The 72,089-nt window shown below is 26.2% G+C and overlaps 1 long non-coding RNA gene across 1 annotated transcript; it reads right to left on the bottom strand.

The window, feature by feature from the left end:
* Positions 1–11,843: 11,843 nt before the first annotated feature.
* Positions 11,844–71,079, bottom strand: LOC122539014. Its single transcript, XR_006308970.1, has 3 exons — positions 70,611–71,079; positions 44,241–44,271; positions 11,844–12,026 (listed from the first exon to the last, which is right to left on the bottom strand). It is a non-coding gene; the product is annotated as an uncharacterized LOC122539014 (long non-coding RNA).
* Between the last annotated feature and the right edge of the window lie 1,010 nt (positions 71,080–72,089).

Raw genomic sequence — 72,089 nt, 5'->3', positions numbered from 1 at the left:
GAATTAGAACTGAATGAAAAATTGTAGATTCCAAATTAAATAATTTATTGTTCACTAAAAATTATTATTATTAATTATTATTAATAATTTATTTAATTTAATTTAATTTAATTTATTACTCATTTGTTACCCCTACTTTAATTAATTTTATATTGTTTCTGTCATAACGGACAACATTTACAGCTTTATTTCAATAAAATATCCATACTGAAATGACTGTAATATAACTAAAGTATTTCTCAAACTGTAGGGATACTTAATTCAAGATAGAATTGTGATTCTTGTAGAATTCTTGTAGATTCTTAAAGAGTCATTGAAAGTTAAATTTTAGATATATCGACATCGTTGTCTTTCTTTTTTTTCAGATCTTATCGCTATACATACTTTTTTCTTGCAATGATTTTTTTGATTATTCTTTTTGTGATTTATTACAATTATTTCTTTTCTTGTACTTGTACCAAAGTTTTTTTAAAATTAATGTATTAAAATATGTATGATTCTATTAAAAAAAAACAAAGTTAATTTTCACATGTTCTTTAGATCAGAATATTTCTTAACATATAAACGATAATAGTAACGTAAATCAATGATAATAAGATGTTCTATATATTTATTTTCTATTATTTTTACGTATTTATTTTAAAATTAATTCTTTTATCTTACAGATTTAAACACTTACTAATAATCTATTCAAATTTAATTAAAATTAATCATCAACAATTGATAATTAAATATGAAAATAAATACTAAGAACACAAGAATTATATAGTATATTTATTACTTACATTTGTTAAATTAAAGCTAAATTATCTCGTAAAATAGTAAATTAATTAATGAAAAGTCACTTGATTACACAAAATAAAAAATTGAACGTGTTCATAAAGAAGCAGATGCGTGAAGAAAACATGTCCCCTTTGCCAGTTCGCATTCTTCTTCTTTTGTAATATAGGAGTAGTCCTCGAAACGAAATCTATTGTTTCCAGTCGTTGAGTACGAAAAAGTACCAGCAGGAGAACTACCTACTCTAACGCTCGAGTGCCCTTGAACGGCCGACCTGACGATTAAGCCGGAAAGTGTCTTGAAACTACTCAAACAGGACGCAAATGACGGATCGAGAACCTCTTAGGACCATTTTTGTCCCGCGTTTTGTGTATCGAAATAGTTGAACCTCATTGAATCCCGTATCTGATGCATCTAAGTGGAAACTCGATGGCGATTTTTACTCTTTGCACTCGCACGTTGCGTACTAAGTCCTAGGAAGAAGGGTGAGCAATTCCTCGGTAAATATGGTCTGTATAACATGCATATATTTAATGCTATAACGCATCAGCAAAATTACACATGAGCGTACATGAGCATGTATAAGCTATACATATATGTAAGTATTATAATTTACTATTTTTTATAAACTAAATAATGTTATATAAAATGAAAAATACTAATAATGTCAAAATTTGATGCTTTAGAAAAATTTAATTGCAAAATATATTTTACTTTTATGAAAAAGGAAATAGATGGGATTAAAATACTTAATAAATCTTTTGTAATAAACTTTAGAGAAAGTAATCGAAAATATAATCAAATATAATTATTGATATTGATTTATACACAAAATACCAGTCAATATTTATTAATTAAACACCTTAGAATAGAATATATGTTATAATGATTTTAATAATGTTTTGTGTAAATGATTAATTGGAATCATATTATTAGGCACAAGGAGTATATATTTTATCAATATATTATTTTATTTTTATAATGTATAAATTATAAAATTGTTGATTTTGATATGTAAAAAAATATATATCAATGAAAATGATATATATCTAACAACTAGAGTACACATTCTTGTAGATATTTTTTATGTAAGAATTTTTTTTGTACTGGAAATTTTCTCAATGTATGAAATAAATCTAGAAAAAATTGCAAAAGAAAAAATACATATATGTTATGTAAATAGTTCTTATTAATGAAAGAAGATCGTGTATTGCAATTTATAAAGTTGAATTCTTGCCGGATGAATTCTTCATTTATTTTTACAATCAAACTTTAGCGAAAAATTAAAGCAATCGCTAGATAAAATATTGAGTTTGTCAAAAAATGTTTTTTCTTATATATATATTATATATCTTAAAATGTAATTAACTTCATTTTAACTGTAAATTTATTGTATAATCTGATATCTGATTGTTAAACCTTGTTTTGGGAAAAGTAAATGCATGATTTTGTTTGTTTGGCATCGATTTAAAGGCGAAAAATTAAAAAAGAGCATTTTCGTCATATTTTACTGCCCATTTTCGTCATTTTTGACCAATCTAATACAGAGGCACCAAAAATTACAATACTTTATATGAATAACAAACGAATACCAAAATATCGATACACTATTGAATATATGTTACCCTCACATATTGAATTGTGATTATTATGCAGAATAGAAAACCTCATTGATTTCAGAAATCTTGAAATTATTCAATCATAAAGTTAATATTCTAAATAACTTCTTGTACATATAAAGGAAATTTAAAATTACAAAGGAAAGAATAAGCAAACAGATGTAAAATATTCAAAATAAACAAACTATTACAATGTTTAATGGAGGAAATAAATTCTATATTTTTTAAATTAATTTCACAAAAGTGTGAAATTATATAAATATCTGCAATTCACAGATAATTATCGCTTGTATTTAATTTCCGAGATATTTACTTCGATGTCACGTTTTCATAATTTCAAGAATTGGTCATGGACATCTGATTCCTTTTTTGTTCTAAACCTAAGCAATCGTCATCAACTTAAGCATACAAACGCTTTCTCTAAAATTACAAGAAACGATTTTATTATTCCTTTATGAATCTCGACCACTTTTTACTTATCACTAAGCTTAGGCAAACTCTACAATTTACCCATTTTTTTCAAACCCTCATCTTATCTGTAATTTTAACAGTTGATTAGTTGCTGCAGTTCGTTGAGAATCTAACAATCTAGAAATCGTAGCCTGAATGATTAGACTCATTGCAAACTAGTCAATTACTGGGTTCAGAAAAATACACGAGCCACACACTGGTGCGATAAACACAATACAATCAATAGAAAATAGAAACAATGTGACGCGATGCAACGCTGAACAACCGTTTCGTTAATCGCTGCGATAAACGAAATATGTACATACGTTGAATCAAATGCATACGATCACATCATTCGATCATCCTCCTCTAATTGTCATATATTAATTTTATACCTTTCATACATTTAAACTATATCTTCAAAAAATTCGACAAATATTCTTATCTTTTTGGAATAAAGGACGCGATCCTTTCCGTTCTGTTAAGAGTAGATGTAGGGAACGCGTCCCTCTAAACGTATAAAACGTAATGTGAGGAACGCATCCTTGGGCAGTACTGTTAGGCCCATAAAGTAATTGCGAATATTTCGCAACGCTGTTTCTTGGTCCAAAATAAATTATCTTCCCAATCACGTGATCGGGAAAGACACAATAAAGTCGACCTTATAAGGCCAACACAGTGGAGAGTTATTCAGATCAGGTGAGGAGCAGGGGTCGGTCAGAGGTATCACTGAGGAGACCGTACTGAGTCGTACACGAGCAAGTCAGAGATCGCGGAAGACCAGTGAAAAACCCACAGTGAGTAAATAGTGCTTCTCCATTCAGTGTGTTACTCAAAAATGTCAACTGACGGACGTCACTCCCACCAATCTGGCCTGCGCATCTGCAGATAAGCACAGGTAAACGACCGTTACTATCTCACTCTCCGCCCATTGTCAAGGTCAACCATACAGAAGGTATATAAATCCGGCCATACAAACAAAAAGTAGATACAACATCTTCTCTGACTGTCTTATCAATGAATTAGATTCAGGCCCACAAAACACGGAATCACGCAATGATATCATAAACGCGAACACCGCAACAAATCCAAATCCCTCTGCTAAAAAATGTCAAACCTCCACCAATATACATTCACGATAAAATAGACCATCTTACTCCATGACGCACTTAAATCAAAATATAGAATATATTTCGAGTCAATTTACCTTCAATGAATTTAAAATAATGTTTGCAAACATCAACGATTTTGCTGAATTCATGGCCATAAAGATAATACAGAATTTCACACTTATTCAATAACCTCCAAAAAAAAATTAACCATAGTGTTTAAAGGCCTGATTCGACTCCCGCTAACAAGAATATGTGCAAACATTAGATGCCAAGACCTAACTCCAATATACTGTGCTGAAATTCCGACTCATATCAAATACCTCATATACAAAGTCACATTCGTGTCAGGAACTACACTTGCTCAAATCAATCATGTCAGATTCATCGAAAACGTCAAAATATACTGGAGAAAATATGAATTCCACAAACCAATTAGTATTTCAGTGTCTCTGATGCCAAGCGCACAGTCACACGTCGTCAAACTGTACCAAGAAACGTGAGTGTCAAATGTGCCGGACAACATGACACCAAATCCTATAGCAAAACCCCAGAAACTCCTCTAACATGTGCCAACTGCAAAGGCGCTCATATAAAAAGACTGTCAATAACGCTCATATAAAAAGACTCCCAACCCAAAAGAAAGAGCTAGATAATGAGCAGCCATAAAAATTCCATCAATATCATCTTATGGGACGTCACTGGCGTTAAAAACAAAGTAATTTTTAATATACCATAATGAAGACATTGCAATCAATCGCCACCAAACCTGGCTCACTCTCAAAATACCCAACTACAAAATACACAGACAGGACGAACCACCAACTATCAACAATAAACCAAGACGCGGAGTACTAATAGCTGTACATAAGAACATTTTTACGGAAGACACACCACGACCAGTCACCTCAAATATAGAAATATAGAAATACTTACCATTAAGACCAAAACCACTCCCAATCTAATGGTGGGAGGAGCATAATCTCTCCCCTCCCCCAAAAGTTAAAATAAACTTTTCCGATCTGGACGCCATCATATTGCCACAAAGACTCTATATCATCTGCGGTAATTTCAACGCTAACTCTATGGAATAACATCAAAAGAAACGTGAACGCTTCCAACCTCAAAAATCATTCCGAGCCACACAGTTACCAAATCATCTATAGCTCTACTTACACCCACAGGAAACCAAACTGCACTACCTTCAACATTGACATTTTCTTGACTAATATTCCCTTCTACTAATATACAATTGCCACACCATAAGATAATTTATCATTAATTCACTTACCAGTTGCCCTTCTATTCACAATTCAAAACAACGCAAGGCGACAACACCAAACCGCACAAATCGATTGGAATACATTCGCCAGAAACTGCAACCACACAGCCGACATTGACAACGAAATCGAAATCAGGTTAATCCAAAGATCTTTTCGAAACGCAACGCACAAAACTCCAAACCATAATCAATCCTCTTCCGCAAACTCTGTTCTCCACAGCCTAATCAAGGAGAGAAATAAACACAGGTGAAAGTTTCAAAAAACTGGTAACCCCTTCCACAAGCTACACAGAAACATCTTCTCAAATCTGATCCGTAAGCACATCGCAGAAACCTGGAACTAAATATGGCAGGATAAGCTAGCAAACATCAAAAAAACGGACCACACTTTGGCAAACCTTCAAGATTACCGGTCCCGTAAAAATCCGATGCTTATACTTCAAAGTCTTGCATCTCACACATTCCACTATACAGACGAAGAAAAAATCAAAAGCCTAACCGTAAACTGTGAAGAAATATACAGAACTTCTTCCGTTGAACGCGAATCCCATTGAACGCAAGATCGAAAGATTTGCAATATTACCACTCACAACCCTCCCCCCTCCCCTCCCATAGACGACAGCAGTTTAAACTGCACCCCTTAACAGATAAAGCATATAATCAAAAAATTTCCTTCCATAAATCTCCAGGACCAGACAAAATCACCACAACGGCACACAAAAAGCTCCCACTAAAATCCATAGTACAAATACATTACATCTTCAAAGCCTGTTTTAAACTTTAACTTTAACTAAAAACCGCTAAAGTAATCCCAATCCCCAAACAGAGAAAAGCCGCAACCGCTGTCGAAAGCTACAGACCAATCAGTCTCCTAAGTACCATCAGCAAATTATTATCACTCACCTATTAACCCATATTAACAATAACATAATCATCCCTCAGCAATTTAGTAAATCACTCATGCATCTAGCAGCTACATCGAATTATATAACACATCACCCTAGAGATAAACAAAAATAGAATAACTCAACTGCTAGACTTGGAAAAAGCTTTCAATCTGACACAGCACTAATGAAACTACAAAAAATAAATACTCCACCCTTTCCTCAGACAAATAGCCAGTTACAAAACAGAATCTTCTCTGCCTCAGTAAACGGTACTCCCTCAACTATCAATAGCGTCATTACGAGTGTGCCGCAAGGTTCCATATTTGGTCCCCTGCTATTCATAATTTATATAAACGATATCTCATGCAATCAAAATTTCCACTAGCGATCTAAACGACACAGTCATTTTCGCCTCATTGTGAAATCACACAAACGCAACTAAGTACAGTCAATACACCTTCATCAACTACAAGATTACTTCACAAACTGGAAATTAAAAATCAACCCAGTCGAAATCAAGCCATTGCCTTCACAAACAAGAAATAGAAACCCAAATCAAGTTTCCATCGCAGGACACAACATCCTCTGGTTCCTCACGGCCAAGTACTTTGGTGTACTATTAGACGCTAAAGTCACCTGGGCTCCGGCGACTGTCAAAAGAGAAAATCTAGCTTTTCTCGCACTCAGAAAACTATACCCGCTATTCCACAGCAATTTCAAAACCAATATCAAACTAATCCTATATAAGATATGCGTTAGACCGATAATAACATACGGCCACCAAATCTGGGCTGCAATTGCAAAGTCTCACATTAGTGTGATTCAAGGAATCCACAATAAATTTCTACGCATCATCCTCAACACTCTGCCATGACACTCTCATTTGTGTACTATATGCAATAGCGAACATCCAAACAATTCAGAGCTACATTGCAAACTCACTTGAAACAACTTATTACGCAGAGTATCAAAACCCACTCATCAGTCAAGGAAACTACAACGTTAACGACATTTCACTAAAAATTAAGAAAAAACTACCTAAACACGCAATTACCACTACATGAAACCCGAACAGGATCATAAGTTACGTTAGAAAACTATAAAAATATGCAAGTTTTTGAAATTTTTTCTGCTCATTTAGTAATACACAATCATATAAACATACTATCTTTGAACTGACATCAGTCGCTGTATAACACTCGTGACTCAAGCAAGAATCGCGTATTATAAGACATCAAGCTTATTACATAATAAAACTAGACGTGATGATACGTTAAATTCATTCATTTCACACATCAATGGGTGCTCCTTCGAACCCCAAGGTATACACGCATAGGTACAGGATCGACATAGTCGTTATTCTCCTTAACATGTTCCGTTTTCTTTTTTTTTTTCTTCTTTTGAAAGAAATTTCATAATTACTACAATCTTCTCTATAATTTCTTTCGATAGATACTGAAACCTTTGTTATTCAGTTTGATTTTTCGTCAATCGCTGGTATATAACTGATCGATGACTGTGTAACAGATATAAAATTCGGTGTACAAAATTTAATAACAATAAACTATTGTATTTTTAAATACTAAACATTCAACGTATTCGTAAAAAAACTTGAGTTAAATTTAAATTTAATAATTTAAAAGATGATTATATTAATGCAAATAAAGGCAAAATGTGAGTTATATTATCGTTACTAGATTATTAATAATGATTGTGTAAAATATAATTGCGATGAATCTATTGACTTATATAATTTTTGCCTTTTATTTTGCGTTTTATTCTGAATAATTGCAATTGTATTTTATTTTGATCTTCAATTAGATAAAAATGTAATAAATTACATTACTGGTGCTGTTGAAAAATTTATAGAGAATAAAAATTATTACATATGTATAATGAAAAGTAAAGTTTGACCTATTCTGCATAATTAACTAAATTAATTTATTGAATATTTCGATATTGCATATATTAAAGTTTGATTTCGAAAAGCAGAACATATCTTGTCACTTTAATTGATACATCGGAGCAGAGATTCTAAAAAACTCTCAAAATGTACTCTCTTTTCAAAATATAAACTACATTGTCCATGATTTTGAGATGAAATAGATAATTTTAAATTCGAGAAGAACTCGAATGTAATATTCTGTGACACATTTGATATACATACTATGATATGTGTGACAAGATTCCTTTCTTTTTTCAATTTTCTCTCAAATGAGCAAATCTCTAAAGGACTTCTTTTTTTAATTTATTGATTTTCCACACATTCCTGAAGTTTTCACATTTAAATAGTTTGTATATATAGGACTGCATTTGATATTAACTAGAAAGAGATTTTGATACATGAATTTGTAATCTTGCGGTCGGTCTTGCGGCGTGCTTCGAAACTAATTGTTGCATCAGGAAGTAGAGTCCAGAAACGTTTTGAACAAATATATATTAAATATATGTGGAGAACTTCTTCATCTAGTCACATAATAAAAGCACTCAACTTTTGTATTTCATTTCGATCAATAATCTTTCATATACATTGATTTTTCATTTTTCATTAAAAGTTATGCAATAATTATTCAATTCATATTCACAGGCTTTACGTCATGTATTGTTTTAAATAATTTTGTTATCCAAGAGTATTAAGATTTCGCATAAGCAATATTATCAAATGGTCACCCGATTCTCGTTAGTCACATTATTATTTAAACAGCTGATTAGATTGCTTAGTTAGGACAATCACAAAAATTACGATAAGATTCATGAAGACGCGTCACACGCATATCTTGTCCTTTATTTAAATAACTTATAGATATTTGTAATATTGATTGCTGTATATTCAACTACGATTAGTAATAGACAAAATAAACATTTGGACAAAATAAACTTGTTTTTCGCAGGATCCAATAATATTTTCTGAAATATCTTCTTTGCGTTTATATTACAATTATATATAATTTTAGAATATTGACTCCATTTAAAATTTTCGTCAGTAGTGTAGAGAAACGTACAGATACAGTAGCGTATCGATAAAGCTTGAATTTCTATCTTGTTGCTTTATTCGTTAAACGACAGCATTAGTTCAAGGATCTTTGCTACATCAACGAAACGTCGAACATAATTATCCGGGAATCCATCGGTGAACTTGGATTACCATAGAATCCGGAGCAACAGTGGCTTGGCAGGAAGCCCGCAGCGTTTCGGTTGCCGCCTTTTGAATCTTAATAAATTATCCGTCGACCATGGCCGATCAGAGAAGGGTACGAGAGAGGCTGGTCGAGCGCGCATCTATCGGCATGCTCATTAATCACCCGATATATATACCCCGGTTCGTCGCCACCGATAATCGGCCGTGCCACAGCCGACCAGGGAATTTGAATTTCGGGAACGGGCATACGGTTCTGGCTCGAATATTATCGGTATATCGATTTCACACACACCCTAACCCCTCCACCCTTCACCCCTTGCCTCATCCACTTCAAATCCTTCTGTCAACCAGTTCAAAAAAAGATTTTTTCAACATCCTATCATTTATACTTGCATCGTGAATTCAATAAGTCTTATTTCTTTAAAGGATTCTAAGTCAACAATCATTTAAACAAACTATGTATTAAATAGGTATCAAATATAATTATATGAATAACATATATACGGATTGTTATTTCCACATTGATGAATTGGTTGAAATATCTCTGTTTCTTGGTTTTCGTGATCGAAATTTTGTATCTCACAGATTTTTTTCCCCTATTTTTTTTTCTTTTTTTTGATCATGAAAAGATATAGACCAAGAAATATCAAAAACTTACTAAATCATGATAAATGTATATATAATATTTTATTTTTTAAAATTCTCTATCATTTTTATTTATATGATCGTCATTTTTTAAGAAGTATTTTTTGTTTCAAAATTGCGAGTTTCAAAACTTTTAATAGACTAACTTCCACATCTCCATAGTATATTTTAGTTGTATCGTAATGTAAGTATTATATTACGTGTCAAGAAATATTGCAAACATATGTAGTATCGTAGTTCATTATCATAGGTCATTGTTAAGTCATAACCTGTGGTTGTAGTTATTATATCCTTAGTTGCATTTAGTTATAATAGATGGCCTGTAGTGTGAAGAAAAGCGTGAAAGAGAAAGAAAATATGAATATGGTAGAAGAAGAGCGACGTTGATGTGGAGCGTTTTTCTTTTTGAAAAAAAAGGAGTCGAGCGAATTGAAAACATAGTCGATTTGACTTGTGAGAAAGAGTTGACTGAGTTGTTAAAAAAAGAGTTTATTTGAATTGTGATCACGTATAATAGTTAATCTGTATTCATTATCTTGTATAATTATCTATTACTTAATTACCATTATTACTAAATTACCAGCATTATTATTAAATAAATATTATACACATATATATAAACATGAGTTATTGAAAAACAATGGATGCTTTCGCTCAATGATTTAATGAGTCATTTCCTTTTTCTTAAAAATCTGCTTAAATTTATCGCCACATTTGTTTGCACATTTATATACGAAATATTTACTTCAGAAATTAAAAGAAACTTTCGGTACTTTATTAATCAACTTCTATTTTCTGGCTTAAAAAAGAAATTCAAGGAAGGAGAAAAGTCTATATGTATGTATACATGTTGTATGTCTGGATACAAACGTACATATATTGAGTATCCTGAAAGCATTTTCAGTTACTAAAAGCACTCACAGAAGAAACCTTGCTGTTCCGCTTTTATAGGAAATATTGTAGTGCGTTTGTAAAGAATATCATATCCTCATCAGTTGATACAATTGTTCTTATGAAAAGAGACGTACCAGAAAAGCATGCTAATTAAGATTTAAAGACAAGAATTTGAACTAATATCACACAAATTGTACAAGTTGCAGAGAAAAAATGATAATTTTTTGTAATTGATATAATTTCCCATATTTTCTATTGTATTATAAAAATCAGTATAAAAACATAGAAAAACATTAGAAATTATATTTCTTCGATTATTTAATTATAATTTGCACATTATCAGCAGGAAATATGTTATCACTGTAATAAACGATGACATTACCATAGCGTTATGTGATTTTTAGTTTGATTTAGACCGTCGCTTCCATAAGTATATTATAATAAATTGAAATATAGGGTCCTTCACAACATGATTGCTCTATCATTCCTTCTTTTTCTTTTTTTTGTTGTTGAAGTTTTCACAAATACAATGTATATTCTAAGCCTTTCATTTTCTTTCTTCAACACTTTTTTCTTCTTTTAATATAAAAGAAGATGACTTATTTATCTATTACATTATATTATATTTAATACTTGTTTGTTTTTTTTACAGATTCATAGTTATTGACTGTTTATAGCAAAAATCATTATAATGTTAGCGAATTTTAAATTTAAACTAGAACTTTATAAATATTATAATATTCTATTTATATTTATTTATTTTAATATTTCTTTTCAATACCATTGAATAATTGAATATTTCTTTTCTTTTCATTAACATAATTTGAATTAAGCATTAGTATAGAATGTAGAATGCTAATATGCTTTTTATTCGAAAAGTGATTTTGAGATTCTTCTTGAATCGAAGAATACACTGTTCAAAATTAATAACAGCTGTCATGCAAATTTTAGAAACGTTTAACTATACTTTCCACAATGTTTAACGTAGGTAAAAATATTTTGAATAATCTTCCCGTAAAATAACAACTATCCCGATTATCTGAATCTGTAAAACTACGTTGATGTGGAAAAAGACGAAGGAAAATGTACATATAAAACAGAGCGTCCTGAAAGCATTTTGCCCGTTAAAAGCATCGAAGAGAAAATTCGTTCCATTTTCTATGGAAAAGGAGCACGACGCTGTGAAGCGTGCTCAATCGTATCCATCAGGTATAATCGTTCCTGAAAAAAGACGATTAGCACACGACTTAACTCGATGGAAATTGGAAGAAACTGTTTTCCTTTGTTTAAGATTCTACCTATTAATGTGAAAAACGACATTAAATGAAAAGCTCGATCGACTTTTTAACACTTATTACTGAATCTGCAATTATTTACTTCTTTCACAAAATCGTATTGTGTCAGTAAAGATACTTTTTTAAATCACTGCTCACGTTAATTCGTAAATGCAATAAAGATTGATAAAGATAAAATAAGGAAAAAGGACTTATAAACTGATAAAGAATACGAATACAAATATTTTACTTTGAAATCATAAACAAAGAATTAACAAAAAATGTGCTCTGTGTATATAACGTAAAATAAAAATTGATATAAATGTAACTTGTTCATAAAAATAATAACAATAGTTATTATTTTATTACAAAATATTCATTGTGCTTATTAATAGAAAAATTGACGAAAAATACAATTTTCGTAAATGGTTTTCATGTAAAATATCCAAACAACGCCTAATCTAAATATCATGGATGTTATTGGTGGTAGAAAAAAATGTAGCAAATTAAACTTGTTTGATGTCGAAGGATACATAATCTTATTAACAGTTCTTCGATATGTAAAACACAAAAATCCATATTTGTTTCTTTAAATAAAATCGTATAATTTTTAGTGCAACTCAATTTTGATATTTTGAAAAAAATCTATTAATTCATTTATATAACTTTAACTTTATTTTAACTAATAATTTTAACTATAATTTATTTTAACTATTAATTTTAACTATAATTTTTAACACATTTGTTTCTTTAAATGAAATCATATAATTTTTAGTGCAAGTCAATTCTGATATTTCAAAAAAATCTATTAATTCATTTATATAAGTTTAACTTTATTTTATTTAATAATTTTAATTTCGTAAAATCTATTATATGAGAGATAAGGATAAAGATGACCGATATTCTTTTGTTCATATTGCCCTTGTTTTTCACACAATAGATTTTAGAAAATTAAAGTTAAAATATCTAATAATAAATGGTTTTTCTATAAATTTAATATTTGTTATGGAGAGTATCATGATGGACTTATTAATATACTAAAACTTTTTAATGAATTAAAAATTATATGGTTCCATCAAAAAACATTACGTTGATCTTCCTCTACATCCTCTACGCGTCTATTTGTCAAAAAACATCAGATTATGTAGCACCATTGGTGCTAAGCAAATTTAATTTGATGCATTTTTTTCTATCATCAATTACAGCTGAGATATCCAGTTTTATACTTATTTAACCATAAATAAAATTAAAAATTCTCTAAGAATTTTTATAAAGATTATTATTAGAATATTTCTAAACTTATTTAAAATAAATTTCACATTACCATTATAAACTTTTTTAGTGAAATATTTTTCATCTTAGATTCTGCTTGTTAATATTTTCAGAAGTATTGTGAGAAATTAAAAACATTTAGATCAACTCAACTTTTTTTCTTATTGTTAGTAAGAATATAAGATATATGAAAACAAAGACATAAAAGAATAAAACATAATTTAAATTATTAAAATTATTTATAAAGCTGTGGACTAAAATAATGCTAGCTAGTGAATAAAATAATGATGTTAGTACTTTGTAAATTCTCAAACTGATTAATTTGTGCTTTTATACATATGAACACTGAAAATTCATTTCGCTGAACCTCTTACATAAGTCAAGTCAAAAACTATTAGTTTTAAAGATCATTTCGTTATACAATATATATTTTATAAAATTTTAAAATAATCATCCAGAGATATGATATAATAATTTGTATACGTGTGTATAATTTTAATTCCTAAAAATAACGTGTTATTATATACCATTCATTAGATACTAAATTTAGTTTCAGATGTTAAAATTTTTATAGGCTAACAATGTCTTAAAATTATATTAGAATAAACGACTGTATAAATTCGTACATATTACTTGAATTAAATCTTGTTAAGGAATACTTGAATACTTGAATGCAACATGGTTATAAAATTTCCATTTGTTCGACAATCATATATCGATAATCATTTGTTAGCCCAACTGTCATTGGATCGATACTGTTTTCGAAAAGAATGCAATCGTTCAACTCACACGAACGCATGCGCTCCATTTGAAGCACCGATTTACGCAAGCATTTATGTTCATATGCATCACATATTTTTTATAACTCGTTGATTCGTAGACGTTAGTAACTCAATTATATATGCATATATCCAGTACATCACAATGCATTTTCTTTAATTTTTATTCTGTTTTGCGTTTTATCTTTTTTTTCAACTTTGAACTGTTTTATATATTTCAAAAAAAAGAAAAGATAACAACCAAGCTCTATCAATGTCTTAAACTATCATCTTTTATCATTTTTCTTAATTTTATTTTACTTGGTTCAAATAATTATTGTATACAATAATTAAAAACATTTATTGTAAAGATTTGTATTTTCATATCATCCTCGATATAATATTCTCGAAAATGATGTAGTATCATACAAATAACATAGTAATTATTTCGTTCCAAAAATATTTTTCTGTCATTATCAGAAAATATATTTATAAATCTTTATAAATATTTCAGCGTTTAAATTATTGCAGTTGCACGCTAGACAATTTCTAAAAAATATTAAATATTAAAGAATATTAAATTTTTATATAAATTTTGTGACATATTATTTACTACCCTATAGTAATACTACAACAATTTACTGCACAATAATAATGTATTGAAGAAAATTGATTGATTATTCAATTATAAAATTGCAAGATAATCAATAATCAACTAGGATATGTGCTTTCATGACGTTCATATTTAGTAAACGATAGTTCACCTTATTTATAAATAAAATAATTAATTAATTATGAATTCCTACAAAATTTTATGAATGGTAAGATGAGCTAATTCTTAGAACATGTTTTAACGCGAATAAGATTTCTATTTTTCAATTCTACATTACTGATGAAAAATAATTGACTATTGACCATAAAACTATTTCATTCAGTTGATAAATATAGATTCATTGTATTTGGGCGTCACAATTTAGTTCAATCATAAAAAATAACTATTCATATGGACTAAATAATTCATCTCCATTTTTGTTATATGAATTATAAGTAATGTCATGAAGTCAAGAATTTTTAGATGTGATGTTTGTATTAAAAAATTATAGACACAGGTCGCAACTTTCTGATAAGAGGAAGAAGAAAATAATTACGAATGAAACAAACAATTTAGCAGATCGTTAATGTTTTTTTGCAATCATTAAACGGGCAATATTGAGAGAAATTTTGCTTCAGTGCAATGTTTTCAATCACAATATAAATTTAGAACGAAAAAAAAAAAAGAAATATGTTACAATATAACATACAATATATTTCATATTTGAAAAAAACCTACTTCTTACAATTAGATACATTCATATGAATATGCATATTAATGAATAATAGTTTTAACGTACTTTCAAGACACATGTAAGCATTTGGAAATAATCAAGAGAGATAAAACGTAAACCATGAGTGTGTAGTTAAAGAAAGACAACAGAAGAAGATGGAAAGTGATGACAAGGGGAGAGGAGGAAGTGGTTTTTGTACGCAGAACGATAAATTTGGTGGAGCAGCATTTTGCCCCCGAAAACCTATCGCAATAAATACGTGGTATGTCCGGTGCGCGGTTGAGCCGCCGCGTTATACTCTAATGCAGTGCATATGGAACAATTTATAACGCTTCAGCGTTGGTCCCCGGGAATTTTTCTCACCACTCGTTCGTTTAGTTCATGCCACATACGCTTTTCACCACCCATTGTTTCCGTATTGCTGAATTATTATTTCGTAATTTGTCTTTTGTTCTTGGAGATGGCTGTACAGTCGACTCACAATTAGATCTTTTGAAAATAATTTTATCATGCGGCTAAATATTGCAGTAATGTTTATGTCGAAAATTTCTGTCACTTCAAAATTTTTAAATATAACAATAAATCATTTTATGTGTTTATTTATACTTCCTAACAATTAATACGAGAAATGCTGCAAAAGTTTCCAGAATCTATTGATTCATGTCATTGTCTTATTATTTCTGGTACTATAACTCAAATAATATCTTCACAAAATTTGACAACTTTTAGGTTAAAAATGCTAGTAACACAAAGAAATACCAGTTGGTTTTATTTTTATATTTTATAGAAGATTAAGAAATGGATTTAAGTCGAGAACATTCTCGTGCAATGATTTTTTACAATTTTTAACGGTAATATACTCTTATTGTTAGTGATAAAGCTTTTCGTAATAAAGCGCAAACGATAATTTTTCGCATATTACAATTCGAAAATTATCGTATTCATATCCATAAAATTATCGTAAAAAATCTCAACGATGAGTCGTTCTTTAATTGTTGTTGTTTTGTAAAACATTAATGTTGTGCACGAAATGCTAAAGATGGATTGAGTCATCTCTCGACATCGACATGAAACAAATATGTACATACGATACTGCACGACCATTTGAATGTAAAGAAATTGGATTCTTCACAACTTGACGCTCAAAAATAGATTCGTGTCAAGTAGTGTAGGGAAATACTGAAAAGATTTACTGGAGGATCATCAAATCGTGTCTATAACATCGTCAAAAATAGACAGAATTCCGATTACTTTGCTCATATGAGTCTCAAACTAAATCGACTATTTACGTCTCCCAAAATGAACTCAAACTAATAAAAATTGTTCGTTCTCGAAATGTCTTGAAAAAGATGATTTGTTCTTTGATTTTATTTTTTCAAAATATCAGACAGTTAATATTGATTGAAACGCAACATTTTGTTTGCTAAAATTGATAAAAGAAATGAATTATCTTGCATCGAGATTGAATGACCGAATCTATTATCGAATCGATTATTTGAAGAGTCAAATCATCGAATTAGTGTCTCACTGTCCTCATAGATTCGATTTATCACTAAATGATTTCTTCTTGTTCTCGCAGGTAAACAATTAAAGAAAAATAAAAAAGAAACTGCAGAAGCATATGAATCGTATATTTCTAAATGGAAATAGTACTTCAAAGACAAATTTGAGCATGAAAAAGTATGTAGATTTTAAAGAAAAATATTTTGGAAACAATAAAATTATTTGTTCAAATCATTCTATGTTTTTTCTTTTACTTCCTCCAAAATTTTACAACAACACTTGAAATAAAATTTCCTGACAAAGTGCTTACTAAATTTCAATATTTATTGACAGCTTTGAATCAATTTCCATGTTAGTTGATTGAAACTGATTGAGTTACATCAATTGGAATGTGCAACTGATTGAAATTTCGTTTATCAATACATATGTCAGTAATGGTCAACGTTGTAATTGTAAATTTTTCCATTGCGAATTTCATTTTTTTAAAATATATATGGTGTGCATGATCTAAGCACCGATCATTCTAGAAAAAAATGTCTACAATAAAAATTAATTAGTTTTCAGTCGATTATAAATTATAATATAAAAAATTAAATACAAATATAAAAAATTCTCAAAAAAATTTATTTTTCAAAAAAATCTTTGAGCGAAAAGGAAGTGAATTTTTTTAAATAGTATTTCATATTTTTAGCCTTATATTGTTGTTGTAGACATCACAATAAGACGAATTCAACTATACTAACTGTAACATCATACTAATATACTAATCAAAAGAAATGTTACCATGAAAAATCATTTTATTTCTACCAAATTGCACGTTACCTTCAGCAAAAAAATTGAAACCACGCGTACCTTATGAAAGAAGCATAAAACGTATAAAATATAAAACATACTTTGTATAGTGATCTATTTCTATACATTTAATTATAATAAAGATTCGAATTGCTATAAAGATGTTTAATGTTATATCTATAGTTGCTTCTATACATTATTTGTATTTCTTTTAGTAATTTAAAAAATTCAAGTCATTTTTTTTGAAAGAAACAATTTTTTGAAAACATTTTATATTGCAGTTTTTAGTCAACTAAAAACTAATTAACTTCTATTCTCAATATTCTTTCTTTTATCAAAAAAATCGTGCACACATATGTATGTGAACAAGTGGTATATTATTACTTTGTGTATTATTGTTGAATTATACATCTGTGACTTTATTATCGCTGATATGCATATCTTTGCCCAGTAAGGTCTTATCCTGAACAGAATGCAAGTTAAAAAGCAAAGAATTTGATATTCTGGATTTATAATAATATCTTTTTCTTATACCTTCTAACAATAAATCTAATATATCATATCTTTACATTTACATATCAACGCTACTTTATAACCAATACTATATATATATATAACTTACTCATACGTTATACATATGTTATACATTTATATGTACTTTATATACTTTACTCATATGTTATACATTATTTTAAGATTTACTGATAATAAATCTCTAAAAATTGTCTAAGTATTTTAAAATATCTTGGAAAATATTTTTAGTGGAATTAAAATATGCTTGTTTATATTTATATGCTTGTTTATATGTATATTTTAAGTATACGACTTTGTAACATTAAGTTTTAACACTTATTGTCATAATTTGTTGCAAACTTTATTTGCAACAGTAAATAGTATCTATCTGTTAAGACTAGAAAAGTCTTAAGCAATTTGTACTTAAGAAATAATTTCAGTATTTTTCATTTTATACTAACAATTTTAATTTAAATATCGTAAGTTCGATAAAATACGAATGAAACTTCCAGTAAATGTAATTGAATATTGCATTATGTAATTAATATTTATATTGACAGTTACATATTAGTTACAGTAATATATTATTAGATAAACGGTAATAACTCAGAATGCATTAAATGTGTTTTAATACAATACATCGTCATACTTTTAACAATTTCACGTTTCAATGTTGATTGTAAAATATAGCAACATAAACATTAATAAAACATTTTAAAAAATATTAATTAAACATTAATTATTAATTAATTAAAGATAATTATTCATATATCTATAGTATTAAAAGGACACAACATAGAGATTAAACTCGTACTAAATAAATATCAAAGAACAGTGTGCATTTTTATATACGAATTTCGGCTACGTATGGACAAAAATGAAATTTATATTAGTGATGTCCAATATACAATAGAATCATATAGAATTCTATAAAACGTGGGAGAAATCCATTATCTTTAGTACTGTTTACTATTAAAAATAATAAAATTACGTTTTTGGCAAATTCCTATGATTTTTTATTATAAAACTGATTAAATAGTGTTTACTACAGTGATTTCAAGTTTAGCATTTCAGTTTTCTCAGTGGTTCATTCATGGCCGAAAATGCCCATTATTTTTTATTTTCTCACCATTGGTTGTGTAATTTCCGAATTACCGATGGCAAATTCTTCATTATCTGAACAATGTATTCCATAATAGGTACCAACTAGATATACGATTGTGAGTTAATAGTCAATTTTAAGCAGTTAAATTTATAAAGAAATTTTCTGAACTTCTAAATGTTTATCATAGTCATCTTGTGCAAAAGCAAAATAGCATTAGATGTAAAATATTAATTACTTCCAACAACTATTTATTAACATAGTATATTATTTATTCATGCGAAATGTACATACATAATACTTCATGTAATGCACACCATTCTTCGATTATTTTGGACGAGATATCTCGTGACTTTTATACTGACCATTTAATGCTTTTAAATCGTATCGTTAATTGGGAACAAATATCAAACATGTATATTTGTTTTTTACAATGAATTAAAATTTTCTTCAGCCATATTACAATATGGTTATAATATGATTATAAATCGATAAGTTTAAAATACACATGTAAATTAAAATAAAAATAAATGAAGTATGTAGTTATTAATTAATTAATAATAAGTAATTTTCTTCAACCATATTACAATATGGTTATAATATGATTATAAATCGATAAGTTTAAAATACACATGTAAATAAAAATAAAAATAAATGAAGTATGTAGTTATTAATTAATTAATAATAAGTAATTATTAATTTACTTATTTTTCTCAAACTTAAATTTTTTATATAGTATAAATAATTTTTTATACAGTATAAATAATATTTTTATAAAGTATTAAATAATTTAGATTATTTGAGAAATACTTAAGGAACAAAGATACGATGCTATTGACTAATTTGGAGGGAGCTGCTCAGTATGCAAGACCAACTGGTATGTGAGACACGAAGGAATTCGGAAGTTTTGCGTTCCAATATAGATTGAAGTGTTCATGTGAACTATATATCAAAGAATGTGGAATTTTAATTTAATAGCCTTGGCAATATAATAATTTACAAAATTTAGAAAACTTATTATACAAAATATTTTAATGAAACTCGATAATAAAGTTCGCTAGCTTATTCAGTACGTTACTTCGAATCTTCCTCTCCAGTGCGTGAAAAATGTATTAATTTCTTTTTAATTGTTTATTTGAAATCATATTTCGATATTTTGCGATTTGATGTTCAATTACTTCTATGCGCGAAAGTAAACGCGTTTTGTAAATATCGCGGGAACAAAAAATTCGCCTCAATTGCAAAAGAAATATAATCTATTCACGCAATAACCGATAAGATAATTAATAAGATAATTAATTAACAATAGACTCATTATTCTGATATTTTCTAGTTATATTGACAAAGCTCATTTGTGAAATACTATGCAAAATTTTCTTGAATATAATATATAAATCATTAACTAAAATAATTTGTCTTACCATATTTATTCATTCAAATATACATTTGTAGTAATATTCTTGTAAATAATCAACATTTTTTTAGATATAATTACAGTAACGATGGAAACGATACAACTTGACTTTATATGTAATATTAATATATAAGTACTTCGATCGAAATAATATTAACTTTCCACGGGCAATCTGGACTTCCTTTTTACTGTTTTTTACTTTCAAAACATCGGAATAAATTCTGAAATACATTTGTAGTACCTAATGAAGTCTTCACCTTAATAGGAAATCGGACCTTGAATCAAATATTTAAAGGAATAATTAATAAAAAGAAGAATTTACTTCGACAAAATTCAAATTCATTGGATGAAATTTGACACTGGATATAAAGGATCCAGATTGCCTGCAAAAAGTTAAAAGCATTATCATATCTAAAATAAATATCTATTTATAATTTAATTAATTTTACTAATAAATAGTATATTCAGGCTAATATTAACTATCATACTTGTTCTTTTATATTAATTTTAAGATTATTAAATGTAAATAAGTATTAAATAACAAGACACTGTGAACATAATAAAGTATCAATATACGTCTTCTATTTTCGTACTATATTTATAATATTATGTGCACACCAATGCAAAAGTTAGCAACAATGATTTCTGTATTGTATAATAACAACTTTTTGTGCAATAATAATAGCAATTCTTTGCTACAAATACTAAAAAAGATCTGAATCAAGTATTTTCTACAATGATGAATGAAATAACTGTTATCAGAACTGTGATTGTTTCTTGACAGCACTATGATTGACATGCAGTATGAAAGCCGATAACATGACTCTAACGATAGAGAATCGTGAATGTATTGTTCTCTTAACCTGTTAGCACAAATCAAGCTTTACCACAGTAAATTGTATGAAATATGGATAATATACTATACCTACTGTAATATTTGACTTTCTTCTTAATGCATGAGGAGAGGGTATTCTTTACGTATACAGTACATAGTAGTATAATTATCCAAATCAGTTGGTCAAGATGGTTTGGAAAAACGAATTGTTCCTGATAATCAAACGTGTAAAATCTTTTACATTTATAATTATAGGAATTTAAACTTGGAACTACAAGAATTTTAACTTAAAATTAGTCATGCAAAAATTATTGTAATTTGAAATGACATGTATTACACAAAATATTAATTCTTTAAGAAATGCTTTATAACAATGTGCAAAGCTTATTTTGAGGCCTCATTTTTAAGAATAGCTGATTTGAATAATCAAGATTCGAATAATTGTCGCTCCGCTGTATTTGAAACGTCATTCTTCAATTATAAGACTAGTTTAAAAAAAGAGAATAATAAGCAAAAGTCAATTTTAGTTATAAATTGTCATTTTGTATTTACATGATAATATCATAGAAAGTATTTTTGATATTTAATTCTTATAAATTAACTATCAAGAATTTAGCTGTAAAATGTGCATATTTAGCTGTATATTGTACTTATGTACATATATGTTCAAAGTCAATAACAAATAAAATGAGTATGTAATAATTATATTAAAAAAATTAAAAATTAAATAAAAGAAATAAAAGAATTAAATAATTCCAGAGAAGAACAGAAAAATATCAGACATTTCTGACAAGAAAGAAGATAGATATTGTATAACATCAGAGTGTTATAGAAATCAATAAATAAACATCCTCTGTATTTATTAAAACCTCCATTTTTACTTATTTTATGATCTTTATCAAAATTTTAAACTTTTTGTTTATTAAATTAAACGCTTGACAATTTATATATTTATTACACACATAAATATTAGGTACTTTTTCTGTGTTTTTTTACTTATAAGTTAGACAATAATATTTTTTCGAAATGTTTTAAGAATCATCAAGGTCATTATATTATTAGCAATAGTAGCTAAGCAATTATATTTGTTTAACATTTCTTTATTCTAAAAAATTATAAACAAATGAAGGATAATAATTTTAAAGCGGTAAACTTAGACCGAAAATAAAGTGATTGCTCTAACACATAAATATAACATATATTTATAATATATAATCTAGAAAATATTATAATATTATTATTCTAAAATAATATAATATTATATATTAACATAGAAAATATAAAATTGTGAATCCAGAGAATAGTGGAAGAAACAGTATAACTTTCAATAATGTAATCTATTCCAAAAATCTTATACTTTCCATTGATGCTACGAAAGCATCGTCGATGCTTTTAACGAAAGAATCATACATACATAGGTACATGCCACGACATCGCATTGTATCCACGAGTTGTCGTATTATCTTCACGATACTCGTTTCTTGAATGTATGTATCAAGCAACCGAAGGATTCTGGTTTTAAAAGCATTTCTCGCGTAAAGAGTTTTCCCGCGATCTTTTCGATGTTGGCCCGCTTCTGTGTTTAACACAATCGCATTGTAACACAAATGCGACACAGATTTGCTAGCAAGCGCATTGGCAAGATTTGCCGATACGCCATTTCGATGATTTTAATGCATCGCCGATTATTATCACCTCCCGGAAATCCGCATCGTCTTGAATATCTGGCGTTTTTGAAACAGCCTCTTCCTTTCTTTCTGCTCCATTAAAGACGATGCAATAGTCGCAGCTGTTGTTACAATTCTCGATGCGACGCGATGTGATGCGACAATCACGTGAAATTCATCGATGTGACATAGATGGTTGAACTTCCATCGAAAATCAAATTAATTAAATTTTTGCTACTCTCGTTTACCACACGAACTTAGATTTTTCTTTGTCTTTCATTATTTATTCTTTGATTAGATATATACAGTAACTCCTATTAATATCTGGACACTAAATATTGAAATTGTTATAATTTTATAAAATTATATAAAAAGTTATAAAAAGAAATTTATTGTTAAATGTTATAAAAAGAAATCGTACAATAAGTTTTGAGATATCTTTATAAAAGGAAAAACTTCAATTCTCAAATTCATCATAGATTTAATCATGAAAAAAATTTCTCAAGTTTTTACATATTATGACAATTTATAACATTTTCGAAAAGAAAATTGTCTTCACTTTATCATCTGCTACATAATGTGAAAATATCTTAGAATAAAACGAATGATGCATTTTAAAAGTAAATGTTTCAAATTTTGAAAGTTTATTATTGAAGTTTATGATTTCGTTCTATAAAATATAATTTTTTTTTACAATATAAATTATTGATTTCTTTCTACAAATTATAACAGTTTCAATATTTAGTGTCCGAATTAATGGGAGTCATTCTCATATACATACATAATACATACATATCGTATGTTACAATTCATCGCTTTCATCGCGTAAAACAGTTTAGTGAAAGTTTCAAATTTTTATTCCGGTATGAAATATTAAATATTTGAAATATTACAACTTTTCATATTTAATTTGAATTTTTCATCGATTTGACTGTAACAAATTTTACTTGATTCTATGAACGATGTAATAATACAACGATATATTTGTATAAATTTCAGAGAAGTTTTCGTATTAAACATTGCTACTGACGTAAAATCATGTTGAATGTTTGTATCTTTTTCAATACTACGTTCAATATCATGTAATAACTTGATACGAAAAATAAATGTAAATCCTATATACGTTTCATAAATCGTTTTGACAAATTACTTTCTATTTACATTTTTTTAAATACAATTATAAAGATTATTTACAAAAAAAGAACACAGAAAAAAATAATTCAAGTATTATGTACATATTTTTGAAATATTATAGAAACGAATGATAATTTGAGATGATAGTAGAAACAGATTCTTTCATTATGCAATAAACAAAAGTATTTACGTCTAATATTCTTCATTTTAAAAAAGATTATTAAATTTTCGGCTAAGTGTCTCTTTTCTTTGACAAGAAAATTTCGTGAAAAGAAATTTTCTACATTCCAGTTATATTGTAATCATTATATAAGTTTATTAATTTTGATTTATTTATATTATTTCTGTGTATTTTACATTGACGAAAAATATGAAGTATAAAGTTGAAAATTCCTTTAAATATAATTTAATACAATTTAATATTCTTTCAAATTGTGATATCACATAATTAGAAAATACATTTATTCAAATTTAATATAATCACTAAAATAAATATACGCTTAAATTAATACGTGATATTTTCTATTATACTTTCCCGTATAAAACTTTTTCCATCAAAGTTAGTAAATGTCTTCAGAAATTTTTCAATCAACTTGATCAACTTTAATCATATAATTTTTACAAAATTGAAAACTGAATAAGTTAATATAATAAAATTTCAATAATTAATTTTTGCTTATTTAGACAATATTAATATAGAAAATTAAGCTATATGTAAATAATAATAAGATTGAAATAGAAAAAGGCAATATAAAATATAATAAAGTGTACTTGAGTTTTTAAAACTGTTACCGACCTAATAATTTTGCGTAAATTTTCTTCTCTCTTGAATGGATTTCTTAAGAAGTTCACCTTACAGAAATCTACTTAATAACCTACTTAATACTTAAGGAGTAGTCGAACTCAGGTTGTGCTAATTGCCAGTCATGAATAGGTGATTCTTCACCTATAGAAGTTATCCGTGCACCATCGATCTTAAGTAAAATCTTCTTTAAATTACAAACTTTAAAGCCTGTATTTGACTACTTTATTTTTGCCAACAGAAAACATGCATATTAGAGTCAAAGTATATCTTAAATTCATTGAAAGTTTATTTGAAAGGATATTTTGTTTATCTTACTATTCCTAAATCTTCTGTAAAAAATTGTGTTGAGACTTAGAACAATAAACATATTGATTTAAAATAATAAACATCATGATTCATTTCCACTGTTTACAGTCGTTAAATTTTGAATTTACATTTTTATATTTGTTCATACATCAATAGATGTACTTCTTACTATGAAAACATTTGTATCTTATTTGTTTAAAAAACTACTTTAACTTCAATTCATATTACCAGTATTATGTATATATATAATACTTACCAGTATTATATATATATATATAATTCTTTTTTTCTAATACTGAAATGACAAGTTTGTTCAAAACTCACTCTGGATACATGACACTGGTTATTTATTATAGATACATATTAATATACTTATAAGGTAATGCTAATTGTGTTTATGTTAGAACAATAATAAAGCTATCATTTCCAGAAAAATGTTTCCAAAAAAAATTAGATTTTATTTTTGTTGTATATTTGGTTTTTGATAATGATTTTATTTTAAGCTGAGAAACATAAGTTTATTTACTTTTTGAAGAAATACTATCAAATAATTTCTCTAAAATAAATATTGCTTGTTGCATTAAAGATCTTTATGATTGAAACTGATTATTAACTAAAATGCAAAATCTAATTGCTACAATTAAAAAAAAAAGAACTGAAACATTTCATTAATTAGTATATCATTTCATTTCATTTATTAACATATTACATTATCATATTACATAATTTAATCATAATAGAAAATTAATTATACCGGAATTTTATTCAGAAAAAATGTATATATATGTGAAAATATATAGTATAACAATATGAAATAATTTGTATCAATGTTAAACTGTTATAATAAAAATATGTGCAAAAGATTAGTGTAATGGAAGAAGCAAATATAATTTATACTGAAGGAGATAAAAAAAGTTCCAGAGATTGTACCTGAAGATTGCTTGGGTCAAAAAATATTAAAATTTTATTTATATATACCTATGCATAAAAAATATGTTTGCAAGAGATGTTTCATTATCAAATGTAAAAGAATAAAGTACTTACATAAATTAATTAATAAATATTAATAAAAAAACTATGATTGTTCTGAATATTTTCTTTTTATTTAACATAAATGAATAAAAATCGCCGTATAAAACGGTATTTTAAATAAATCATGTGAAAATTAAATAAAAATGAAACAATTATATAAGAGCATATTGAGTCTATTGCATATATTTGTTCGACGTATTAATTACATTTGACATTTTCAAATTCATTATAATAAAAATATTAAAGTAAACTGCTTAATTGGAAAAGATTATAATATTATAAATTTTTATAAAACATTATGTCCTTTTTCTAAATATATTTATAAATATGTAATACATATTTTTCTTTTTATGTGCACCACAAACGGCATAGTACATTCATAATACAACAGTACAAGTATGTTTAATAAGCTTATATATTTTTATATTTTCTTTGCAAAGAAAAAGTTCTACAATTAAATTGACGAAGTTTGACCGAAGTTTTATTTATTGAACGAAGTAAAAACCATTTTAGTTGGCTATATTTTTACTCTTGTACGTTTACAAATTCTAAGTCGTTTTTCTTTCCGTCCGTTGACCAGAAACAACGATAAATTACACTATTTGCACTTTATCTTCTTCTTAGCCCGTTTACACGTTCCTTTGTTGAATCTGCAGGTTCACGTTTAAAGCGGAAATAATAGTTGCGAGCAAGCAGGGAGTAGATAGAAATGGTTAGAAAACCGTAAGTAAGTTTCAGACTGCGTGACCGGCTGAACCATCCTCGGGACGATTTAGGAAAGGAATGCAGCCGGCGCTATTCTTCCTGTCGTTTATTGAAATGCTCTGCATGCTCTCACGCGGTATTCTTCGGCTATCTCGCTCTTTGCTCTGACAACGACCGGTTGTAGGGAAGAGAACGATGAAAACTGAGTCGAGAAAGTCGAATGGAATAGAATCGGGAGGAAGAACTGTCGGGAACAAATGTAAAGTTCACCGATTCGGTGTCTGTTAACGAAGGAAATAACTGGGCAAAAGCAAAAATATGCTTTTCATTAAATTTGTAAACAAGTTCTATCAAATTATCATATTTTTAATGAAATATCCTATTGGTGATAAATATGCAATTATAATTTTTCTATTTTCTCCGTGGACAATGTTTATTGCCACAGAAAAAAGTTATACTATTAATTGAATTGTTTATTTGATTATATAATCTTAATCTTCCATTAGATAAAATTAATTTTATAAACTTCATAATAATTATTTTCATCGTGTCTATTTGATACATATGCAAATATATAACAAAGAAATAGAAATCGTTAATGACAAGTTACAGTCTTACTATTTTTATATTATGTTTGTTACACAAATATAATAATTATAAACATTTATTTGAAATGTTTTGTGGAAAATCTAATGTGAAAATGTAATAATAATGAAATATAGATACATACAAGATATTCGCGGTATTATTGACCAGCTTTCTTTTCATAAATAATAACTTTTTAAAAAAAAATGAAATAAGGAAAAATTGTCATATTTTTTATAACTAATATAATGGAGAATTCTAATTTTTTACATTGTTATTGTTGATCAAGAAACGAAAGTATCTTCAATTTTTTAAATAGAATATATTTTTTTGATCTATTAATCAATGCAGATCAATATTTTTTATAAAAAAAATATTAACTTACATATATTAGAAAACTATTAGTTTAGGAGATATTTTAACCTTAATTTTATAAAATCTATTGTAAAGACAAGGAAAAAAAGCAGCAGCATTTTTTTATACACATTTTATAAAATTAGAATTAAAAAATCGAATGAAAGTTTTCTAAGATTTCGCAAAAAAAAAGAAGGGAGTTACTGTAATAAACTTGGTGAGACATCTTTTATATAAACAAAAATATAAAAATAGTAAAAATTTCCTCGATTTCATATATGCGATACATAAGTTAAATCTTCAATCTATTTACTGGTTTTGCTCGAGTAATTTTGATGATAGATTACTATCTCAAGATAATGTATTATATTTTACAATCAATCATAAAAATTCACATACCTATACCAAATTTCAAATATTTAAAACAGAAAAAGAGAGTTTTGGATATTTGGTTGATCCTAATCGAGTTAATTAAAATTAGACCATTTTTAAAATATTGGCAATGTTTCTCTGTTTAAAAAAATGCAATTTTATAAACGTCTATAGAATTACAAAACTTATTCTGATTATCATTATTAGACTTTTCATTATTAGATTTTTATGTATCTATGGAAAATTTAAAGATACAGAAATGTACAAAATGTACGAAAAAGAAAAATACAAAGTATAGCACTTGTAATACAATACAAGTAAAACTTGTAATACAATACAAAAATACTTGTAATACAATACAAGTATTTTTATTTTAATTATTTACAAGAATATGAATTTGTATAAAAATTCGCAGTTTTAAAATTATAATAATGAAAAAAACATATTTCGTGCACGTTAATGTACTTACAGTAATTGTACAGTAGACTGTGATTTTTTGCTCCAAATTTTTGTTTTTTAAATAAATGTAAGAAACACCGTCGTTTTTTCGTAATTTGCATAATTTTAATTAAAAAGTAAGTAGTTATAAAATGTTTAAAATATTTATATTTTTACATTTCGTAACTGACATATAAATGAATGACATAAATAAATTCAATTATTTTTACATTTATAATTATAATTACAGATTTCTCATTACATTTCGAATAATTAGTCGACAATCTCTGTGTTAAAAGGTTTTTAATGTCATGTATTAGTTTTTCTAAACGAGAAACAAAATATTCATTTTCTTATTATCTTCCATCTTTTATGTATTTAACGTACATACTTATTTACTTATTCAGTTGACTGGGGAAAAAACGAAGTTCTTATTGATAAATATAGTCGTCCTACATTTATTGTAATCTGGTTTATTCATTCCGCATTTATTGTATCGAAACCGCGCTAAGCGGAACTTAGAATGCAGAAACAGTGTGGTGGGAAAGTTCGTATAAGAATTGTTCAAGTTTATTATGTCGTGCTACATGAAAACCGTGTTGTAGGCGAGCTGTCATAATTTTTGCACTGTATTATGTAGAAACAATGTTTTAAGAGGGTATACTACAATTTTAAAATTATATTTTATATGTGTCGGACTGATTGTTTACATCTATTGATATTGATCATTTACATTTATAGATCGAATGAAGAACAGAGACGGTATATATTTACGTTTATTCTTGTGCAATCTTGCTAGCCAACTTTTGTGATGTAGTATGATAATTAGACTGTGGATGTTTATGTATTTATGGAAAATGAAAAATGCATTTATGATAAATTCACAGAATGTATATATATAAAAATAATCCAACTGTAATATAAGTATTATTATATTTAATTTCATAAAAGTTCGAATTTACGTAATCTGCAGTTAAATGGTATATGTTAATATTAATAATACATATTAATATTCAACATAATAATTTATTTGGAGGGCACTCAATGTTCTCCAAAAGATCAGAAAGAACTTGTCTTTAGTAATTTCGATGTTTATCACATTAAAAAGAAGTAATACATATTTACTGGTACAAAGTATGATTTAATAATTGAATCTTTCAATGTTTTTGAATTGATGAAAGTTTGTATTTGTTTTATGGCAATCAAAGCAACTAGGCTCAAGCAGTATGTATTAGAGTAAAATATTACATAGTAGAGTAATTTAAGCAACGCGTATATTTACGGACAGTTAGAAATCTGTACAGAAACATAAATATCTACAGCTTGTTCATATTTGTATAATAGTATGTTACATAACAGTCATATAATAATTGGATAATGTTTAAAAATAGAAAATTATATAATATCCAATTCAAATAAAAGATGCATAAATCAATTTGAATTCAGATTAACATGATGTTTTAGGTTTACTGATAATGAAATCTTATATTTTTCATCTGCAATTAAATAGTAACATTTGTGTAAGAACCAAGAAAAAATGAAAGTTATGACAATGGGAATTAAATCCGCAACACTTTGGACTTTCTCTGGCTGGCTTCACATTCTAACTTTACCAAAATAACCTCTTGCTTCTCTTTTGCTAGTTCTTCCTTCTTATTATTTTTAATTTTATTTCTTCTTTCTTTTTAAGGAAAGTTTAACTTTGCGTGTATGAACTGTTATAGATATACCTACAAAGATTATATTCATACGATAAAAATATCAATATTTTATGAGCATTGATTGTACATGTGTAACAAAAATAAGTAAATGTGAATCTTCTTAGTGTTCAAATAAATAAATAAATACATTGAAATATTAATTATCCGTATGCAGGATGAGTCATATATTATGTTCACACAAATTTAACAATATTTAAATTTTAGAGCATATATTCTTTCTGCTTCATATTCCATTTCAGTTAATCTGAATTTTATTTATATCATCAATATTAAAAAAGTAGTGGAAAAAATAGAAAATAAACTAAATATTATTGAACTTTAAAAAAAGATGAAAGTCTAATTTAGCTGCAGAAAAAGTCTACAATTAGTGATATTAAATATATAAAATATAAAAAACATTTAATTTAAAAAAGGCGAAAGTCTAATTTTTCCACAGAAAAAATCTACAATTGAAAATATAACATATTAAAAATAGAAAATCTAAGAAGAACTTAGAAAAGAATTTTCGTCCTTATAGGAATTTAAAAATATTTAAAATGATGATAAATTAGATCGCTTATAATAAATGGATCTTACAAAATCAAAGCAATTATATAATAATATACCATTATCAGATTCATTAATTCAAGGAAATTTTTTGATTTAAATACACACTTGGTAATAGAAATTTTAAACTATCTAGTAGCTATTAGGTGCGTTTTCTTTTATGTAATAAACATCCATGTTTAATATTTAGTTAACTTATAACATGCTCATAAATTAGGTTCTTTCAGACCGATTATTTGAAGCATCACTTCCCAATTAGTTCAGATAATTGATTCATTCTTCTGTTTCTACAAAATTTAATAAGAATGATAACAATAAATATAAGTATGTTTCTCAATTGCATCATTTACATATAATTATTACGCTAAATTCATTAAAACAAAAGTTATAGGTATAAGTATCTTTCATTTTATATTTTGTATATCGTTCTCAAGATTAGTTTCTATATTATTGACCAATCTTACCTGGATTTCCGGATTAGATCATTTGCTCGCTACATGCTGAAGCCGACTTTGAAAAATAATAGGATACGTAGTTTACAAAAGACATAATGAATGAGCAAATTGTCTTTAATTGTTCATAGAAATCGCAATTTCTTTTTTATACTTAAAGCATCTATTATGAAGTCAACGCTGCAGTTTACATATTTGATCTAGTCTTAGTTTTTCGAGATTCTGAAATACTTTTTTTCATATTTTTTAAGGAATTAGCATTCTATTTAGGCTTCCTATCAATTTTTCTATTATAATCGTAGGCATTGTATTTATTTAATATTGTACGTATTTATTTAATATTCTCTAACTGTTCCGAATCAATGTGATCGAATCATACCAAAATCACGGAAGTGATCATATTATTAACATAAAGTAAAAATAAATACATGTATATTATTGAGATTATATTGCAATTTTATGTAAATTATTGCAGTAATGTAAATAAACTTGTCTTTCAAATATCATTGACATCATAACGCGTACAAAAAATATTTAGATCTGTTAAAAGAAGCGTAATTTATAACTTAAATACGCTTTCGTGAAAATTGTCAATGCGAGATAATTCATTTGTTTTATGTCAATGTAACGCAGAGCTTTTTCTTGCTTCAATTTTAAAATATTAACATTGGCCGATTTTTCTTGGTGATTAAACTATCCCGGACGTACTTATCTGTTATATTCTCTCTCTCATTATATTGATTATCAAATCTACATAATATATTCGTTAATAAAATCTAAATTTCTAACTTAGTATTAAAGATTGAAAAAGCAAAAATGAATAAAAAATATGTATTATGTAATAAATTATGATTTTTCATGAATAATATACGTATTCATAACGTGATCACCATTCGCTTACTCAAAAAGTTCGATTATTTGAGCATTCTGAATAGAATTGTTCAAATAATTGAGGGTTTATTGTATTATAGAATAAAATGAAGAGAAAAGAATAATCTAACGTAATACCTTTACTTTAAATTCTTTTTATAAACTAATAAGTGATGGAAATATTTACTCAAATGTTCCCTCGTGATTTATTCTCTATAGTTACAAAACCGATATCATTGAAATTGGTATTTTGAAAAAGCCGACGCAGCAGCGAAAGAAGCCACAGTTCCCTCACTTACTAACAATCGCAACTATCTTCCAATCCCCTGCGACGACCAAATAATCCATTGTAAAAAAAATAACAAAATGAATGGAATAATATATGGAAAACAACTAAAAGCATCCAACTACACAAAAGTATCCAAGACTTTCACTAGAAAACACCAAACTTTAACAACAGGAAAAAAGGAATAATTATCACACGCCTAAGAACCGATCATACAAAGCTGACACATGAAAACAAAATTTAAAAAAATTCACCACCCACCTGCACTCATTGCAATAACCATCCATTAACAATAACCCACATACTGCACGAATGCCACACCACAGAAACCCAAAGACAGAAATATGGAATCAACGCAAACATAAACCTGACTTCTCAAAATGACATACAAAAAGTATTAAAATATCTCAAAAACATAAACTACTACACACATATCTAATTCCATTGTCGTCGCTAATGGCCTCGCTGTCGATGCGACATTAAAGAAAAATAGAAGAAGAAGAAGAAGAAATTGGTATTTTAAATTACTGAAGTTTTGAATTCGTAAACTGAAGATTTAATAATCTATTTAAAATAATTTGTAAAATATAGCATCATTTTTTTATAAAACGCTGTTTTAATTTATTAATATTTCTATTGTTCTTATAAAAAGTTATTCTATGTATATGATATTTGAATTTGATAGACGTACAGAAGTATTATATAAAGTACCTATGAGTAAAATTTTTGTGTATCTAATATTATAAATAATATTACATATGATATATTACATATAACATGAAAGGCTCAGAAATCAATCGTTATAAGTCAGCTTTCATGAGAAATACTTTAGGCCACGAAAATGTCCTTTTATTATTAAAATTGCCAATCGACGGAACAGTTTGGTCATTATAATATAATTATTATGACATTATATCTAAACTCTTCTATGGACTGAAGACTCTGATAAGAAAAATGTCTTTTAATGAGAAATGATTTACACTGATTAAATTTCAAAAATAATACATAATATATCAACAATAATATTGATATCATAATATTGCCAATGAAAATCTTTGCATTTTTATTCTAGCAGTATTTAATTATTTTTGTGATCGAGAATTTCCGAAGATAAAACAAAGGATTAATTTGCTTTCAATTTTGTTTATACGAGTAAATGAAATAATTACAATAATCGAACTGTTACTCAGCCATCAATGTTCTGCATATTCTGACATCTGATTAGAAATTTTTAATATAAATAAATAATTAATATTATTACAATTTTTGAGATCTACAATCAATCATTAATTGTGTAGCATATCCACTATCCTTCTTCTAAAGTTTTTATTTCATAATTTTACATTAACATAAATTTTTATGTAAAAATTTATTTATAATATATTTATTTTTGTTTAAGTTAAATTATATATATATATATATATATATATTGGTAATATATTGATACCCATTTTGCTCTTTTAAATTTTTCTTTAAAAAGTCTGTTTTATGGCTCGTAAGCTATTGATTCTTAGGCGAAATATTTTAAGTTCTAAAAAAAAATCAAGGAATGCTTTTCAATGGTAAAATTTTATATATGAAGTATTTCATTTTTAATATTTTATTCCAAAGTAGAAAATTATAATAATATCGTTTTCTATAGTTATCCAGATTCAAAAAACATATGAAAACCTGTATGTAAGACATTTAGCGAACATTATGGATGAAACTTTCATTCAAGTTTCACTGTCTTGTCATCAGTCATCTTTAAGATGAGGAGTTAGCCTGAAGAATTTTTCCTAAATTCATTCTAACATATCACAATAGATATTAGCAGTAATAGTTTTTTTCATTTCTAAAAACTCATTGTCAATCAGAAAAATCTCTAAAATTGTAACCAACAAAAATCGACAATAACTTTTTGGGGTATTTAACATAAAATTAGTGTCATATTTTAAGTTCTAAAATGTTATTGCAACTAGTTTGTCATTATATCTCCTTATTTTCATTTACAAATAGTAGTTTTTGATTATAAGTAATTTTTTTAGTAATGAAAATAAAACAATAATATTAAAAATTTTATTTCAAAGAATCTCATTTCCAAAAAATATCATTAATTAAATATTCTAAAAAAAAAATCAAGGAATGCTTTTCAATGGTAAAATTTTATATATGAAGTATTTCATTGAATTCTAAAAGATTATGTTTTGGTATAAATTATTTAATTTCTGTCACAGAAGGAAACTATAATTATAAATTTGAAGTTGTTGTAAATACATTCTTGCTAAAACTGAAATTATAAAAATAATGTTATGAAGAAATAAATAAAACAATGATCGAACTATCCTGAACTTACCCTATACTTAAGAAAAAAAAATATTTTTGGAGACTTGCAAGAATTTGAAAACAATATACACACAAAAATTAGTTAGATAGAATTGTTAAAATCTAGTGAAAATTAAAACATTTTCTAAAATATTTTCATTATGAAAACAACATAGTGTACACATAGTAGATACAATATCTCTAATTAGACTTTAATAAATTACCAAAATAGCTAATTAATATCTAAGATTGAAATTGATAAATAAAACTACTTTATTTAACTTTTTATATTCTGACAACATTTACAAGGGAACAACTCGCATCCAAACTCACCGATTTGAATAAAACTCTGTATGTTTTTAGATTCAAAACATGAACAACAGTTTTCTCGGTGGCGTACTCTCAAGAGCGTGAAAAATATTCTCCCTTGAAGGGCGTGAAAATTGTCCTCGAAATCAAATACTTCAACTTTTTCGGTTATGATTCTAGGAAAGATAGAGGAACAAGTTTTTGTGTTTCTCCTTTGCCACTATTTAAAAGTGATCTCTTGTTGTCGTAAAATGAATAAGCATCATTGAATGTAAATCATATTTTACTTCATATTTTTAATTACTAAGTAATTTTAAAATTTATATAAAATAGAAAATATTTTTTCGATAAAAATTAAAATTTTGTTAATGCGAGTTAACCTAGTACTTATTTTACCATTCAATATTTACTTGAAATATTTTTCTCTATTTCTTCTAGTTTAAGAATTATAAGTGAAAAAGTGGAAATATCTGTTTAACTTCGAGAATAGTTTTTACACTCTTAAAAGACAACTGGTCACAGTGCAACGTTATTCATTTTTGAATCAGTCTAAAAGCATAAAATAAATATAAAATTTCATTTGAATCGGTTTGTTACAAGTACTGCTCTATATAAATGCTTACATCATCTTAGTATGATAACAATTTTTTATGTTACTCAAAAGGATGTAAAACCAATTTCTTCGAAAATGGCAGAAGAATGTTTATACATATATAGTTCTTGTCCTAATTTTTCGATCGCAAAGCATACTTATAAGTGCTAAACTTAATAAATTAAACTAATTATGTAAAGTATTATAAAATTTATTTCCTTTTTTCTTATATTTGTAATATTTTATTTCATTAAATTATTATAAAATATATTTGTCTTTGCTCTATGTTTCCAAACGACACAAAAATTTAATAAAAAAGCCAATAATTTCATTCCAAACATAAAGGATTACATCCTTGAAATTGATAAAAAGCAAATTTTTTACAAAAGCAAAATTTTCTGACAATAGTACATGTTTGTTAGTTGTGTTTTATACGTACATATGTATATGATGTCTACTTTTAAAAAAAAATATTTCTGTTAATGTTAACAAGTCTATGATCATTGAATTTCAAAGAAAAGACTACATAAAAGAAGAAAAAAGCAAAATGGATCCAAATCTTGGTTTTGTCTTTTGAAAGTTGTCAGAGGTATTTTATATTTCTTATTTGGAGTTTTGTATTCTTATCACAAGTTCCGCAGAATCTAAGAAAATCGAACGGAATAAAATCCAAGGCAAATGTAAAGTTCAGCAATTCCATATAACGGATAGAATCGTGGAATAAGAACAAAATCGATCTTCGTACCGAACGATAGCATACATCCGGCGACAAATTGTACATATTGAAATGAATTTCGAAGCTTTCCAACCGATACTCCTATTCAATACGAGAGTAAAATTCAGGAAATCTGAAATCTATTAAATATATAAATTTTTCAATAAATCAAAAATATCATTGTACTTTTTCGAAAATAATTAAAAAAAATAGCTAAAAAAAAACATAGAATAAATTGAAAAAATGGCTCATTTTATATTTATTCTGAATATGAAGAGGTAATCTCTTTATGTTAAGTACTGAATATTTCTTCAATTTCTTGAAACACTATTTCAATATAGAAAAAATATAATATAATATGATAAATTCAAATATTATTTAAAAGATCTTTATCTTTAAGTATAAAATTATATTTCATGTTTTTACAATTATATATTTTATTATACTTTATATATAATATATATTATAATATATGTATTATAATTATATTATTATTTTATTATAATTTCGTATAACTGAAAATGCACGCAAATGTATAAAATATGGAATGCAAAGTATATTATTTCAGAAAGCAACAGCAACAAAGGAAAAGTATTAATTTTCATATATGAAACGCCAAAAAAGGAACTTATTAATGTAATGCATATTTGTGCACTTCAATCTCAAAGCTTATTTGCACGTGATAAAACTTACAACACTTCCTTATTTATAAAGAATTTTTAACTATTGACAAAAAACAATTAGAAAAATCAGAACTATTGACAACATATTGAATTTGAAATATTATTGAAATACAGAATATTCCATGATTCGTGGACAATCGACTGAATGATAGTTCTACATATAAAGAAAGAATAGCATTTTTTCGTCCAAAATCTCGAAAAAATTGACTTTAAATATTTTTTAAGTATACTTAAATTAAATTTATTTCCTGTCAATAAATAATCAGTAAAAAATTATTCTATATGAAAAAATAAATGTAGAATATGATTTTTTGCATAAAACGTTCCATTATTGAGAAAATTCAATTTGAAAATTTATTAAATACTCGAATGTCAAGGTAATTTTTAATGAAACATATTTAAAATCTATTTTCTTGAGAATAATTTAAACGAAAAAATTTTATTCTATACTTTTTATTTATTTTTATACATAGAATATCCTACACAACCAATATAGAATTCAAGCACACTTGATTTTGAAATTTTTCAACTCGAATTTTTCGAAAATGAAGGCTTTAATGAAAAAACTTTTCGTGATTCGGACATGTAATGTTGAATCACCTAGTATATTAATAATTATGTATTGATATATATTATATATTAATAATTATGTACAATTTAATTTTAAATTTTTGTTCCACATTGTTTATAATATCATATTCTGTTATTTTTTGGAAACTTGAAAACAATATCAAACGAAAGGAAGACCAGAAAATATTTAAAACATTAAACTCGCAAATATAAATGATTTCTTATTTAAAAAGAAAAATTTCAGAAGAATGTAGTAAAAGCATAATTTTTCGAGGAAGATATATTATTTTAAAAAGACCACGAATTTTTGTTCAATTACAAGTAGTAGATGCAGCAGGTGTTGTCACAGAAGAAATTGGAAACAAAACCGCTGTTAAAGATCCGTACAAAAGGCATAAAACAACATTTCCTATTGCAACGCATTTATAAAAGAAAAAAAAAATGACGAAAAATCATTTTTATTTATGAAATTATTTATTCTATTTCTATTTGTTCTATTTCGAATAGAGTTCAGTCTGTTTCTAGAAAAATATGGAGGTCAATGATTGTTTTTTAAGTGAAACAGTATGAATACAAGAATACTGTCCTTGTTCTCCCAATTCTTTTGTGAGATTTTATGAAATTAAAGTTACAATATCTCCAAAACTAATATACATAGGGTAATACTTTTTTTTAGAAAGAATGATCAGTTATAAAATCGACTGGTATAAAAAAGATTACATGCTTCCACTTAAAAAATAAAAATTGTCTTTATATTTTTTTTATCCATCTAGAAACAAACTGAACTTAAATTATTCGTAACAGGACAAATTGTTAACTTAAACAATTGTTAACTTACTTTCTGAATAACGAACAGTTAATAACAGTTAACAAACTATAGATGATACATAAATATTTTATATTGTGAGTTATACAAAATTATGTATTTTTGTATAAATATATACAAAATATTTGTATAACAAACTCTGTAAGATATTTATATAACTAATAATAAATAAGTACATTTTATTAAATGCAAGTGCTGTAGAAAATTTGTATTTTAGACTAATTCTTTTGACGAATATTTTGACAACTAAAAGAAATATGTATACATTATATATATAACTTCCTTTTTCTGTAATTATCATATATCCTAATATTTTTTTGTTACTGAATGAAGAATTGTATCCCTACTCTGAAATAATTAAATCTTATTTAATTTAAATGAGCTGTGGTTGGATTAGATTTAGATTGAGTTTAAATTAATTAAATTTAAATTTAGATTACGTTTAAATTAATATATATAAGAAATTTGTTCGTTATTATTTTGGTGCAATGTATAGAAATGAGTCAAAATTTCAACTATATTTACTAATTAATAACTTTTTAGAGAACAACGAGCGTAAAATTTCTTGAGCGTTACTCAAGAAAATGTCTTTGACAATATATGTATGTGAAAATCATCGAATCACAGATAGATTAAATGTTTAATTACATTTACTATAAGTCGAATTAAGGTCATACTTAATGTTTACACACATATATGTAAAATTTAATATTTAATTTTTAAAAATGTAAATACATAATTTTAATTGCATTAAGTTATGTTGCATCATGTAATATTATTTCATTACACTAATTCTCACTACAAAAAATGCTTTTGATTATCTTTCCTCTTGTCTTGATTAATTTTACGTTCAATTTTTTCAAAATTTTGTAACTTTTAATTAAACAATTCATTAAATGTTGATTTTATGTGCTTGCTCTCATAATAAAAATTTAAACAATATAAATTCTCAATTATAACCTTTAATTTTTTTAAAATTGTTCCTAGTATAGTTTGTATAGTTTGTCCAACATTATTATTATGCTGGCTAAGTTATCAGTTTGATAGTCAGTTTTGCAATAAAGTTTTATTTAGATAATAAATTTGTTGATTGTAGACATCTGTATTGCAATGTGATTTTGATTTAATAATTTTTAGCTAATTGGACATTTAATATCTTATCATATCTAGAATAAAGTGTAAATGTAGATGAAATTCTATTTCAGAGCATGATATAAATATTTAAGTATGTGAAATATTAATATTTATGTTTAAAATTGTTCTATAAATATTCATTTTCCTTCCATTAGTAACAATCGAAAAATAAATGATTGCTTTATCGATACTTGAATTAAACATAAATGTTCATTTGCTAAATGCAATTAGTTATCGACAAATTCCATACAAACTCCATTTTCTAAATTTTGATATTTATTCAAATTAATTTATAAATGTTAATTTACGATATTACTACCAATATAATTTTTTAGCTATTTCCTTGGTTTATTTAGTATTATATGGAATTTTTTTTAATTAGAGTCTATAACGTTTTAAAGAATTTTTCGTAAATCTATTTAACAGTATTTTACTTATTTTTAAAACTTATACAACATATACGACTGTATGTTGTATAAGGCTGCATATAATTTTTATAGACACTGAATTTATAATTTCTTTAAAAATTAAAAATATCGATTTAATTACTTTGAATATATCTTGCAAGCTATTAAGAATTTCTCAGGGAAAAAAATAGGAAAAAATTCAAATTAAAAACATAAATACAGATATTTACATGAAATAAACTGACATTACTTATAACGATATATATATATAATTAGATTAACTTTGATCGTAATAACTTTGACACATTATATTCGTTATCTTTAAAAATAAAAGGAAATTATATTTATAAAAACTATATGATACAAATCTTTGATTATTACTATACTCATGTTTTTGTAAGCGAAAACTTTTTCGGAGATTTCAAAATCACTTGTATTCTTCTAAATAACTTGCTATATATTTTATTTTTGATGCAATAAAGAAACAGTTTAGTTACTATATTTTTTTTTTTTTTTTTTACCAATTTCAATGATTTCTGATATAGGACCATCCGAATTTTATGTTATATATTCATGGAAATTTTGTACATATATGTATGTGTATAAATACTAATGAAAATTTTTCACTTACAAAAAAATGATTATACAATTTTTGTAATTCATATTTTCAAAAATAACCAAAGTATAAATGAGAACAATTGTTATCTTATATAATGGTGCAGTTTATGATGTACAATTAAGCTGAACTGAATTAAATCGTACTGACCTATAAAAATATAAAATTGAATTCTTCATCTGCAAATATGAATTATTTTACAATTCTCTTAATTACTTTACGAAGGTCTTAATAAAAAATTTTAATAAAAAAAATTAGTAAAGAACTCATTAAGAAGATTTTAAATTAAAATTCTCTACAATTTTTGTCATATATGTATATATATGTAAATTTCACCATATTTGCATATGCAATATAAAATATGCTAACGGGGAATAATATGCAGAGACATACGATATAAATGGAATATTTCATCGAAGTTTGTAAATAAATTCTGATTAGTAATTATTTTACATCGAAATTCTGTCAAATGCAAAATTGAAAATGCATATAGATGTACAAATTTGGCTAGTAATTTCGTAAAATAAAATATTAATTTAGTTGGAAATGTCAATATTTTGTAAAATTATCGAATTATTAAAATAACATAAGATGTTAAAACATTAAATCATAATTTCGTTTAATTTTATATATTAGATCGTATGAATGTAAATATATTATTGTTAAACACTGAATGAAAATAAAATAATGAAATAAAAAATGAAAATAAAATATGGACCATACAGTGCATTTGAATTTGAATTTTTATCCTAATTGTGAATAATTTACAGCAACGCGCATTTGAATTTGAATTTTTATCCTAATTATGAATAATTTACAACTTTAAATATGGAGACTTCTCTCTTTAAAAAGCGATAGTTTATACGTTTAAAAATAATGGGATAGACTGATTGCGAATAAAATGAAAAATGTGAAAATTATTATAAAAAATGGATATATAAAACTTCATACTCATTTTTCTCGCGACCATATTTTCTGGTGTCAGTAATAACTCTTCAATGGATTTTTATGAAGTTGGGTGATGATACTTTATTATCTATCTTGTGATGCATGATATTTTACTTTTTAAATCAGCTTTTGCAAAAGTACGAAGAAAATTTATATGAATATCACAAATAACAGCATTTCTTTTTTTAAATATCGTAATCTCTACAATTTTTCTATAATTTTTAATATTTGATTACATGAGTTATATTTTAAACACAAGCATTGACACATTTTTTTACTTGTGCATAAGTGTATTGAAAGAAAAATTAATTATGGACCTAGAGAGTTTTAATATTATCAAAATAATATAATTTTTCAAAATCAGGGTTCTTCATATAGTTATTTTAACTTCGAAATCTTTCTTACGCTTATTTCAATGTTCTTCGTAATTTTATAATAAACGATTATTGTCCTTATATTTAGATACATCTTCTTTGTAAAAAAAAATTCAAAAATATATCATCATGACTTCTAAATTATATAAAATGTAGAAGATAAAATTATATAAATATTTCAATTAAATCAATTATCATTTAAAATCTTTATTTTTTTGTGATTTCTTCATTAATTAATTTCTTTATTAATTTACAGCATTTGGAATTTTATATTCGAAATTGGAAATTTATATTTAAATTTAAAATATTTAAAATCTCAAATAACTATTTCAGATTTTGGAAATTGCAGATATAAAATAATCAGAATCTCATACATTTCAATAAGTAATCGAAATTGATGACTAATATAATTCAATGAAAAAGAATTTTACAGAAAATGACATATAAAATGTACGGTAAAATTGATTTTAATAGGGCTCCAAATAAAATTGTCTTCTTAAGGAACAATAACAAACAATAAATTTTGTAAATTTCTTTACAAAATATTTAACATTTACATAAAACATTTATTATTGTAATATCGTAGTTATTATATACATTTATTATTGTAATATCGTAGTTATTATATACATTTATTATTGTAATATCGTAGTTATTATATACATTTATTATTGTAATATCGTAGTTATTATATACATTTATTATTGTAATATCGTAGTTATTATATACATTTATTATTGTAATATCGTAGTTATTATATACATTTATTATTGTAATATCGTAGTTATTGTAATCTGTAGTTATTTTAGTTACGTTTGGTTATAACATATGGCCGGTAATGTTTACTGATCATAGAAATGCGTAAACGAGAAAAAATATGAATGTTATGCAAGAAGCACAACATTGGCATGGAGCGTTTTTTCTTTTTGAAAAAAGAGAGAGTCGGGCGAGTTGAAAACGGATTGGAATCGGGAAAAAGCGTCAAGAGAAAGTCGTTAAAAAAGTCGATTGTGTTGTTAAAAGAGATTATTTGAGTCGTTAATCTGTGTTATTTATCTTGTCTAATTATTTATTATTTAATAAACATCATTTATATTTTATCTCTATATTATTTGTTATTTTGTTTATAAATTTATACAAATAATAGAATTATTCATATGTAACAGATAATCACAGTTATATTCAAATAAAATTCATTAATATAATAACTGAGATAAAAGTAGAACATTCAAGAAAATACAATGAAAATATATTAAATATAAAAATATATTTAAGAAAATTGTTATGAAATATTGCTTCTTAACTAAATTTGTAACAAAGATCAGTCTTAATTAGTGAGAAACAATCCATCCATGTCGGATACCGTGGAATAAAAGAATTATACACTTTTAAAACGAAAGAATTATACACTTTTAAAACGAAATTGTAAAGAAGAAAATTACTTGAATACCCTTTGAAATTGTTGCATGTACAATGAAATTATTATATGTAATGTATCTGTGCTTGTTTGATATTGAATCAAAAGTTTGCAAATATTTTGTAAACTTTTGATTCAAAAAAGTGTTAAATATTTTTAACATAACATAAAATATAATAAATAAACAATAAAATAAAATATATACGTTTTAAAAATATACATTATGTATTTAAAATATGTATTGTATATTAAAACATGTTGTAGTAAAATTGTTTATATGTTGTATAAATGAAAAACTTTAATTTAATAAGTATATATTATAGAACAAGAGACACTTTCAATTTTATTTTAAAAATTTCTTTTTATATCGAGATATATGTATACATGATACGTAAATACCTTCAACGATATATATGTTGGAATATGTTATTATAATTATGTGTATATTAACATGATTGAATTCAAAATAAATCACTCACCAATTACCACGGCTGAAGTAATCACTGGGATCTGTAAGAAATATAAATATATTTTTATTTATATAATTTTATGTTACATACTTTATATGTTATATGAAATGAATATTTCAAAATTAATTTTGAAAATTTATAACATACATTTATTAATTATAAATAAGTTTGAATATGTTCGAAGTCTATTTTTTTGAAAATGAAGTTTTAAATGACAAAATGTTATTCTTTCTTCTCAATTTAATTTTGCACGTAGAACCACTTTCTAACCAATCGTACCATCAGTTACATGATACCTTATATATTTAATTTATAGTACATGATGGAATCTAGAATAATCTACATCTGTTAAATCAAGATGACTTTAAATATTCAATTTTTTTTCTTTCGTTCATTTACAGGATTTCTTGGATTGTTGTTGTTTAACCCTAATATTTAAAGTTTATGTATAATAAAATATTGAAAGAAAATCGTATAGCAAGTTCAAATGCTTGTTGTAAAGGAAAAACTTTAGTCATCAAAATAATGAACTTAGGCACGAAAAAAATCTTCGATATTTTTAAAGATGTTTAAATTTTTACAATTTTTCGAAAAAAATATTCTCATTTTTCCACTTATTACATAACGTAAAATCATTTTGAAAGAAATGAACTCTGTTAGAAGTACAGATTCTATAAAATGAGATCAAATAGATTGTTATATCATGTAACATATATTGTTATTATATGATTATTATATGGTTTTCATTATCGATAGTTTTTCATCGTTATTTGTTCAGTTTATTCTTCATTATACAGGATGGGCACTGAAAAAAGAATTTGAAGTCATAAATATATTATATATATATATAAAATGTATATCATAAATATCCAAATGAAAAAAAATAATAAAAAGTTTATAAAACATGTGTTTGTAAAAGTTATTTTTGTTTCATACCATTCAGTTTTTCAGTGACTGTATATATTTACATAAAATTGAAAAGACAATATTATAAAAATATAAAAGAAACTCAATGATCCGAACATTGATTACTTGGATAAATATTGAAGGTATCTCAGTAAATACATCAGCAAAGTTATTAATTTTAAAAAAATATACAATTCAGCAGCTTATTAAGATTAGGAGAACAACAATGATTAAAAAATATACATATATAAAACATGTTATATGTAATAAATTTTGATTTTTCATGTACATATACATATTATATAATGCGAATTTCATAATGTTTGTTTTTCAATTATTCGAAAAATTTATCTGGTTGTTCTGAATAGAATTAGTTCGAATAATTAAGGTTCTACTATAATTTCTCAATCAGTGAATTATTTATAATGAAAATTTAAATCAAAATTCATCAGACGTTTTGAAGTGTATATTATCTTTATAGTGCAGAAATAATACAAAATGCGATTACCTCATTAATTATTAGATTACATTATTACATCAATATCAACGCATAATATTTCAGAGCATCTACTTTAGTTAAGGAAATTAGATTATTCTTGTTGTTAAATATTGTAAAATGCTGCTGTATCATTGAAATCTTTGTTAATATTACAAGAGTAATATTATACGAAGAAAATTTTCGATAGTGCGTGCGTGCATGTGTGTAATCTATATTAAAAGAGTCAGTTCTAAAATTTTCTTGAATCATTCAGAACTTGAAAATTGAAATACAGAGGTAATAAGATAAAGTATATCTACATAAAATTCATATGAGGTTTTTTCTTTATATTAGTGTATAAACTTACCTCTTAAAATATTGACATATATAAATCGTTCTTCAGGTTTGCATTTTTTCAACGTTTATTATTCTCGAATTTGATTATAAAAAGTCAGTCATTTTATTCGAAGAAACAAAATTATTCTTTGACATTCATGCTTTTTTAATTTTTAAACCATAATCGAGCTATATACTTATACACAAGACATTTTAATTTTCTTAGTGAATATATCTTAATAGATCAGAAACCAGCAAGAAAATGTTTTGGAGGAAAATTATATGACAAGGGGACAGATTATTTATTTGACCTCGCGATAAATTTGAAAAAAATTACAAAGATCAATATTGAATTTTTAATTTAGAACCTGTACTTTTTATTATATATTTTTTGTTATAATTGACATCGAAAAGAGAATTATCTGCATGTATTTTGTGTTTAAACCGTTCTCGAGATATAAACGTTTAATGGCATTAATATTACTCGATGTACACCATGAGAAGATTGCACAATCGATCTTAAGAAAACCGATTATGTGTATTACAATATTAATAACTACGTTAGCCAATGAATATTCAAATTCTCGATACAATTTACATCAATAGACATTTTCTGAATACTGTTCTGCCATCTTCATAAACATCTCCATCTGCTTAGCTTTCGCAATTTACATATTCATCACAAATACGAGCAAATGTTTATATAGCTTAAAAGAAGCATTAAATTAGCAACGAATTATTTCTATTTCAGATCTTATTCAACTTCGTAACGTATACAATTATGATATATCTCCATATAATTGAATTCAATTTCAAACATAAGCATTCATTGAACATTTGGACACAATCCGAAATTCAAAATATTCTTCAAGGATTCGACTACGTCAAGAGAATAATTTACTGAGCAAGAATAAACGATCACTTGAGCTTAAATTTAGTTGGAATAGAGATTCAATGAACATTCGCTTGCTTGATCTATAAGTACTATAACAAATAACACCAACTTCATTAAATCAACATGAAAATTGTTTGTCTATATGTATAAGGTGGTCACGAATTTATTAGTCAGCGTTATTCTCGCAAATGGTAATTATGAGAAAAAAATACAAAAAGGAAAAGTAATATTGTTTTCTGTAAGTATTCCACGATGATGTGGAAAATTTTCTGGTATTTTCACTGTTTTTTTAAAAATGAAGATAACCTTCAATTTTAAATAGATATCTTGTATCCTATAAAAATATAAATCAAGACGAATTTAACCATCTGCCAAAAGAATCTTCGAAATCACACAAGATTAAAAATAAAACTTTAGAAATATATTTCTACATATTAATAAACAAAATAGTATGAACTACTGCAAATCTTTTATTTCATTTTTAACTTTGTATGATCCTTAAAGTCGTTGTAGTTTTGATATAAACTTTCATATAATACGAAGCATTCATTCATATAAAAACAACAAATAATAAAATAATCTTTAATAATCTTTTATTAAAAACATTTTAACTCATCAATAACATTTCGATTTCGAATGAAATATTTAAACTCTAATTTACATTTAATTTGAATAAATTTTTATTAAGTTTTAATTATGATATAAGTTTGACAACATAAGTTTTAATATAATATATTGATTAATTCTGATAACATGATTCTAAAATCATTTGATTACAACGTTACTATACTTCGTTTGACTGCAACTTTATTGTAATTTTATTCCATGCAATTTTACTGCAAATAATTATGTTGTAACTTAATTCCATATACAGACATATGATGTACCCAATTGTAATTATAATTTGATTGGTATTTTATTGTACTTACTACAAAAGGAACAAATCTTCTATTTCTATTTTGAGAATTATTTACATTGTCATTTTCTTTATTTATTAAGATTTTAATTCATCGTGTAAATATTAAACAATGAAAAGCTATCGAATAATCATGTATTTTTATACATTTGTTACATGTCGCATTGTGGTGATATGTCAGACTCAAATTCTCTAATCTATTTTACTTTATTGCGTATTATTTACTACATTAAAAAGTAGTAATGTATGTAATAACGTTAAATGCATCTTGTTTTTAACAAAATTAAACAAATGGAAAAGTCGACGATAAAATTTATAACATACATTTACACATTACACATTTACACATAAGTGCTATAAATTTACATTGTTGATTATAATATAAAAAAAACCTATTAAATCGAATATTTGGAAAGTATTTCTAAATCATCGCTAATATAAGATATCTATAATGTCTGTAATTAATGTAATAATAATAAATAATATTAATTGCAAATTTACTTGATATTAAACACTTGATTAAATTTTATGATATACAAACTAACAAAATCTACGTTCATGGAAAAAGTAAACTACTGATTTTGTATTTATTAATATCATCAATGATATTAAAAATCCAAAAACAATTACCATAGTAGAAAATAAAATTTTGATTCTTACAGTTTTCTTTTGTAAGTATAGAAAGATTTTCATTATCTTAATAATTTTATATTTCAATGAACACAGATATGCCATGAAGCATATCTGTAATGCAAAATATTTTCCTCAAGTAATCAATCCTGTGCGCATTCTCTAATTAGACTTAAAAACCTATAAATATACAAAACTTTCTAACTGCTCGATAGAAAGGTAAATTAATATTCCGTACGAAATTTTGTACGCAGAAGATTATTTAATTATCAGAGGAAAGAGGAGTGAGTGAAAAACGTTAAGAATCGCAGTAACGTATGATCGAATTGGTCGTTTTCACGCATACGCGAGGTCATCCGCCAACACATTTTAAAAAGAATTGGAAGCGAACGAAGGCGTTACGACACGGCAGCATAGAGGTGGAAGCGGTTCACAGGGTGGCCAACAAAAAAAAAGCACACGTGACATCTGCCGTCCATCCAGGCGAAGCTTTTTTGTAATAAAGCGACGAAATCCCAGAAAAACCGTCATCGCGGATTAAGCGGCCGCCGATATTAAAGCGCAATCTGAAATTCGACGGCGGCGCTGCCCAGAGCAGCATGGAGAAGCAAAGAGAAAGTGAAAAAGAGACAGGGAGAGAGAGAGAGAGAGAGAGAGAGAGAGAGAGAGAGAGAGAGAGAATAGGGAAGGAAAAAAGGGTTCAACGAGTGCATCGGCGCATCAGCTATTATTTGCGCGGCAAATGGTCGTTTAATGGTTCTCGTTGCGTATACATGGAAACGAACGTCTGCCAATCGCGGTGTCGCATAATTGTTTTTGTAAAGTGCACACTTGAATACTGCCATGATACAAAATAGCTGGCCAACCGAGTATCACATAAACAGCTCAGGCCGAACGAATGGTTTGGACAAGCGTTTGCGATCAATTATCTGTCTACCTAAATAGAACTGTCGGATTGCTTTAACTAATTGGAATTTATGCATTGACGCTCATTAATCGTTTTCAAAAAGTATATTATGCATATATATGTTCCTAATGTAGGGTAATCCATTTAAAAAATATTTTTTACCTTACGTAAATAACTGATATATTTTCATATAATAAAGAATATTTTTTTTAAAGTTATTTTTTTCAGAGTTTTCAAGGTTATTGATCTTTTTTATTCGTACAACGATATGTATTTTTTTTTATTGTACCGTGTAGCCGGTAAAATTGTACATTGTATATTTATGTATATACAATTTTACAACATGACCTTGAAAATTTAAGTTAAATGAAAAACATTAATGATCTTAAAAACTCCAAAAAAAAGTGACTTTGGAAAAAAAATATTCTTACCAGTTACTGGTTTTTTAAATACCGTTAATTCGTATTATTTTTTGCACCATCACAATTCGAAAAAATATTTAGGTGGCATCAAATAGATCACCCTGTATATGTACTTCACATATAGTGTTATTGTTATTGATATCTTTGGTAATAAAATGTAGCATTAATAATTTGTATTATTAATACATATTAATATAATTGTTTACTGCATAATAGCACGTTGTATTGTTTTATAATCTTAATTTGAGCAAATATAGAGATAAAGTGAATGCGAATTAATAATGATTGTAAAATGACAAAGATTGATTCGAAAGAACAATAAATAAATGCATATTAACTATCGTTATATTGTATTTCTGCAATGAACATTTTCTTTTTCTTTACGAGTACATATGTTTGTAAGCCTTCTTTTTATAACTTCCTTATGCATAAGTATATTTCAATTGCTTTCAATTTATTATAGGTTATATTTTATAATAATAAATTAATATGTTATTGTAAATTATAATAAATAAAATTGTACTTAAATCAAATCAACGTAACAATTATGGAAGTTGTAATTACTTTATAATTTTAATTGATATTTCGATATATATTATGTTCCCTTTGTACGCCAGTAGAGATAAAATTAAAATGAATGAAAATTGTTTTTTACATATAACAGTATCATAAAAGTGAAAATATTTAAAATAGTTGAACATTAAAATTTAATTTACATAAAGATTTAATAGTAGTTTATTATATCCTTTTCGCAAATTATAGTGAGATATTGAAAACTTGATATTTCAATTGAGGACAATTAAATTTTATTGAGTGAAATTTCACACGTTGAATCAGAAATATAAAATTTTAATGGTATACTTTATATTCTTCAAATGTTTCCTACTGTGAATGAAAATTTTCCTATATTCCAAAATAATATTTCTTATTACTAACTAAACACTAAAAGTAAAAAATTTCTATATTAATCATATATTATGTTCTTCATTCAATGTTTGTCATTTATACATTTTATATATTTTTGTGAAAAGAAATAAATGTGTTCATTATATCCTATATAATACAATATTTAATGTAATTTATCAACGAAGAAAAATAATAGAATATATTTATCCGAATTAATAATAAATAAATTAAAAGGTGATAGTAGTAAAAGAAGAAAGTAATTTCAATCTTGTTATCTTAATAGTTTTGATGACGAATTTGGAAAAAGCCCGTAGTACGTAATACGTCTATTACCTACATTATAGCAATTGATATGGAAAAGAAAATATTCATTGGAAACGATTGGTTCCTATACTGACCATATAATGATGTTATAAAACATTAAAGTCATAAATTTCGTGGTAGATCGAATAAAGTAGCGACATAATATCGCATAATGGAGAAAAAAAAGCAAGTTTCAGTCTGAAATGGAGTAAGGCATAGCAGACATTGTATCACGCGATTATCAACAGGTACCTTACGTTTAAGCATTCATTGGCAATCATCCAGCGGTGGTCTACGAAAGGAACACCTCCTCCTCTCGTTTCTTTCATAACTCCTTTCTACTCTTATCTGACGACACTTTCTTTCTTTTGAAAATAGCGTTGAATTGAAGTAAACTGTCGATGCTTTTCCCCGCAATGACATTGTATATTTATACTTCTAATTACTTTCAACGTAGATCATTATAAGCGTGTTAGATATGTGCACTCTGTTACATAATTATGCTGACATTATTAATGAAATTTCACAAGTCATAGTCAAGTTCGAGCTATAAATATTAGCAATTTTGTAATAAGATAAACGAAATTTTAAAATTTTGATTTACAATTATTTGATGTAGAATTGAGATGTAATAAAAAAGTCTACAATATACGATTTTGAATTTGCCATTTAAATTAAAATTGCGCTAATTAAAATTTCAATCTTTGGGTATAAGAATATTTTGATGAATTATGTATTAATCTAAAAGGAGATTAATCGTTTCGATTTTTATTAAATACAAGTATGTTGTTTGAAATATTCAATATTAATAGAAAATAAATAAAATTGCTGGAAGTTGGATCAATATAAATTTCAACTCGTACATCCAGGATTAAATCAAATCCGTCACTACAGGAAAATCCATATCCCAACCATTACGTCATTCTCTTTCTACCGATTGGAAAACTTCTAATTAATGGTTCTGTAGTCAGACTAGCTAAGTTTTGTTCCACTTGACGAGCGTGTAATATTCAAGAAAATATATATCAATGGATAAAATATCACGAAAACATATTTATATTTATTAAGAACATATCTATCTTATTTACAAATTTATATTTATCTGACAGTTTCTTTATAACATATTTAAAAGGATAGAAAAAATTTTATTATTTTATATAACCCGAATTTAAGCAAAATCATTATTTTTCAGGACACATTCTTTTGTATATTATATACATTTTTCCATCGTTTCTTATAAAGAAATGCAGATAGAAATCTGCAGTCTAATTATAACAATATTTGCTATGTAATGGACAGAATATTTACAATAATTTCTTTTCATATCGATTGTAAATCATTTTCTTACATCTGATATTTTATTTAAAATGATAAAAGAAAATGGAAAATGTAAACAAATTTCCTTTTAAACAATTATGAAGACATTTGTAATCAATATTATATCATCTAACATTCAGTCTCAACAGTTATAATTTTTTTAATTGTATGAACATTTTTCTAACCTATTCTAGACTTAAATTTTTAATATTTAAATGATTTATCTAAACGATTACTACCTATAGTTAGAGTTTTATAGTGAATGAGAAAATTATTATTCTGTTATAATATAACGACATACATATATTTGGATTAAACCAGCGTGATTTGCAATTTTTCTAAACATTGAATCAGGACGAAACATTGTACACAGCACTATTTTACAGTGGTGTTGCTGTGAAGCTTTCCCATATTCATATTTTAGTTTTAAAATGTAAAGTGCAGACTAAAGGGATTTCACTTGTCGATGGCTCGACCGAGCACACTTGACCTCAAACACGATATGGTTTATGCTAGTCAAATTTTTTATTGCATAGTTTACACTCCCTTCCGTAGTTTACCATGTTACTTATAGAAAACCTTAAAATTCATTGCTATTCTTCTAATGATGTTTGATTTATTTAAATAAACATTATTAGATCGGGTATAAAATCTATAGATTTAACGTATATCAATTGATACATATATAAGTTTAATATTGATCAATTCGTACGCCTAGTATTAGTAAAGCAATTTTATTTAATAGTTTCATGTTTTACTTCAAAAAATACTATAAAATATCTTATTTTGGATGAATTTATTTAGATTTTTGTAGAATCTATAATTTGCTACATTTCTTAAATTCTATCATTACAAAGTTTTATAAATTATTTTACCATTAAAAAATTATGAAAATCATAATTATTATTATTAATTGTTGGGAGAAATAGAAAAACTTCTTTCATATTGCTAAACATCCTAAAAAATGGAAAATAGTATTAATCAATGAATTTATTAATATAATATTTTTATTAATAGTTAACAATATTATATATATATATATATATATATATACATACATATATACATGCACGTATTGTTATATATATAATTTTCTTTATAATTTTCTTTATATGTTTTATTATTTCTGAAATTAAATTAGATTTTTATTTCATTTCACTATTGTTTATTATTTATGATATTATGTTAGAATTATTAGAAATTTCTAACGAAAATATCATTTATTTTAAAACAGATACAATCTGTCAGAACGTACTGCAGAATAAGTATAAAAATTTTCTTAATATAGTTAGTTATGTAAATAGTTATATACATATACTTATTATATATATGTATAATATGTATATAATTTAGTAGAATTTTTCTATTAGTTTCAAATCGTTTGCTTCTTCGCCTTCGATAATACATTTACATGAAATCATTTTTACATTTTATGTTTCTAGTAAATAATGATTAGTTCAATATAACGATACAAATATGACATAATTATTATGTACGTTTAATTTATTATCGATGAATAGATATAAATTATATATGTTATAACAATCTTTGTCTAAATAGTTGATACTTTTACTTATAGAATTTTTAGGTATAATGTATGTATTTATTATATTATGTATGTGTAATGATAAGCTAATAGAATTGATTCGTTATCAAAATGTCTTGTTACTAAATTACAATCATGATTAATAATCTTGTGAATCTATATATAAGGCACATTTAAAAGATCATATTTTAATTACAATTCCATAAAAACACAGCAGATGTTCTAACTCAATTTTTTTGAGTAAAAAGTAAAAGTAAAAAAAATGTAAATAAAAGTAAAGTCAAGTAAAAAAATAGTATTTCATATTTTTTCTTCATTTTTCCATGAGGAATCATTCCATGGAAAAATAAAATCATGACATGCTCGCTTTTTCATGTTATTCAAACGTATCCTGTATTTTTAATGCACTTTTGTCTATTTTGCAGACGCTTTTGCCTATCACTTTTATCTATCATAAAAATATTCAAACATGATTTATATTTGAATTTACACTTCGTATTTTAAGTAACTATATAATAAATAAAAAGAAATATATATTATGATACAATATTATAAATTCATATATAATAAAATGTGAAAACTTTTTGTTTATACGCTTATTTAACAATTTATATTCCAACAGAATCATAGAGATTGCAATGTTTCGAAAATGCAAGATTAAATAATAGACTAGAAATAGAAGAACTTTTTTAAATCATATATTTTAAATTATTTAAATTAAATAAAGCATTTTAAATATTAAAAAAATATTTCATTCTACAAAAAATTAAAGTAGGAATTTTTAAATAAAGATCTTTCCTTTCTTTTTTTCTTCAAAATTCTTTCTACAAAATTCTTTCCGACGCATTAAGAATTTTAAATATATTTTTCAATTTTTTAAACTTATAACAATTATCTAAATTGCCAATTTTCTACATAAATGGTAGTACTCAAATGATTGTGAAGTTTTTACAAATTTTCAGATGATAATTTAAATATCATTGAAAATATACTGTAAATATCAGTACAAATATACTGTACAGGAAATTTACTAGGATATATATTATGTGGAAATGAAATATGTAAAAAAAATGGATCTTCAAATGACGCCCTGATGTTTCGTGGTCTAAGTAAATATATCTATGTCAGTATGTCACTTGAACTGTAAGCACCGTGGATATTTCTACTCCTTACGGAAATGTTTCTTCTTTAGTGGTATAAGAGGATAAAGAGCAGCATTCTTCAGTTGCGTCTTATATATTCTTCTTAACGCACTGCATTGCAAACTGAATTCGATGCTAAATTCTTCTACCCCAAGGTTTTATCTGCTTACCTCTATAGATTTCAATTGGTTAATAGTTAGTTTTTATTACATTGTGTTATTCAATTTTTGTTATACTATCTGATTCAGTGTTTGATTGTACCATATTGATTGAATCAGATATTTGATTGTATTGATCGTAGAATAAACGGTTTTTTGTATACAGTTTTTGCATCAATTTATTAAAAAATTTATACAAAATATGTATTTATGTATGAGTTTTGTACAGAATTATGTAAAAGTAAACAATATAAATTGATCAATTATTTTTAATTTATATAAAAATTTTAATAAATTAATAATTATATACTGTAATTATATTTATTTATACAAAAATTTTAATAAATTAATTATTTTTAATTTATATCAAAATTTTAATAACAATTCTATTTAATTTATATTTTTGTTTTTATGACTAAAAGGTTATGAATAAAATTATATTATTTATGATGTCTACCTAAATATATTGAATGTAACTTGTATATTAGTAAATATAATACATCAATGTTGATTAACAGCTATAAAAACATCTACTGTTGGATATATAATACTTATATAATATAAAATTGTTTTGTTAAAAATGATAACAAAAGCAGAGATTATATTCAAATACATATTGCTTTTATGAAAACTACAAACTTAAAATCAATTTCTAATTAATTATTCTTAAAATAAATGGTTTTTTATATTTCGTATCCTTGATTCAGTTTAAAAGATTTGGATTGATATGCTTTTTTCTCAAATATTCGAATAGAACCGCGAATGAAACAAAAGCTTGGCACGAAATCAGAAACTAAGAAACACAAATTGACTGCACACTTCAACGACACTTTGATCGATTCTACAAACCAGCCAAGAGTATCGGCTATTTGTTTCTGATTCTTCTTAATTTCAAGTGCTGCGTCGTTCCAACGCGGTTCTGCGAATTACAAATTAGTTTAAATTAATCCGGAAAATCCGAAACATATTAACCAAAACTTCATCGCCTTACTTGTATTTCATAGATCTAATTTGCATATGTCAACATGTATACATAGTATACATATAATGGAGTTTATGTGTTATATACACCAAGAACGAATTTGCAACACTCAACAAATGCAAGTGTCACAAGTTAATTTTAATGCATATTCACGCATTTCTTTTTATTTATTAAATTAACATGTATAAAATCAATCCTAAAAATATGTATTTGAGAAAAAAATTAATTTAACTAAAGAATACTGATCCATTTAATCCAAATGAAATACATTACAGAAGCTAAAGTAGATTATTTCTACTGCATGTACTTGTTTATAATGTTATTTTTAACTTGGAAATTACATACATATATTTATTGCATTATTATCCAATAATTTGTAATGGCTTTTGATTTCAATCTTTTATTAAAATGTGGAACAGTAATCCTTTCGCAATCCTCTTTCTCATGGATGGAAATGAAGGAAATTCCAATATAAAGAATTAACACAATGCTCTTAATGTGCTAGAAATGTGCTCAGTGCTGAAAATTGTATTTTAGTTTGATATTTCTTCAATTCTTTTTCTCAAAATTTTTTATTTAAATAGATGTTGACGAGTGACCTAAAAGAGTGAATTATCTTCTTGCGCGTTTGTTTATTATTTAAATATACAAATATTTAAGTACAAGATATAATAATAACTTATCTTTATGATTATATAACCTCCAAAGTAACAATGAAATACATATAGAATATGCGTTATAATTAGTGAATTTATATATTGAAAGATTTCTTGAAAACAACTGTAAGCGAACATGATCCAATCTCCGAGCTAATTAGGTCCGTACTTCATTCTAAATGAAAATTTTTCCAATTAAACGATTTTTGAAAAGGCATTTAAAAATCGTTGAAAAATAAAGAGGAAGACTCATCGATAATATGTACCTTTCACAATGAAAGAATTTTGCGATTCAGAATCAACTTTCGGAAGTATGTCGGATTATAAGCTTCAGTTTACATGGATCCCACTTCGCACATATTCTATATATGATCTCATTTCAATTTGACGAACATTATTTTTTTTATTGAACACATTTTATTACAAATTATGAGAAATCATAAGATACTTTATTTTATTATTATATCGATGTACTATCAATTTAAATTATTCATAGATTCTATGTCTGAACAAAAATCATGTAACATTAAATTTAATAATCAATTCGTTATAACTTTCCTTTTCTATTAAGATATAAAGATCATTTTGTAAGAATTCATTCTGTAATTCGTGAAAGTTCTCTAATTCTAGGCAAAATGACTACATTAATTATTATAACCGAAATATTTTTTAAATATATTTAGACGCAAATAATGCTCAAAATATTATCTATCATACTGAATTTTCAAAATGCAAGGTGTGATGATTACTTTTAAAAGAGAGATACTCTTCCGTATATAAATATTGCACTTTCGTTGTCTTCATTGTAGTTTACATATATACATTACAGCCATTATACCATTAATGAAAATATACGTTATTTTTCATTTATATTATACACGTTATTATATACATTATTATATACGTTATTATATATGTATATGTTATTATTCATTTTTGTCGATACTAATATATGTTATATACACAAGGCGAGTATCATAATATGACAACTTGAAATAATTCATAAATTATCCGCTGTACTAAAGAATTAAAATAGATCGATTTCACACGAATTAATAATTTCTCGATTACATAGATCAATACTTTTTTATAGAGAATGTTGAATGTATTGATTAATGAATAAAAAATACATCATTTGATTAATGAATAAAAAATACATCATTTCGTTTAAAAAAGTGAAGGTAATCTTCATATTTCAGTAAAAAATAACAACAAAACGATTGCAACATTACATATTTCTCTGAAAACCAATATAATTTTTATTTGAAATATTTTTTTGTACAGTGAATAACTTATAAGTAATTTCAAGTCAGCATATTACGAGAGTCATCCTATATATGTATATTTTCTGATAATTGAAATCATTTATCATACATCATGTTATGTAAATTTCTATATAACACAGACTCTAGTTTAATTAATAATTTTTACTGTATATAAAAATATTTTATACTTAAATATCATAATTTTATGGATTTTTTATTCGTGATTTCGGAATCACTCCATATGTTGTTTTTAATTTTTTTGATTTAATTATTTATCTAATTTTTAATAGTATTTTAAAATGAAAAAATAGCACTCATCTGCAAAATAGATACCTAATTTTGACTTTCAATGATTTATATTGTATAGTTTTATTATTACTATTATTACAAAGAGACATGCTTAAAAATCTTATTATCAGCAATATCAAATTATAAAATTAGACTCGAAAATTAATATGATAAAAAATACTTGAAAAATTTTGATAAATATAGTTTTTAATATTTTCTCGTATATATTTTGCTGTTACATATTCCTCTAAATTTTGCGATAAAATATATGAATTTTTTTTTAATATTATTATTATATAGCAGATTTTTATGCATTTATGCAAAATTCAAAAATATAAAAATGCACGAAATGAATATACTATACAAAAATCATAAAATATCCAAGATAGAATAATCATAATATTTGTTAAATGAAATAAATCCTAACGTTGTTTATTTAAATTCAAATCGGCACGAATGCAGCTACAAAAATAGAAACTTTCGTAGTTTCATTATTATATTAATGCAAATTATATAAAATCTGAATTAGTATAAGTAAAAGAATAGTAGAATACTTTCTTCCCATTAACATTTTTGATTAAAAAATTTTTATAGCTTGTACTGAAATTTTAGAAAAGCGACATGATAAATCGAAGTAGCAAATAACAAATACTCTATATATAACAGTTTAACTTTAAAATAGTAGTTTTCAGATACTATAAAATGTGTGTATATACAGGGTATTTCCGTAAATATTTAACGTCATTTTTCTTGCAAACAGTAAACTTCAGAAAAAAACATCGGAAAAGGAAAAGTTTCACTATTTTTATGGACAATATGTTGATAAAAATAAATTTTTTAAATTTACGATGATGTTCAAGAAATATAAACGTTGAAGTTTTTTTTAAATTGGTATCTATATTTCTTTTTACAGATTATAATAGCCGCAGCTGAGACGAATCCGTCGACCTTATATGATAGGATTAAGTGAACAGAAATAATAGAAATGAAAAAAAAAAAAACATTGTTTGAAGAGTCCGTACCATTTCAGTTACTTTAGTACATAGAATTTTAAAACTAAATAAATATAAATGTTACAAATCCCATACTGTACAAGAATTAAATGAAAATAATCTAAAAAAAAAAAAAGAAAATCGACAAAATTGCCCTTTCTATTCGAAGATTTTCAATGCTCCACGTGTGTGTATCATAATAGTTTGTATCAAAGTTTAACTGTATTTTTATCAAAGTTTGACTCCTCTGTCCACAGGATTTTCTTATAGAAATTAGAATCATTGTTATTGATTCTTAATATCCAATCGCAAAATTCGATACGTCTTTTAGATTATTATATCGTAATTCTTGTACAGTATGGGATTTGTAACATTTATATTTATTTAGTTTTAGAATTCTGTGTATTGAAGTAATTGAAATGTTACAGATTCTTCAAACAATGTTTTCTTCATTTCTGTCTCTTTTGTTCACCTAATCCTATCATGTATGAGGTCGACGAATTTGTCTCAGCTGCAGCTATTATAATCTGTAAAAAAAATATAGTACCAATTAAAAAAACTCCAACATTTATATTTCTTGAACATCATTGTAAATTTAAAAAATTTATTTTCATCAACATGTTGCCTATGAAAAATAGTAAAATTTTTCCTTTTCCGTTTTTGTTTTTTCTAAAGTTTACTGTTTGCGACAAAAATGATGGGGGAGTTATTACGGAAAAAACCCTATATGTCCGACTGTTTTAATAATACACTGTTCTATATAATAAAAATTTTACCTCGAAAATATATACACCAATCAAAAGTTTTAGATCTGTGTGTGAAATAAATGGATCTTCTAACTCCGGTACATACTCAATAGAATACAATAGAAATCACTTTGATATCAATAGTGATTTTCTAGACTAGTGTATTATAATACGTTAGTAAATTATGTACAGAAAATGAAGCATGTAGCAAAATATTAAAACAAGTACAATACAAATACAGTTACATATTAAAATGCAGTAAAAGTGTATCCAAACCTTTTGTCGATATTATATTTATTATATACAAATTTTGAAAATATAGTAAAACTCCAGTTATATGAATTTGTTTATATATAAATAGTTTACAAAAATTTCAGTTCAAATAAATAGAATTTTACTTGTATTAAATTTTTTTTATGTGCTATTCTTTATTCAATACAACGTTAAGAAGGAAATTTACGTTAAAAAACATTTAGGTAACATTTACGTTAAGAAGGAAAGTAATAAGAAACCACTTTTGTTTGAAATATTTTCTCCAGTTAGGTGAATTATATACGCCAATGAGCCAATTTTTTATTTCCTGTTTTGCTAGTGGATAAAACAATTGTATTATAGCGATATGGCTTGAAATAGCTTCTTTCATCATTAAATTTAATTGCCCATATTCTTACAAACAAGTGTACAGAATATTGATGCAGCGTCTTTGTTCAGTCTGTTTTAAGTAGTTAAGAACTTATGGAAATTACAAGATATGTTTTGCAATTAAGAGCTCAAAATTTGATAAAACTTTGAAAAAACATAAAACATATCAAACTCTGTAAACAAAAACTTTACTTGCAAATTTAAATTTACTTTGAGAAAGTAAAATTAAAGTTTCAAAGTTTGTGCATCATAGGATCTTGTGAATTTTATCAGACTTTCCTCGCGTCCTACCATTTATTTTGATCAAATTTATCCTACCGGCACAGCCCTGTTATTTTTACCATCTGAGTGAGAAGCAGAATAAATAAGAATTCATACATTCGAAAATAATTCGTATACAATATATAATAAATACAAGCATTTTATTTACTTAAAATTTCTGATATATGCTTATAGTGAAGAGCATAATTGAAACAATAACAATAAAAAGCTAACGATAATTAAAACTGTTACAACTTGGTAAAAAAAATCATACAACAATCCATTTGATCTTATTTTAAAGTTTATGACTTTTATTTTATTAAATATTTGTTTTTAATCCTGAGTTAATTTTTTATAAATAATTTTAGAGTTTACAGGTGATTATGTAGCGGATGGAAAAGTAAAGATACTTTTTTTTCTAAAATTGTGAAAATTCAAATATTCCTAAAAAAAATTCTTTTTACGATTCACCATCATTTTTAAAACTAAGATCCTTTTTTTAATGGCCTCTTACAACCTGATGTACGACATTTTAAACATTTCTTGCATTTTCCTCGTTTAAGGGGGTATTCTAGTAGGGTATTCTGTGAACTTTTGAAAAAATCAATCTTTTTTTTTGCATATTCTTAAAGGACATAGTTTCAAAAATAAATCTCTGTAACCTTACATGTGAACTCCTAAAATTAACGAAGTTATGGTCGTTTGAAGGACGCGATGACCAGCGTCATTATTACCGCAATACTAAACTTTAAAGGCATTTTTCTGGTAACTATGTTATTCATATGTTTAACAGTATAACATATGTTACGTATAACATATGTTTTTCAGAACGGTGTCCATGATATCTCAAAGTCTACTTGACCAATTGACTGAAAATTTTAAGTACGCAATTAGTACATATGTGACTATAGCCCCTACCAGAATCAACAAAAAATTTTATTCTTTATATTTTTTTAGATTTCCGAGGTTTAACAAAAACATGCAAAAATCGATAATCGAACTTCAAAGTATCGCCACTTTTTTAATTATCGACTTTTTTCTTTTGTTTTGGTACCTGCTATAGCCAAACTCATACTAATTAAGGAACATTCACGTTTTTTTATTTCCGACAAGCAGAATGGCCGGAATCATGGACACTGTGAGATGACCTTTTTTAAAAGCGACTATGTTATGATAGAGAATATGCAGTGCCACTAATTTTAACTTCTTTTGTCCCAAAAATTTTAAAACGTCGTTGAAATACGTACAAATAAACCTTGTCAATTTTACTGCAATAGTTTCTTTGCAAAAAATTCCCTAACAAAATTAAAAAAACACGCACTTCACACTAGAATACCCCCTTAATCTTAATATTCAAAGTTCAATAAAATATTTAAAATAATAATAAAACAAGTTTTAAAGGCTCGTTATAAAGAAGAGATTTTATTGAAACATCGAAAAAAAATTTTAAATGTTTTTAGAAATGTTTGAATTTTTATAATTTTTACAATTAAAAAAAAAATCTTCACTTTTTCTCATTACATAATGCGAAATCATTTTTGAAAAAAATGAATTCAAGATTGTCAAAGTAGGTTTTATGCTTTAAAATGTGATCAAGTGAATTGTTATAGATATGAGTTTCTTTCATAAAATTATAACAATTTAAGTTATCGACAATTTTTCATCGTTATTGATTCAGTTATGCTCTTGTATACTCAGATTTATATTACGTGATTACTAATTGTATAGTAAAGTTCTAGCATGGTGTAGAATTTTGAAATTGAAAGCTGTTTTATTTAGTTCATTACCGATAATACGTCTTTTTTTTCGATTTTCTATCCTTTGTTCTTCCATTTTCAATACTTCATTAAACTACTAAAAAATTGTGTAAAATATAAAATATAAAATACGTGAAATTTTTTTTAAATTATCTGACTGAATTTATAACAGAATATAAGATTAACATTCAAAACTAATTGATTTCATCGACTTTTAGTACAAAATAGATGCAATAAACATTTTAGAATCTTCTCTGTATTTACTTAGTTGTTAAAAGTTTCAATTCCAATATTAATAAAAAAAAGTAGAAACTGTAAAACCGAAAAGTTAAAGAGTTACCTACAAAGTCACAAATATTGTCACAAATACATCTTACATATACGTAAATCACCGTTTTAACGCTAGGCTATAGTATTTTTCAGTGGAAAGTTTTTCCATCGCTTGGCGAAAATTGCGTCAGGATAGTTAATGGTCGTCACGATGGACAGAGCCCATCAGCAAACCCAGAAGAATGCATCCAGTCTAGAGAATAAAAGGGAAAAGTAGCTCGAACGAGTGTCACCAACAAAGTGTTGACATTTCTGCTGTAACTATCATGCTTTTAAAATTTATTGCTATTGAAAATAATTCTAATTCCTATTCATTTTAGATTTATAAATTATAAGTTATATCTTTTACATTATATTATATATTATATTATATTCCGATATATTTTTTTATTTCGCGTAATATACTATTGTAAAATAAAAAAAAAGATTTTATCTGTACAGCAGAATTTTCCACTAAACATAAATTTTTACTTTGGATATTGCATTTAAAAAAATAAATTATTCAGTGAAACTTTATACAGTATTAAATTACATTGATAGATCAATGTGTTGTAGTGAATTTATTTTAAAATAGATTGTATTGAGCAAGAATATGTATATGCTATTTAAAAAAAGAGATCACTTTGAAACATTGTAGATATTTCAACTTAGACAAGACATGTCCATTGTAATATTTTTTTAAATAAAGAATGATTTGAGAAACAACTTTATGATATTTCCAATTATTACTTAATATTTGTTATTCAACTTTATTTTCAATTATTACTTAATCAATTTATTTATTAATTTTATAAACTATAGTTCTATTATTTTTCTATAATTCCATTCTATTGTAATTCTCCAGCTAATTTGTTAATTTGGAATGCTATTTAAGTAAAATTATTTAAATAATGTACTTTCTCAATCCTTTAATAATTTCATTTGATTTTTATTCTGTTCTATGAAAGCCATTTCTCATCAATTAATTTGTAATTTGCAAAAACCATAACACTATTTTAAAGAAACAAAATCTGTTATCTAAGAAATTTAAAATTATTTCTATTTTCTCAATAGCTATTATTCGTTAGTGTTAATGTGGTAAAAATATTTATTGTCATAAATTCATACATTCGTCAAACATTGTTCCTCAAAGCACTTTTGTGTAATAATTTAAATATTTTAAGTACATTTATATAGTAGTTAAATATTATGTTAAGCAGATACAATCTATTGTATTATGAAATGGTTATTAAATAAATTTTAGTGAAGATTCTAGAAAAATTGAATAAATTTTTTACATTATTTCATTTATAACTGTTTGGTAAAATTTACTTTCCATTTTTCTAATAACGAATAATCATTTTTGATAGATTTTTGTGCGCGTATGTAAGTATTTGAAATCCGTTTTTCTTCATTTTTTCCAGTTTTCCACAAACTAAATATTAAGAAAATAACAAATTTTTAACTTTAAATCCGTTAAAGTAAAGTTACGGTGAATTTATAATTTGCAAGAACATTGAAAGTTTTGTGAGATAAAGTGTTATTTATTATTAAATTATGAATATTTATGCATTTATGGGAAATATAAATTTTTCATAATACGCAGAAAATACATAATATGCAACAATATGTTTAGCAAAGAATAAATTTATATTGCACAAAGACTATGTTTTCACGGTTTACTTACTACAATAATTTAATGTTCTTCACGCTAAAGTTCATTTAAAAATCATGTACAAATAATTTTCGTCAAATATTAAACATAATGTTGCAACTATATATAAAAAAGAATGGCCATAAGAATTTCTGTAATTGTTAGCAACTGATAATATAGAATTTAAGACTTGATGTTCTCCAAATTTTATTTTTCCATTTCATTTATTCCGCTTAATTCCGTATTAATTACATTACATCAAGGTTTTTTATTTTCTTATACAAAACATTACCTTATCAATAATCGTGCTGCTAACGTGAAAAGAAATCTAATTAATTGGAAACATTTCATAATTAGTACTATTCATTTCTATTTGAAATTAAAAACTTTTTTTTGACGTTGACGGACTAAGCTTAGAATCAGAATAATTAGCATCCAATTGCCGGCACTGACTGAAGTTACTATTATTTTACGTAAATAAAAATGTAGAAGAAAAAACGAGAAGAAAAGATTGTGCAAACAATCTAAATGAATCAAGAATGCAACGAACATTCTGTTTTTGTTATTTGCTCGAATGATATTTAACCTACGTCTCGTGGACGTGCATAACTTGGCACCACTAGCACCGCTACATCAAGGTCATTTGGAGCACTCTCACGGAGAATTCACAGATAGAACGAAATGCGGAGCATTAATTCGAGCCACGGACGAATGCGGAGAAAAGCAAATGAAATGTTGCCCAGAAAAATGTTCGCTCTAGTGAATCTTCGGGTGAACGGGATAAAGGAAATAATTAAGGATATTGTCGTCTACTTGGCACTCAGTCTCAACAAAAGCAATTGCTAACTAATATTCGAATAACTAACTACCGAAAAACTTTAACAGCGCAAATATAATACATTTTTTTGATTATTTGTTACACAGACTGAATTATAGATAGAATTCACTGCAATAGTACCGATAGTTATTGTTTGCTTTTGAATCAGATGTGGTATTCCATCCAGATATGCCTATAAATATTAATTAAATTTACAAATTTGTATTTCTGAAAACCTTTTTCTTCTGAACAAATAATAATTGTTATAATACTAGAATACCGATAGAAATTAAAAATTGGAGATGATGCCATAATTCGAAATAATCACCGAAATTAATAAGAATTATCTAATAACAATTTAAACACTTCATTAGTAGTGAAATGATAAAGTAGAATAATAGTAAAGTAGAGTAAAATACAGTAGAGTAGAATAACAATAAAGCAACGGAAATTACTAGATTAAATAAAGAATCGGAGAAAATTGATGAGCGAACGAAAGAAAAAAAAAATAAAAATGTTATATTCATGTACCATGAGCTAATTGATGCTTTTTTTGGTCATACAAAACACAATCGAGAATGAAATTAAAAACACAAAAAGTAGTTGATTTCGTAACGAAAATGAAGAAAGCTACATAAAGGATCGGAGAAATTGAAATCTCATTGTCCCTGACTCCTGCGCGATTAGAACTGACAACCAATTCACCTATTTCGTTTCTATTCGACTTCTCCACTGAAACGGCTAATCGGAAAATCTTTTCAATTTCTCCATGAAATTGTGTAAATGTTCGTAACAGGAATTGCTTTTTAATTGCACAACGAAGTTTTGCAACACAAAGCGTAGGAAAATTCTTCTGTAATTTTTCTTTCCTTCTTTTCTTCATTAACACATAAAAAATATGATACTGTACGTTCAACCAAATTGTTACTTTTATATTCAAATATTTCATTACATTTAATACAATTGTCCATAAACACTATTAATTATTAATTATCATAATATTAATATCTATTAATTATTAATCATTATCATAATATTCATTATGTTGTAACAATTATACTGGGAAATTTTCCAAAAATTATCCGTGCATATATTACAACATTATGAAAACAAATTTGTTGTAAATAATCATTATTGCAGTAATTATACTACTTAATAATATTTTTTTTAAATTAGCTGCTATTGTAGCACTATGAAAACAAATTTGCCGTAAAAAAACAATCCTATTACGTAATTTTAAAAAATTATCTTACAAACAATCAAATAATCAGGTAATATCTTCATATGAATTCTAAGATTGAAAACTAACATCTGCTTTACTTTAAATTCAAGTTTATGTTTACCGCTCTTATTTTTTAAGTTTTTTAAAAATTATAGGTATTTGTTTCATACTACAGGATGTTCATGAATGTATTAACAGTAAATATTAACAGTAAATATAAAGATTAACAGTAAATATAAAGAAAAAATAAAAGAGGAAGAGTATTCTTTTTTGTAGGTAACGTAATAGTGTATGAAATTTTTTCTTTGCTATTTCTTTAGAAGATAGGATTCAATTTTTTAAATGTAATGGTACATATTTCTTTTATATTGTATAAAAGTGTAAATCAAGACTTTCGAGATCAAAGTTAAAATCGAGAGAGAAAGTTCGAATATTTTATGAATACATTTTTTACATATTAAAAATATTTTACATATTATATAAATATTATTATAACAAAATATTTAAAATATTCATAACACTATATAGTACACATCCTGATACACGTTTTTATATAATATAAAGAAGTATATAAAAATTCCGTTTTAAATGAAAGGTCACATTTGAAATGCATTGCAAAAAAATTTTATACACTATCACATTGTTTACAAAAAGACAATGCTATTTTTTTCCATATTTATTATTTACGAGAAAAACAATGAGATTAGTAAATCCGTGAACACTCTGTATAGAAAGAATTTAAGACAGCGTCTATATTAAGAATTATTCAAATTTCACAAAAATTATAATTTAACAGTATAACAAAACAGAATATATAATTATATATCATTTTAAGTTACATTTATATTCTCCCTTCAACATTAAACTAAATACATCTGCTAAAAATGTCCAAACTTTTTGTACAAATTTGAAGCATAATATGTAAGTGAAATGAAGAAACAAATGATATATGAAATTTTATAAACATTTCATTGTAAAATTCTAAATAGTTATTGAACACAGTAAATGTACACAATAGAATGTAATGATTAGAAAACTAAAAATTCATTTGAGTCATATGAAATTTTTGTACAAATCATAGAAATTTGTTGATAATATAAATATGTTATTAATATATTCTTTTATGCATACTATCACTGACGTTCAAAAAATATCGGATAAAATAAAACTGAGAAAATAAACGCAAAATTAAAATAAACAAAATTAAACTTTAATTTTTAAAATAATTAGCAATTATTTAACAATTTATCGAACATCATATTTATAGATCTTCCTAAATTTGCCTTAAATATATTTAATGTAAGTTCAATAAAATCTTTCAAAATCTTTATATTTCCTTTTATAGTTTAAGTAGTTAATACGTAGTACAAAAGTAACGCAATTCAAAAAACATAATTTTGTAAAAATGTTGCAAAGGCAACCCTTCACCAATTTTAAAAATCTTACTCATTTAACTTTATAATTTGACCAGTAAAAAGATATTATGTTCGTTTTCCTGATTCATGCGATACACTGTGCTGTATTCTATAAATATCTCTTATTATAAATTTTGTCTTAATTATCGTTATGAACAAATGAATACTGATAAGCTGATTAAATGTTGATGAATTATTGATAAGCGTATTATTTTGAATTACGTTGTTTCTTTAATTAATAAAATATTATCAAATTTTGTTCAAGACCAGATTTTTATTTCTCCTGAAAAACATACTTTTTTAAGTTATCTCACTTCGCCGCAAGGTAGCGACATGTGCTTGTAATAAAAATTCGAATTGTTATAAAAGATAAAGTTAAAAGTTTCAGAGCTATACTCTCATTAATTTATGTTAAATAAATCCCATCACTAAAATGAGATTATATTACATATTTCCCAAATTTTCCGAATTATATTAATGTTTAAGGAAAAATTATTTTATCGAATTTTTTTACTCTTTCAAAAACTATGTAATTATAAAAATATTATTCAGTTCAAAACTTAGTAAATAATATAAACACAATTATCATGATGACAATATATGATAACATCGCAAACCTCACAATTAACATTTTCTAGACAATTTTATCATTAGTAAGATTACATGAATTGTTGAAACTATAAACTTTGTTTCCAGTGGAATCTAAATGGATGGGATCTAATATCGATGTAAATTATTATCATAATGATTTCCTACATTTGCCTGGTAGATATTACATTCATGATTCTAATAAGTGAATCGAGTGAGAAAAAAGGAAACGTCTAGATGAAAGGTATGAAAAAATTAATTTAATTCAGCAGCATAAAATGTAAAAGCAGCGAGGATCATCAACAGGTTCTACGAGTCAGCCGAAAGTCATTGGCAGTTCTCCAAAGAAGAGTTCACGAGGGACGCCGGTCCACAGGTGCTCGGAACGAGCATAGTGGCTCGGGAAAGAGCGCTACATATATGTCACTACTGAATGAATTGGCAAAGGGTGCCGCGAACAAAAGAAGTCTACAGTATTCGTGCATACAAGGTTCTTGTGTTCACTTAGAAGACCTCTGCAGTTACTCATTAAAGAAATTTACTCTTTCACACGCTTCACTATTTCCACTTAGATTTTCTGTATTTTTGGACAGAGAAATTAGTCTTTTCAGATTAGCGAAGACCCGCAATATTTTATTTTGTCAATTAACTTCTTCCCCCTCGAAAACAGAAATTTACATCACTCGTTTGACGTGAAATTCATAAAATCATGTCAGAAACAACATCACTTTCAATTCAAACACTTTAAATCGATATACATATCTCGATTTAATGGCTATAGCATGTGAGAACAAGCAGAATAATAAGTTACTGCGACTAATCAACAATGCGGGCGAGAAGGAAACAAAAGTTCGAATTAACAAAGCTGTTCAGCAGTAATTGCTTTGAAAATATCAGTCGTATTTGTCTGTCAATATTCAGTTGTCTGCTCGATTAGTCTTTTCTACTCTGGCTTTCTTCTTTATGCGATTTAAAAGCGATATTTTTTATTGCAAACTTATTTCAAAGTATATTGTAATTAATATGAGCGACAAGCTGTTTTTATCGTTAATAACTAGGAAGATTTTAAATAAGTATGTATCTGTCAGATTCAATTATTTGGTACTTTATCTATTAAAATCATCTCTCTTTGAAGTCCTCTGAAACTCTTCCAATAAAGTTGAAGAATTCATCGTGATTTCACAACAGCTGTTGGACATTTAATTGAGACAATATTTTTATATTATTGTAATTTTAACACCGGAATAATGTGTTTTAATCAATGATTTATTTCGACGTTTAGTCTATGCTTATTCACAATATCAGTTCACAATATCACCATTCACTGATCGATCTAAATTGAATTGTAAGTTTGTTGCCATAAAACAAACAAAAACACTTAACGACTAGACAGAGAGCGCGAATTGAAGCGAATCTCCTAATTAGCGATATTGCCAATAATTGCATTTCTTAACCAAGGAAACATGAGAAAGTTCAGAATAATATGGGCATGAGTGGAATTTTGAAGACATAAACCTTTAATAATTAAAATCACGTGGAGAACACAATGTAAAACATCGAGTATTTGTGTAGTATGTACATATAAAGTTCCGCCAAACGACATAGTTTCTTTTGGTCACACAATTGACGCGCACTTTAAAACCGTTTACAAATACCTTCACAGGTTTCGCACCACATTGAAACAACAAACGAAAACTGAAACACTGAGAATGAGGCCGGTAAAGCGAAGGAAACCGCGGTCAGTTTCAGACTGAGGAAATTTCATCAACAGGTTCCTAGGCAATCAAATTGTACACGTTCCCGGCCGATATTTTGCCAAATAAAACTCTCATTAAGAAGATTTCCGATAAAGGGATCGTTTAGCGATTATGAATAACGCATTATCGGTAAACAAAATCCAACTGTCTTGGTGTAACCACTTACCCGATTAAAAGCTGCTCCGAGATACATTCGAGGAAGCGTTTGGAGAGACGAAGTCGCGTTTGAGGTACGACAAAAACGAGAACGACGAAATCCTTGGCCGTAGCGTTAAAAGCATAGCACTGTTCGCGGGCCCTTTTCGTGTGTACGGCTAAGGGGACAGATTGGCACGCGCGCGGTTTCACTCGTGGGGGTGTCGCGGTGCGACTGTAGCACAATCGCTATCCTCTCACGCTCTCACGGTCTCCATCCCTCCGCTCTCTTTACCCTTCCACCCGTTTTGCCACCCTCTCTATCCTATTCTCTCCTTCTGTCTCTGTTGCACCCTCACCCTTCGCCGCCCGTCGCCCCCGTCTTTCTTCCTTTCCTCGTTTGTTCTCTCTTCGTCGAACGGCAACAACCTATCTCCTCTTTCCTGTTGCCATCTAATTCGGCTTCTCTCTTTCTCTCTTTCCCTCTTCGCTACCCTTGCGTTTCTCCTCGCGAACTGCGTCACTCTATCTCTCGCACTTCTACCCTTCTATTTCTGTTTCCGTCTGGAGCTGTGGAGTATCCCCACTACCGAAAGCAGCAAGCCACTCCTGCAGCAGCGGCGTGCCTTTTCGAAAAGCCCCACTCACGACTCTTACGTGATAACCGAGGTGGCTGGTTGACGGGGTGGCTGACTGACTGACTCGCTTGGATCGCTCCGTACGCTTTCGAAAGCCGCGCAGGATCCTCTAATCGGCCCGCGCACGCCTTCGCACTACGAAATTCTATGCGCATCACGCTCTTCTCTCCGGGAATCTGCTTCTCAGCTGGATTTACACGCACCGATACGTCGTTTCAATGAATCTTCTGTTTCACCTTGCCCCTACGTAATCCTTCAGATCTCAATCATTATACGTCCTCGACTGATTTCCATTGAGATCAAGATCAGAGATAACATTGTTTCACTGATTGTGAGTCCGTAAGGAAATGTTCATAAAAATGGATACATATTTATACGTAAATTCATTGTATTCTGATATATATCAAAGGATTCAAAAGTTAAAATCAGTACTTGCACAGTGCAAATACTCTTTTATTAACAAATCCCTCAATTGTTAGAATAAGATATAACGTACGAATAATTATTACGATATGTAATAATTGAAGTTTTGTCAATAAAATAACATTTGTAGCACAAGTTTTTAATAAGAAATGACCTATACTGAATCTTACATATATCGAGAGTTATTTTAAAAGATATTAAGATTTATACGTGTTTTGTTATAGCATCTATATTTTTAATGGATAATGAATATTTTATTTCAATTCAAGGAAACAATGCTGTTTTTCTTTAGCATTTAAAAATTTTTTTATTTCATGTATTCAAGAATTTGAAATAATGAGAGAAATGAAAAATTAAATTTTGATATTAGATTCAATAATCATTTGTGTTGGATTATTTATATTTAAAATTATTTGCTAACCTAGGTTACAATTATTCACTTCAAACGA

This window comes from Frieseomelitta varia, unplaced genomic scaffold, assembly GCF_011392965.1.
Source record: "Frieseomelitta varia isolate USP_RPSP 00005682 unplaced genomic scaffold, Fvar_1.2 scaffold_187, whole genome shotgun sequence".
NCBI classification, from domain to species: Eukaryota; Metazoa; Arthropoda; class Insecta; order Hymenoptera; family Apidae; genus Frieseomelitta; species Frieseomelitta varia.
The sequence above is the reverse complement of the archived record's forward strand: the minus strand, read 5'-3'. Positions and strand labels throughout refer to the sequence as shown.